General features: G+C 41.0%; 1 protein-coding gene across 2 annotated transcripts; it reads right to left on the reverse strand.

The window, feature by feature from the left end:
• Nucleotides 1-37,290: 37,290 nt before the first annotated feature.
• LOC311136074 (glucose-6-phosphate exchanger SLC37A2-like) lies at nt 37,291-58,992 on the reverse strand (the record flags this gene model as incomplete). 2 transcript variants are annotated; one of them, XM_084170144.1, is made up of 18 exons in its annotated part: nt 58,307-58,992; nt 54,252-54,333; nt 53,890-53,980; nt 53,603-53,681; nt 53,351-53,486; nt 52,575-52,651; nt 51,940-52,106; nt 51,413-51,450; nt 47,975-48,121; nt 46,082-46,172; nt 45,850-45,912; nt 45,373-45,458; nt 44,743-44,791; nt 44,333-44,406; nt 43,923-44,001; nt 42,096-42,193; nt 40,920-40,984; nt 37,291-37,676 (listed from the first exon to the last, which is right to left on the reverse strand). In XM_084170144.1, the coding sequence occupies exons 1-18, from the start codon at nt 58,363-58,365 to the stop codon at nt 37,661-37,663; spliced, it is 1,497 nt and encodes a 498-aa protein (XP_084026270.1). In that variant the 5' UTR covers nt 58,366-58,992. The 2 variants fall into 2 exon arrangements, with proteins under 2 accessions (XP_084026270.1, XP_084026271.1); XM_084170145.1 differs by lacking the exon at nt 37,291-37,676 and having other exon boundaries at nt 40,916-40,984; nt 58,307-58,455.
• Between the last annotated feature and the right edge of the window lie 13,097 nt (nt 58,993-72,089).

A 72,089-nucleotide genomic window follows, 5' to 3' on the forward strand; every position in this document is an offset into this window, starting at 1 on the left:
AGAGGACAGAACACATAACAGTATAGTTTAGTTCATTTATAATCCACGAAATCCATATAAGCATTGACTATATGACAAATTATTATGTTTTACCAATTATTCTTAAAACCAATTTCTAATATACTCCCCTTATCAATCTATCAACTACACCGTAGAATCACAGGATCGGCAAGTTAGACCTCAATATCTGTTAGGGAAACCCTTCAAAGACAGAGAAATGAATGGTGTGGAAGTCAGGTGATTCTTGAAAATCTGGAAGATCTTTAAGTTCTTGGAGGTCTGTCCCTCCGCCAAGGGAATCAGCCAGAGCACATAGCTCATCAGTAGCATTCCCATTGCCATCGTCTCCCATTTCATGATTCTGGCCAGCTCCAGCATCCTCAGCTCCCTCATCTCTAGGTCGTCGGTTTCCTCATGGTACTCTGTTACAGTGGTTTAGATGATACCAGGTCGATCTCCCCTCTATCCGTACAGTCGTTGGTGTAGCCTGGGTGACGATGTATGGTCCCTTTATCTCTGGACCTTATTCCGTCACTAGGATCTCGGGCTCAGGCAGAATCTTTCTCAATTTATCAACATCGTTCTGTGGAGTGTGTCCTTCTGGCAGCGTACCAATAGGGAAGCTGAGAGTCCCTGCTGCAAAGATACACACACAGAGACAGACACAAAATAAAACAATGCTCCGCAGTGGCAGTGCCATCTTCCTCCTCTGAGTTTGGAACACTCCTACACAGTGGGACACATGGATGCAGGTATCTCTCTCTGCTACTTTCCCAACCATCAAGGTAGCCAGCAACACCTAGTACTGACCTCTCCACCTACGGTCTGTCCAGCTCTTACTTCTGTAATAATTTACCGCCAGTCTCCAGGGCGCAGACAATGCTCAGATTCTCCTGCTAGGTTGGGCAGAGAAGCCTTCACCCATGAAGAGAGTCTTAAGAACATTGTTAGTTGAGACACAGTATGCTACTATACCATGTCTTCTCATCAGTCAGGAGAAGCCTCAAGATTAGGAAGTGCACATTCTTGCAGCTTATTTTAGTATACTAGTTTCATAGACACAGGCCTCCTCTACACCCTGCCTCCTACCACAAATACATTTGCACATAACACATTCCATCTAACCCATAACACATTAATTACTACTGCTCATATTCTTAATATAATTAGCATATTTACCAAAAGCCCCAGGAAAAAGGCCCCAGGAAAACAGTAATTCCCCCTTTTGGACACATGACTCACGTCGTGATTCATGCGTTCAAAAAACAAAAACAACAACATTGCCTGTTAAATCAAAATAATAAATGAAATTAGAATGACAACCCTTGATAACATCTTAACCTAATTGTATTCCATAAGGTAATTCAAGGAATAGTCAAATTGACTAGCGACACGTGTCCCTCATTCAGGGCTAGCTCTCTCTCTGTCCTTGTTATGATCCGAATCATTACATTTACATTTTAGTCATTTAGCAGACGCTCTCATATATAGGACTATTGCCAAATTATAAACTTCTTCACAATTATCAGTACTACAAATTACCCTCATCTCGGTATAATAAATTACCTTAAATTCATCATCCTATGTCTCTCGGTTTTCCAGTGTGGGTGATCAAATCACACTAGAAAGTCAGGACAGAGGTCAGAGGTCATTCAAACCCTTCAAAGAAGTGTTTCATTCTATAGTAGACTAATCATTTACAACAGTAAAAACATTTCATACATTACATATCCCAAGTGTACAGTAAGTCTTCAGTACAGTTATCAAAATAAATCAAATGTTTAATTAAAACTCACTCAGAAAATTATATGTGTGTGTGTCCCTTTAAGATATATCATTTCTAACCCCTGAAAACCCCCTAAAATCAAAATCAAAACCCTATGCAACTAACATTTCATAATAGGGGGGTTGTGTGTGGTTATTTAAAACCATTATGGTAAAAACCAAACAAAAATGGACAGGCCTTATTTAATTTGGTAGCTCCCTCTTATGGACTAATTATAAAACTGCCAGACAAAATTAAAACTGGCCTATTTATATACTGAATATGAATTCGGAGGACAGAAATGATTAAATATTAAAGCATTAGACCTATCACTAAAAGCTTCAGTCATACAAAAGTTATACTTAAATCCGAACTGGTTCTCTAGCAAATTTGTAAAATTGTCTCACCCCATGTTCAAGAACGGCATTTTTCCCTTTATACAGATTACAACCTCTCACTTTCAGTTATTTGAAAAGGAAATCATCTCCCAAATATCACTATTTCTAAAACAAGCCATAGAAAGTTCGTTGCAATTTCAATTTCAAATCAGAAACAACAGAACAAATAATGCAGCAAATATTGTGGTTAAACTCAAATATACTAATTGATAAAAAGCCAGTATTTTCTTAAAAAATGTTTTAAAAAAGGAAATCATCGTAAATTATATCATAGGTAGGACTGGTGGAGTTACGTCGCACATGCAGCTAACAAAAACATATGGAAATGTCTGCTCTACCCAAAAATACAACCAAATAATTGCAGCATTACCGCAAAAATGGAAGAGGAAAGTGGAAGGGGGAAAAGTAAGGAACTTGTCTGTCGGCCCTGCATTAAAGAACATAATTGGTTAAAGAAAATTGTGATAAATAAAAAAGTATACCAGTTTCATTTAAGGACCAAAGGATTGACATCCATCCCATATAGATTGCAAATAGTTGGGAAGAGATTTTTGATGTACCGATTCCATGGCATAGAGTTTATGAACTGATACGCAAAACGACACCGGATTCAAAATTTAGGATTATTCAATTTAAATTATTATACAAAATTCTTGCTACCAATAGAATGTTATTTATATGGGGTATACAATCTTCCCAGCTCTGCAGATTTTGCTGCGAAGAGACAGAATCATTAGATCATTTGTTTTGGTACTGTCCATTTGTGGCTTGTTTTTGGTCACAGGTCCAGGAATGGCTGAAGGATTGCAATATTTACCTGGAACTAACCCTGCAGATAGCACTACTGGGTGATCTGAAAAGTCATAGTCAATCGATCAATAATATAATACTTTTAGCAACATATATATATTTTTTTAATTTACAATTTGTAGAAACAATGAGAATAGAAGGGTTCAGAACTTTTGTGAAACATCACAGTACAGTTGAAAAATATTTGGCAAATAGAAATCCAATATGGATGGTGTTAAGAGACAGATGGGAGGTGTTGAATGGAGCTGAAGGATGGGACTCATAATAACAACTAATAACAGCAAGATAACTAATGTAGGGCATGCTATGTCAATAATAAGTATATAGGTTATAGGTTAAGAGCTTTTGTGAAGGAACACAGTTGGAGAGAAATGGCATATACAGTGAGGGAAAAAGGTATTTGATCCCCTGCTGATTTTGTACGTTTGCCAACTGACAAAGACATGATCAGTCTATAATTTTAATGTTAGGTTTATTTGAACAGTGATAGACAGAATAACAACAAAAAAATCCAGAAAAACGCATGTCAAAAATGTTATAAATTGATTTGCATTTTAATGAGGGAAATAAGTATTTGACCCCTCTGCAAAACATGACTTAGTACTTGGTGGAAAAACCCTTGTTGGCAATCACAGAGGTCAGACGTTTTTTGTAGTTGGCCACCAGGTTTGCACAAATCTCAGGAGGGATTTTGTTCCACTCCTCTTTGCAGATCTTCTCCAAGTCATTAAGGTTTCGAGGCTGACGTTTAGCAACTCGAACCTTCAGCTCCCTCCACAGATTTTCTATGGGATTAAGGTCTGGAGACTGGCTAGGCCACTGTTTTGGGTCATTGTCATGCTGGAATACCCATCCACGACCCATTTTCAATGCCCTGGCTGAGGGAAGGAGGTTCTCACCCAAGATTTGACGGTACATGGCCCCGTCCATCGTCCCTTTGATGCGGTGAAGTTGTCCTGTCCCCTTAGCAGAAAAACACCCCCAAAGCATAATGTTTCCACCTCCATGTTTGACTGTGGGGATGGTGTTCTTGGGTTCATAGGCAGCATTCCTCCTCCTCCAAACACGGCGAGTTGAGTTGATGCCAAAGAGCTCAATTTTGGTCTCATCTGACCACAACACTTTCACCCAGTTCTCCTCTGAATCATTCAGATGTTCATTGGCAAACTTCAGACGGGCCTGTATATGTGCTTTCTTGAGCAGGGGGACCTTGCGGGCGCTGCAGGATTTCAGTCCTTCACGGCGTAGTGTGTTACCAATTGTTTTCTTGGTGACTATGGTCCCAGCTCCCTCGAGATCACTGACAAGATCCTCCTGTGTAGTTCTGGGCTGATTCCTCACCGTTCTCATGATCATTGCAACTCCACGAGGTGAGATCTTGCATGGAGCCCCAGGCCGAGGGAGATTGACAGTTCTTTTGTGTTTCTTCCATTTGCGAATAATCACACCAACTGTTGTCACCTTCTCACCAAGCTGCTTGGCGATGGTCTTGTAGCCCAGCCTTGTGTAGGTCTACAATCTTGTCCCTGACATCCTTGGAGAGCTCTTTGGTCTTGGCCATGGTGGAGAGTTTGGAATCTGATTGATTGATTGCTTCTGTGGACAGGTGTCTTTTATACAGGTAACAAGCTGAGATTAGGAGCACTCCCTTGAAGAGTGTGCTCCTAATCTCAGCTCGTTACCTGTATAAAAGACACCTGGGAGCCAGAAATCTTTCTGATTGAGAGGGGGTCATATATATATTTCCCTCATTACAATGCAAATCAATTTATAACATTTTTGACATGCGTTTTTCTGGATTTTTGTTTTTGTTATTCTGTCTCTCACTGTTCAAATAAACCTACCATTAAAATTATAGACTGATAATGTATTTGTCAGTGGGCAAACGTACAAAATCAGCAGGGGATCAAATACTTTTATACCTCACTGTACATGCTTAATTTAGAGTTATTAATGTAACTTTAGTTGTTCTACAAACATTGGGCTATATGTAACATTTTTTCTACTCAATTTTGTGATATCCAGTTGGTAGTTACAGTCTTGTCCCATCGCTGCAACTCCCATATGGACTCGGGAGAGGCAAAGGTCGAGAGCCATGCGTCCTCCGAAACACGAACCTGCCAAGCCACACTGCTTCTTGACACACTGCTCGCTTAACCCGGAAGCCAGCCGCACCAATGTGTCGGAGGAAACACTGTATAGCTGGCGACTGACGTCAGCGTGCAGGCGCCCGGCCCACCACAAGGAGTCGCTAGAGCACGATGGGACAAGGACATCCCAGCCCGCCAAACCCTCCTCTAACCCGGACAATGCTGGGCCAATTGTGCGCCGCCTCATGGGTCTCCCGGTCGCGGCTGGCTGCGACACAGCCCGGGATCGAACCCGGATCTGTAGTGATGCCTCTAGCACTGCGATGCAGTGCCTTAGACCGCTGCGCCACTCGGGAGGCCATATGTTTTGATTTTTAATACATTGTAAGGCTGCATGACGCGACTCTAATGATGATTTGAAAAAAGTTGCTTGAAAGGCATGAGCTCTGCTTTGGTTTTTGCGCCACACACTTTATCAGTCTCTCATTCACAATTTGACAAGCACTTGATAATGCCTCGAATTTCACGGCTGCATCCCCTTCATGTGGCCATAATGGACCCTATAAAAATCTATGCCTGTTGCGGCCAGTGGCCGTTGTGCCCTTCTCCCTGAGTGCTGCGTCCTCCGAAGGACCTTTCACTCACAACGCTCTCCATCACGTGATCGGGTCTTTCTCATAGGCTACAAGTGTAGATATATGCATCAGGGACGCAACTGCGTACACCCTTATCTAATCCCAAAGTGCATACTGAAGATATTGGAAGAACTATCCACATTTACTTTTCGTCAGCCAACAAGATGAGTAGGCCTAACGAACAGCAAAAGCACTAGCCTAAGTCTATCTACTATCCCCCATAGTACAAAAGTTGACCTATTCTATTCTGTGCGAGAAATAAATATTCCAAACATAGTCTGGGACAGTTGTGGGATGCGATAGATCCCAAATTAATACAATCACTAGCATCAAAAAACCTTTTTTACGCAATGTGGCTGGCGCAACAGATCAGAACTTTTACCTTAAAATGTTTTTAAACTATTAGGCTATTTCTTCACATTATAAGCGCAGCAATGTGCACACGGCAGTAGGCTATAAACACGGATGTTCCAATAGCAGGAAAACACCATTATCAAAAGTGACCGCAAATGCGATTATGCATGTAATGCTTTCATTATAAAGGTACATTTTTATGGTGACAATTATCTTCCCCAAACTTGAAACTCATGCACTGTTTATGCGCTGCTTATGTATGCCAGTTAGGCTCTATACCCCTTGTAAAGCAGATGAATGTGCTTAATTTTAAGAAGTTATTTGTCCACTTTAGTTGTGATACAAACCTTATCAAAACATATAGCCTATGGGCTAGGCTACATGAGGTGTGTGACTATGATTTAAAAAAGTAGCAAAAAAAAGGCATTGTTTCTTGCCTCACGCAAATAAAGGCATCATTCACAAGTGATAATATATCATTCAAAAGTGATAGGCTAATGTTTTCACCCATCAAACTATTCTTGATTTAATCTTGTCTTTACATATACTAAATAATATATGTGTGACATTTGTTTTGATTTAGAATGGACCATTATCATGCACCTGTCTCGAAACGGGGGCAGGGGAAAAAATACATGGCATCTATGCACTTAAATAGCGAATGGAGGACGCTTTTCCCGTGGTACATTTTCATGCCAGTCAGGTAGGCTATACTCCTGTTGTAAAGATAAGCAACGTGCTTAATATTAGGAAAGATGAGAAATAAATATAGTAGGCCTAGCCTATACAAAGCTGATGGATCCTCCTCTTTTTAATAGGCTATCACTCTGTTTTCTCAAGCAATTGCATAGCCTATAGAAATGTTGCGCAACATGAGCTCATGGTCTCTCATGAAATGTTTGATTAGATTTTCGAATACATTTGCATTGATGTCAGAGTGATTAGAGGGACAATAGAGTGCTGAGTACCAGGCAGTTAGCAATTTTGGTAGGAATCAGCAGCATCAGAGCTTGAAGAAGCCTAATTACCATGACTAAACGGTCATGCGAAATTTGACTGCCTTCATGACTCGTGACTGCCGGTGTGGCGGTAATATGGTCACCGCAACAGCCCCAATTGTGAATCTTCAAACTTCTGAAAAAATCTAAATATCACTTTTTGGCCATATCACCCAGCCCTAAATTAATGGTTAGAAAGTTAGCTAGCTAGCCTCATGCTAAGCACTAGTTTAGCCCTTGTTATATGCTTACCAGCTCATGTATTTGACTGTTAGCTGTTTGTGTTTACACTACTATAGTGGGTAATCTGTTGATATGTGTTGGACAAACATACATACAATTTGATGGTTTTACATGCTAGATAGCATACCTTTTGCACTATTTGTAAGTGAATAGCCTTTATTTTGGTACAGATACTCATTCATTGAATAGCAATAGCTATATTTACTGTTAAAGAGACTGAACATAGGATATAAAAGTATGTGAATGTATATACACTGCTCAAAAAAATAAAGGGAACACTTAAACAACACAATGTAACTCCAAGTCAATCACACTTCTGTGAAATCAAACTGTCCACTTAGGAAGCAATTGACAATAAAATGTCACATGCTGTTGTGCAAATGGAATAGACAACAGGTGGAAATTATAGGCAATTAGCAAGACACCCCCAATAAAGAAGTGGTTCTGCAGGTGGTGACCACAGACCACTTCTCAGTTCCTATGCTTCCTGGCTGATGTTTTGGTCACTTTTGAATGCTGGCGGTGCTTTCACTCTAGTGGTAGCATGAGACGGAGTCTACAACCCACACAAGTGGCTCAGGTAGTGCAGCTCGTCCAGGATGGCACATCAATGCGAGCTGTGGCAAGAAGGTTTGCTGTGTCTGTCAGTGTAGTGTCCAGAGCATGGAGGCGCTACCAGGAGACAGGCCAGTACATCAGGAGACGTGGAGGAGGCCGTAGGAGGGCAACAACCCAGCAGCAGGACTGCTACCTTCGACTTTGTGCAAGGAGGAGCAGGAGGAGCACTGCTAGAGCCCTGCAAAATGACCTCCAGCAGGCCACAAATGTGCATGTGTCTGCTCAAGCAGTCAGAAACAGACTCCATGAGGGTGGTATGAGGGCCCGACATCCACAGGTGGGGGTTGTGCTTACAGCCCAACACCGTGCAGGACGTTTGGCATTTGCCAGAGAACACCAAGATTGGCAAATTCGCCACTGGCGCCCTGTGCTCTTCACAGATGAAAGCAGGTTCACACTGAGCACATGTGACAGACGTGACAGAGTCTGGAGACTCCGCGGAGAACGTTCTGCTGCCTGCAACATCCTCCAGCATGACCGGTTTGGCGGTGGGTCAGTCATGGTGTGGGGTGGCATTTCTTTGGGGGGACGCACAGCCCTCCATGTGCTCACCAGAGGTAGCCTGACTGCTATTAGGTACCGAGATGAGATCCTCAGACACCTTGTGAGACCAGATGCTGGTGCGGTTGGCCCTGGGTTCCTCCTAATGCAAGACAATGCTAGACCTCATGTGGCTGGAGTGTGTCAGCAGTTCCTGCAAGAGGAAGGCATTGATGCTATGGACTGGCCCGCCCATTCCCCAGACCTGAATCCAATTGAGCACATCTGGGACATCATGTCTCGCTCCATCCACCAACGCCACGTTGCACCACAGACTGTCCAGGAGTTGGCGGATGCTTTAGTCCAAGTCTGGGAGGAGATCCCTCAGGAGACCATCCGCCACCTCATCAGGAGCATGCTCAGGCATTGTAGGGAGGTCATACAGGCACGTGGAGGCCACACACACTACTGAGCCTCATTTTGACTTGTTTTAAGGACATTACATCAAAGTTGGATCAGCCTGTAGTGTGGTTTTCCACTTTAATTTTGATGGTGACTCCAAATCCAGACCTCCATGGGTTGATACATTTCATTTCCATTGATAATTTTTGTGTGATTTTGTTGTCAGCACATTCAACTATGTAAAGAAAAAAGTATTTAATAAGATTATTTCATTCATTTAGATCTAGGATGTGTTGTTTAAGTGTTCCCTTTATTTTTTTGAGCAGTGTATATATTTTAATGTATATAGATATTTTTCTATTGATAATGAGAACTGTGAATTTATATTTTTCTACAAAACAATTGTAATGAACCAGATAATTGACCCTTGACAGTTTTGGATTAAAATGTCTGAAACCAGAAAATGTTATATTGTCTCATCATTTCTCTTGTTTTACAGGAAACATATTATCCTGGTGTCAATCCTGGGACCTGTAACAAACACGTCATAAGCCATGTTTTCTTTTAATTACAGGAAATTAGCTTTAAAACTAAAAGTTCTCTCTCATCCTCATGGCAAAATGTGTAGAATAGCAGGAAATTAGCTCTAAATAGCAACATTTTCTCTCAGCCCCATGGAAAGATTTGTAAAATAACATGAGATTAGCTATGAAACTGCAAATTTGTCTCTGCCCTATTGCAAAAAACAAGAATGCAAAAAACCTAAACAAGTGTTGTGTGCAGCTTGTATGCAAGGCACACGTGATCTACTGGTGCGCTGCGCTTTTGTGTCGATCTGGTAAACAATTAGATAGGTTTTTGTCATTCAACAGCATCACCTTCAATCTATCCTGATGGTTACTGCTGAGCGATTAACTGAAATGTCGGTTCTTTTTGGGTTTTTAAACAACTTAATTGACCAACATGGATCAATTATTTGAATTTCATTTTGTTCTGATTTTTTCTGTGAGCTCAATGCGTTTCTCTAGAGATAAATCAGATCCAGCCTGAACTGTGCGATGTAGTATGGAGTTGTAGTTTCCAACCGGCTAATATTCTACATAGTTTAGCGCATAAAACATGGTAGTTAACTACAATGACCATAATCCACTGCTCATCTACTTGTCTGGTCTGTGTTTCTTTTATTCCTGCTAAGGAAGAGACAGAAGAATGCATATGCCTTCGGAAAGTATTCAGACCCCTTTACTTTTTCCACATTTTGTTATGTTACAGCCTTATTAAAAAATTGATCAAAAAAATAATAATCCTCAGCAATCTACACACAATACCCTATAATGACAAAGCGAAAACAGGTTCAGATATTTTTGCAAATGTATTAAAAATAAAAAACAGAAATACCTTATTTACATAAGTATTCAGATCTTTTGGTATGAGACTCGAAATTGAGCTCAGGTGCATCCTGTTTCCATTGATCATCCTTGAGATATTTCTACAACTTGATTCACATGTATTGATCACATTTTTACTAATGCTGTAGAACTTTGTTCTAAAGCTGTATCCATACACATTGGATGCAGTGATCACAACATAGTAGCTATATCCAGGAAAGCCAAAGTTCCAAAACTGGGCCTAAAATAGTGTATAAGAGATCATACTAAATATTTTGCTGTGACTCTTATGTGGATGATGTTAAAAATATTTGTTGGTTTGATGTGATTAATAAGGAGCATCCAGATGCTGCACTTCATGAATTTATGAAATTGCTTCTTCCAATTATTGATAAACATGCACCTGTTAGGAAACTGACTGTTAGAACTGTTAAGGCTCCATGGATTGATGAGGAATTGAACAACTGTATGGTTGAAAGAGATGGGGCAAAGGAAGTGGCTAATAAGTCTGCCTACACATCAGACTGGCTGACTTATTGCAAATTGAGAAATGATGTGACTAACCTCAACTGCAAATTGAGAAATGATGTGACTAACCTCAACAAAAAGAAGAAGAAACTGTATTATGAAGCCAAGCTCAATGGTATAAAGAATGATGGGAAAAAAACAGAGTACTTTCAATGAAATTATGGGCAGAAAGACAAATTCAACTCAATCTTTCATCGAATCAGATTACTTATTCATCACAAAACCATTTGATGTTGCCAATTATTTTGATGATTACTTCATTGGTAAAGTGGGCAAACTTAGGCAGGAAATGCCAAAAATGAACAGTGAGCCATCGTACTCATGCATTAACCTCTTCATCACGAGGTTCCCCATATCCGGGGTACTCCTCCCGCAATCTCAAACAATGCCGTAGTACGGTTTTTAAACATGTGTGAATACCTGAATGTTATACACTACTGGAACGAGAAGAGTCTCAACTGTGAATCTAGCTTAACTGTTGTTGCCCAAATTAAATAATATTCCGACAAGCAAATATATAAGCATATAGCAAAACCAGTACTGTATTTTGAATCCGTGCATGCCCGTATATTCGTAGACAGATAACTTATTTTTCTCAACCTATCTACACAAACAATACACTATTCGAAAGCTGCTACCTCACAGATTCCAACAGTGATAGCCATCTTCCTCTATGACTAACACTCACTAAACTATTAATCAAAGATTGTCAATAACAAACTTCCATTTTCTTTATCACAACAACAAACTGTGTCTTACATTTGTTGTTTTTGTTACCAAAAGTAGTGTCTGATCGAATAAAACCTCTTGAAAAGATACTCTAGTGTCTCTATCTCATTCCGAGTCGATTTCAATGAGTTTCCATCGTTTTACATGGCCAAGAATGTGTTTGAAGATGAAGTCAGTAGTTTGTTTCAATCACAACAGGCATAAATAAATAAATAAAATTATAAACGCAAAGTTTATAAAAATATGGCAGACTCTAGTAACAAATATACAGTTACAGAGGCGTTATTAATTGTAACAGATGAAAGTTGGACTCCATGTATCCCCACTGACTCTGAATCGGACAATGAGGACCTGCTTAGACCAGATGAACCAGAGCCCAACGACGAGAACGAAGGTTATCGTGTACAGGGCCCTACTCAAGCATCAGAACAGTATGTAATCCCATTGTTATTTATTACTTCTAATACTACTATTACTAATTTATTGTATGAGTACAAAACATACATTCTAAAATATCTATTTGAGTAACTGAAGCTCAACGTAAGTTAGCGCTAGCTTAGCTTAGAGGCCCACACGCAAGTTTACTTACAATAGAATGCTATGTGTATTATTTCTTGTCACTGAATTATCACTTTAGTCAACATTCTCATAGTTCTATTATTTTATATATCTGACTGTTTTGAGTCAGATTTGTCAATGAATGAATACAAGTGTGTTTTAGTCATGATTTTATTTTCTCTTTTGTCTTGTTTGCACAGTGAAGATGACTATTGGGGTGATGAGCCAGAGCATCTGCCTCCTCAGCCACAGCTTCCCCTTCCTCAGGCAGAGACTCCTCTTCCTCAGCCTGGCCGCTTGTCTAAACAACGCAGTTCTGCTCCCCTCCCTCGGCCACGGTCTTCATCGGACACTGAGTCCCCTGTAAAGAGCCCTCAACCCAAAAGAAAAGGGAAAGCTTTCTCAAAGTCAGCGCATCCAAGTAAGCGTGGTGGAGGTAGGCCTGCCACTCCAAGAGTCGGGGAGGAAGAAGAGGAAGAAGAAGATAGGTGGCATAATAGAGAAGAGAATGATGAACGACCAGACCCAATCCGGTTTATGCCCACCAGAGTCCCAAGCCCCACAATCGACACCACTGCATCATGGTCTCCCCTTTCCTTTATCCAATGCATTGATTGGATACTACAGTGTTCACCACAAGACGATGAAATGGTATAAGACTTTACTTTTTCATTTTGTTGATATTGCTGTTGTAAATAGTTTCCTACTTCACAAAGAACTCCATAAGAACAACCCCACTAAGCCGTACACACAGAAGAAGTTCAGGGAAAAGCAACTCACAGAAATGGTGAGCTTTGCTAAACAGTCTGAACCACAACCTCCACCACGACCACCACCAACATCCTGCATGCCAGAATACTATGGTGATGATGCCAGCAAAGACAGGAAGAACTGTAGGAGATGACTGGATGTTGGCATCCCCAAAGTGAAAACACCTGTGTACTGCAGGAAGTGCCAAGTCCCTTTGTGCATTACATCAAAGCGTAACTGTTTAAAGGATTGGCACGACAGCAAATTTTAGGGTAAAAAGGGTCTACATTTTGTGTGACAACACACCCAAGGATACCATATCATTGTTTATAGTTTTGGGATGTGTGGATGTTTTGTTTTTAATTTTGTTGTTTATAGTTTCTAATAAATCTGCTCAGTTTGGAGTCAAACTTTCCCATTGTATGGTTTATTTGAATGGGAACACAAAGAGGTCTGGGAGAACATTGGAAACAACATCAAAACAGTTGTATTTTGATGGAATGTACACATATAGTGATATGTTAGTGAAATTAAATGACTTTTGCTGTCTGGTACCTGATAAAAGTCAAATGGTACTGATGGTGCCCAAATCTACCCAAATGTCTCCATTTGGTAATCCGCCTAAACATACTTCAACTAAAACCCCTACAACTTCGGTTTACTTTACTTTATTGGCATCAAACTTCACATAAGTTTAGGGGCTGCAGCTGCATAAGTCCAATAAAGCATTCCCTATAAAACCTGAAGTTACTTTCAGGCGGAATCAAAACCTCCCAATTTATGCTCTGTTCTAGCTTCATGTACTCTGACATTGTAATACCCACATTAATTATTTCACTTCAAGATACATCTCACGCGTTATCTTTCTTTTGCTACCAAGATTATGTTTATAGCCCTTGTTGTTTTGGAGATATACTATACTCAATTTGGGCATGCATTTTCAAGGCAGGCACTTTAACCAGGTGTCTAGTGATGAAGATGTAAAAAATAAAAAAAATAAAGAAAAAGCATTGCAAGTTTGAATTTTGTAAAGTTAGTGTGGGAGAGGTGGAAAAATTATTGTTATCGACAATAACTAACATGTACTGAAGATGGTAGCTGACTCTATAGCCACTCCTATCTGTCATATCTTTAATCTGAGCCTAGAGGAAAGTCTTTGTCCTCAGGCCTGGAGGGAAGCCAAAGTCATTCCGCTACCCAAGAGTGGTAAAGCAGCCTTTACTGGTTCTAACAGCAGACCTATCAGTTGCTGCCAGCTCTTAGCAAACTGTTAGAAAAAAATGTGTTTGACCAAATACAATGCTATTTCTCTGTAAACAAATTAACAACAGACTTTCAGCATGCTTATAGAGGAGGGCACTCAACATGTACTGCACTGACACAAATGACTGATGATTGGTCCCAGCTGCCTTGAGATCATTGACAAGATCCTCCCGTGTAGTTCTGGGCTGATTCCTCACCATTCTCATGATCATTGCAACTCCACAAGGTGAGATCTTGCATGGAGTCCCAGGCCGAGGGAGATTGACAGTTATTTTGTATTTCTTCCATTTGCGAATAATCGCACCAACTGTTATCACCTTCTCACCAAGCTGCTTGGTGATGGTCTTGTAGCCCATTCCAGCCTTGTGTAGGTCTACAATCTTGTCCCTGACATCCTTGTAGAGCTCTTTGGTCTTGACCATCATGGAGAGTTTGGAATCTGATTGATTGATTGCTTCTGTGGACAGGTGTCTTTTATACAGGTAACAAACTGAGATTAGGAACACTCCCTTTAAGAGTGTGCTTCTAATCTCAGCTCGTTACCTGTATAAAAGACACCTGGGAGCCAGAAATCTTTCTGATAGTTATTTCCCTCATTAAAATGCAAATGAAGTTATAACATTTTTGACATGCGTTTTTCTGGATCTCACTGTTCAAATAAACCTACCATTAAAATTATAGACTTATCATTTCTTTGTCAGTGGGCAAACTTACAAAATCAGCAGGGGATCAAATACTTTTTTTCCCTCACTGTAGATTCAATGGTTGTAAAGATGGGGAGAAGTCTGTCCGTAATAAAGAAATGCTCTGCTTTTTTGACACCACACTCCACAAAGCAAGTCCTGCAGGCTCTAGTTTTATCTTGACTATGTCCAGTCATATGGTAAAGTGCTGCAAAGAAAGCCTAGTTAAGCTGCAGCTGGCCCAGAACGGAGCGACACGTCTTGCTCTTTATTGTAATCAGAGGGCTAATATTAATACTTTGCATGCCAGTCTCTCTTGGCTAAGAGTTGAGGAAAGACTGACTGCATCACTTGTTGTTTTTATAAGAAACAATGTGTTGGAAATTCCAAACTGTTTGCATAATCAACTTACACACAGCACTGACACACACACCTACCCCACCTTACCCCATCTTTTCACAGTCCCCAGGTCCAGAACAAATTCAAGGAAACGTACAGTATTATAAACTGGGTGGTTCGTGCCCTGAATGCTGATTGGCTGACAGCCGTGGTATATCAGACCGTATACCACGGGTATGACAAAACATGTATTTTTACTGATCTAATTACATTGGTAATCAGTTGATAATAGCAATAAGGCACCTCGGGGGTTTGTGATATATGGCCAATATACCATACACCCTCGGGCCTTATTGCTTTATTTTACAGAGCCATGAGTGCATGGAACTCCCTTCCATCTTATATAGCACAAGTGAACAGCAAACCCGGTTAAAAAAAAAACGAATAAAGCAACACCTCAAGGCACAACACCTCTCCCCACCTACTTGTTGTGTGTATGTACTGACATGTATGTGTAACTGATAGATGCACACACCTACTGTACACACTACATGTAAATGTTTTTAAATGTGTCAATTGTAAAGTATTTTGTCTGTAACGTATTTTTCGTTATGTGTCGGACCCCAGTAAGACTAGCTGTCGCCATTGCCGTCAGCTAATGGGGATCCTAATCAATCAAAAAATCTAAACCCAAAATAATAATCGAAACCTAAATAAAAAAACGGTGATTATTTTTCTACTTAAACCGAACAGACCTCAAAAAGCACTAATCGCTCAGCACTACTGATGGTATTTGTGTCACATATACATAGCCAGCACTGCCCATCCCCCTGAAATGCTTGGACCCCAACATGGCAAATTGCTGTTCAGCATGTGGACTTGTTTTGGTGGAAGATGCATTCGAGCAAGCAAGGGATGCTGCTGGATATTACTTGTAAGTAGCAACATTGGATAGTTGTATTGATTATTGGTGTTATTGTTACAGCTAGAATGTGTAGTAATTGCTATAATTTTAGTTACATAGAGAGTTCAGGTTTCATAGAATGCCATTGTAGCCTGTGTAGCTAGTAGCTTAGCCTAAAGAAAACATTCAGATTTTAATATATTATAGAACACTATGTGTCTGACATGTAGAATATGGAATCCTATCAGCTCTTTTTGACACCAAAAAAATATAACTTCTGTCGCCAGAGAATCTTGAATCATAGATGCTAGTCTACCAAGAGATTCAACTAGCGATTACATTACTTCCTTAATTTGCGTGTGCACAAGGAAGAATCAGGCAGAAGTCAATGGAAAATTGTCACATTCTAAGCTACAGGAAGTAATTGCATTTTGAGTCCAATGTGGGTATTTCGTTTTTCTATTTAGCCTAGCTCACACAAGTCGAGGATTCTTCTATCGACTACTTTCCATTCCATACCCAGTTTCATAAGCGATATAAATAAATCACTAAAGAACATGTTTATGAAGTTAGACATTAGTATTTTGGCCTGTTCAATGTGGATTCTTCAATAGCATAACCCGTTGGAAGCATATTTTATTGGAATGTTGTTATGATAATGTTATGTCTTAGGGCTGGCTAACGCTACCACACAGTCATGGAAATTACCCTGCACATATGGTGTAGACCTATGGCATTTTTAGAGCTTTAAAAAAAAAAGCTTTAAAACTTCAGGAATGATGTTGAAACCATGCTTGGATGAAACCTCCCTCCTGGATGAAACAATTAATCAGTCACTCTCCCCCATCCCCACCTACAGGTACTCCTGGCTGGCTGAATTGGTGTTGTATAGCCTATTTGAGCCAATGCAAACACAACACTATTTAGGATATCTAGTTTATTCAAATGGTATACTGACACGCTTTCATAAGAAATCCTGAACATGCTGCACAGGAACCCTGTGTCTGTAGGCCATACAGGGCTTTAAGAAAAATCTAGACATTACTAGACATTTACACGATTCTATTTATTTCACCTTTCATGCTACACAAAGATAAAAAGCTTAACATTTTCTAAACTAATCCAATCTGTTAGTTGGATGTTTTGCACCAGTTACTGAAATTGTTGTTCCAGTTTAGATAGTTTAGGTAGTCTCAGTCATTCTGAATGCAGATTGTGAGTGAGTAAAAGGTCATATTTTGGTATATCCCCAATCAGGCTGGACTCCAATACGAATTAGACATCACTTAGCAAGCCAGCATAATGTGACTTGATGCTGCTTTTGCGGGTGACCAGCATACAATATGCTGGTATGGTGGTGACTAGGCTTGGGCGGTATACAGTATACCGGGGTATTTGGAAAAAGCCACAGGATGTTTTTTCAATAACATCAAAATTATTTATTATTAGTTTTTCAAGAAATGTGAATATTTGTAGCTGCTTTTTAAGTTAATAACTACAGTCAACTTGTTCAATACATTAGGAGGTAAAACAGACTGCGTTCTTCATTTCACCTGTCACATAATTTATATTATGAAGCTACCATAGTTCCCTAGAACAGTTGAGCCAGTCACGTGTTTGTTTGTAAATAGCACAACGGGAGACAACGGGAGCTGGTGAGTCCATAGCGTTCTATATCTATCAGCGAGTCCGTTGTGTGGAGCACATGAGGTGATGAAGTTACACTTGTATGCAATTCACTACTAAATGTTTGCCATCAGATATCTTATAATGGCTTTCTGCCAGAAGTCTGTACAGCTGCCATTTATACCCTGTGCTTCCTACTAGTGTTTCTTTCCTTCTCTGTTCTTCTCCCCTCTGCTCCATGTAGTATGGAGGACCAAATCTGCCGTAATTAGAAAATATCTGCCGTAAATAAATAAATAAATAAATGTACACATAAATACACTACTAGTCAAAAGTTTTAGAACACCTACTCATTCAAAGGTTTTTCTTTATTTTTACTATTTTCTACATTGTAGAATAATAGTGAAGACATCAAAACTATGAAATAACACAAATGGAATCATGTAGTAACAAAAAAAAGTGTTAAACAAATCTATGAACGTTTGAACATTTTGGAGAAAAATCTGGCCTTAATGGCCATGTACTGTTACAGTGAGGGAAAAAAGTATTTGATCCCCTGCTGACTTTGTACGTTTGCCCACTGACAAAGACATGATCAGCCTATAATTTTAATGGTAGGTTTATTTGAACAGTGAGAGACAGAATAACAACAACAAAAATGCAGAAAACGCATGTCAAAAATGTTATAAATTGATTTGCATTTGAATGAGGGAAATAAGTATTTGACCCTCTCTCAATCAGAATTTTTCTGGCTCCCAGGTGTCTTTTATACAGGTAATGAGCTGAGATTAGGAGCACATTCTTAAAGGGAGTGCTCCTAATCTCAGCTTGTTACCTGTATAAAAAGACACCTGTCCACAGAAGCAATCAATCAATCAGATTCCAAACTCTCCACCATGGCCAAGACCAAAGAGCTCTCTAAGGATGTCAGGAACAAGATTGTAGACCTACACAAGGCTGGAATGGGCTACAAGACCATCTCCAAGCAGCTTGATGAGAAGGTGACAACAGTTGGTGCGATTATTCGCAAATGGAAGAAACACAAAATAACTGTCAATCTCCCTCGGCCTGGGGCTCCATGCAAGATCTCACCTCGTGGAGTTGCAATGATCATGAGAACGGTGAGGAATCAGCCCAGAACTACACGGGAGGAGCTTGTAAATAATCTCAAGGCAGCTGGGACCATAGTCACCAAGAAAACAATTGGTAACACACTACGCCGTGAAGGACTGAAATCCTGCAGCGCCCGCAAGGCCCCCCTGCTCAAGAAAGCATATATACAGGCCCGTCTGAAGTTTGCCAATGAACATCTGAATGATTCAGAGGAGAACTGGGTGAAAGTGTTGTGGTCAGATGAGACCAAAATCGAGCTCTTTGGCATCAACTCAACTCGCCGTGTTTGGAGGAGGAGGAATGCTGCCTATGACCCCAAGAACACCATCCCCACCGTCAAACATGGAGGTGGAAACATTATGCTTTGGGGGTGTTTTTCTGCTAAGGGGACAGGACAACTTCACCGCATCAAAGGGACGATGGACGGGGCCATGTACCGTCAAATCTTGGGTGAGAACCTCCTTCCCATTGAAAATGGGTCGTGGATGGGTATTCCAGCATGACAATGACCCAAAACACACGGCCATGGCAAAAAAGGAGTGGCTCAAGAAGAAGCACATTAAGGTCCTGGAGTGGCCTAGCCAGTTCAAGGGTTTTGCCACCAAGTACTAAGTCATGTTTTGCAGAGGGGTCAAATACTTATTTCCCCAATTAAAATGCAAATCAATTTATAACATTTTTGACATGCGTTTTTCTGGATTTTTTTGTTGTTATTCTGTCTCTCACTGTTCAAATAAACCTACCATTAAAATTATAGACTGATCATGTCTTTGTCAGTGGGCAAACGTACAAAATCAGCAGGGGATCAAATACTTTTTTCCCCTCACTGTATAATCTCCACCCGGCACAGCCAGAAAGGGACTGGCCACCACTCAGAACCTGATTCCTTTCTAGGTTTCTTCCTAGGTTTCTGCCTTTCTAGGAAGTTTTTCCTAGCCACCGTGCTTCTACATCTGCATTGCTTGCTGTTTGGTGTTTTAGGCTGGGTTTCTGTATAGAACTTTGTAACATCTGCTGATGTAAAAAGGGCTTTATAAATAACATTTGATTGATTTAATATATTTGAGATTTGAGATCCTTCAAATAGTCACCCTTTGCCTTGATGATAGCTTTGCACACTCTTGGCATTCCCTCAACCAGCTTCATGAGGTAGTCACCTGGAATGCATTTCAATTAACAGGTGTGCCTTAAAAGTTAATTTGTGGAATTTATTTCCTTCTTATTGCGTTTGAGCCAATCAGTTGTGCTGTGACAAGGTTGTGACAAACCCTATTTGGTTTAACCCTATTTGTGTTTAACCCTATTTGGTTAAACACAAAGTCCATATTATGGCAAGAACAGCTCAAATAAGCAAAGAGAATTGACAGTCAATCATTAATTTAAGACATGAAGGTCAGTCAATCTGGAAAATGTCAATAACTTTGAAAGTTTCTTCAAGTGCAGTCAACGAAGGCTGGTCACCAGCAAAAACACAACAAAGGCTGGTCACCAGTGTCCAAAACACAACGAAGGCTCGTCACCAGCGTCCAAAACATAACGAAGGCTGGTCACCAGCGTCCAAAACGCAACGAAGGCTGGTCACCAGAGTCCAAAGCGCAACGAAGGCTGCTCACCAGCGTCCAAAGCGCAACGAAGGCTGGTCACCAGTGTCCAAAACAAAATGAAGGCTGGTAAACAGCGAAAACACAACGAAGGCTGATCACCAGCGTCCAAAACAAAATGAAGGCTGATCACCAGCGTCCAAAGCACAACAAAGGCTGATCACCAGTGTCCAAAGCACAACGAAGGCTGGTCACCAGCGAAAACACAACGAAGGCTGGTCACCAGCGAAAACACAACGAAGAAACAAGCGAAAAACACAACACAGGCTGGTCACAAGCGTCCAAAACACAACGAAGGCTGGTCACCAGCGTCCAAAACGCAACGAAGGCTGGTCACCAGTGTCCAAAACACAACGAAGGCTGGTCACCAGCGAAAACACAACAAAGGCTGGTCACCAGCGAAAACACAATGAAGACAAGCGAAAACACAACGAAGGCTGGTCATCAGTGTCAAAAACACAACAAAGGCTGGTCACCAGTGTCCAAAACACAACGAAGGCTGGTCACCAGCGTCCAAAACATAACGAAGGCTGGTCACCAGCGTCCAAAACGCAACGAAGGCTGGTCACCACAGTCCAAAGCGCAACGAAGGCTGCTCACCAGCGTCCAAAGCGCAACGAAGGCTGGTCACCAGTGTCCAAAACAAAATGAAGGCTGGTAAACAGCGAAAACACAACGAAGGCTGATCACCAGCGTCCAAAACAAAATGAAGGCTGATCACCAGTGTCCAAAGCACAACAAAGGCTGATCACCAGTGTCCAAAGCACAACGAAGGCTGGTCACCAGCGAAAACACAACGAAGGCTGGTCACCAGCGAAAACACAACAAAGGCTTGTCACCAGCGAAAACACAACGAAGAAACAAGCGAAAAACACAACAAAGGCTGGTCACAAGCGTCCAAAACACAACGAAGGCTGGTCACCAGCGTCCAAAACGCAACGAAGGCTGGTCACCAGTGTCCAAAACACAACGAAGGCTGGTCACCAGCGAAAACACAACAAAGGCTGGTCACCAGCGAAAACACAATGAAGACAAGCGAAAACACAACGAAGGCTGGTCATCAGTGTCAAAAACACAACAAAGGCTGTTCACCAGCGTCCAAAACACAACGAAGGCTGGTCACTAGCATCCAAAACACAACGAAGGCTGGTCACCAGCATCCAAAACACAACAAACACTTTTCACCATCGTCCAAAACAAAATTAAGGCTGGTCAACAACGTCCCCAAAAAAAAAGAAGGTCTGGTCACCAGCGTCCAAAACACAAGAAAGGCTTGTCACCAGTGTCCAAAACAAAATGAAGTCTGATCACCAGTGTCCAAAACAAAATTAAGTCTGATCACCAGTGTCCAAAACACAAAGAAGGCCGGTCACCAGCGAAAACACAACGAAGGCTGATCACCAGCGTCCAAAACAAAATGAAGGCTGATCACCAGTGTCCAAAGCACAACAAAGGCTGGTCACCAGCGAAAACACAACGAAGGCTGGTCACCAGCGAAAACACAACAAAGGCTTGTCACCAGCGAAAACACAACGAAGAAACAAGCGAAAAACACAACAAAGGCTGGTCACCAGCGTCCAAAACAAAATGAAGGCTGATCACCAGTGTCCAAAGCACAACAAAGGCTGGTCACCAGCGAAAACACAACGAAGGCTGGTCACCAGCGAAAACACAACAAAGGCTGGTCACCAGCGAAAACACAACAAAGGCTGGTCACCAGCGAAAACACAACAAAGGCTGGTCACAAGCGTCCAAAACACAATGAAGGCTGGTCACCAGCGTCCAAAACATAACGAAGGCTGGTCACCAGTGTCCAAAACGCAACGAAGGCTGTTCACCAGCGTCCAAAACGCAACAAAGGCTGGTCACCAGTGTCCAAAACAAAATGAAGGCTGATCACCAGTGTCCAAAACACAACGAAGGCTGGTCACCAGCAAAAACACAATGAAGACAAGCGAAAACACAACGAAGGCTGGTCATCAGTGTCAAAAACACAACAAAGGCTGGTCACCAGCGTCCAAAACACAACGAAGGCTGGTCACTAGCATCCAAAACACAACGAAGGCTGGTCACCAGCATCCAAAACACAACAAACACTTTTCACCATCGTCCAAAACAAAATTAAGGCTGGTCAACAGCGTCCAAAACACAAGAAAGGCTTGTCACCAGTGTCCAAAACAAAATGAAGTCTGATCACCAGTGTCCAAAACAAAATGAAGTCTGATCACCAGTGTCCAAAACACAAAGAAGATCGGTCACCAGCGAAAACACAATGAAGATCGGTCACCAGCGAAAACACAATGAAGGCTGGTCACCAGTGTCCAAAACACAACGAAGGCTGGTCACCAGCATCCAAAACACAACAAAGGCTTGTCACCAGTGTCCAAAACAAAATGAAGTCTGATCACCAGTGTCCAAAACACAAAGAAGGCCGGTCACCAGCGAAAACACAATGAAGGCTGGTCACCAGCGAAAACACAACGAAGGCTGGTCACCAGCATCCAAAACACAACAAAACCTTTTCACCAGTGTCCCAACAAAATGAAGGCTGGTCAACAGGGTCCAAAACACAACGAAGGCTGTACACCAGCATCCAAAACACAACGAAGGATGGTCACCAATATCCAAAACACAACGAAGGCTGGTCACCAGCGAAAACACAACGAAGTCTAGACACCAGCAAAAATACAACGAAGGCTGGTCACCAGCGTCCAAAACACAACGAAGGCTTGTCACCAGCGAAAACACAATGAAGGCTGGTCACCAGCAGAAACATAAAAGGCTGGTCACCAGAGTCCAAAACACAACAAAAGCTGGTCACCAGAGTCCAAAATACAACAAAAGCTGGTCACCAGAGTCCAAAACACAACAAAAGCTGGTCACCAGAGTCCAAAACACAACTAAGGCTGGTCACCGTCGAAAACACAACGAAGGCTGGTCACCAGCGAAAACACAACGAAGGCTGGTCACCAGCGAAAACACAACGAAGGCTTGTCACCAGCAAAAACACAACGAAGGCTCGTCACCAGCATCCAAAATACAAAGAAAGACTATTCACCAGCGTCCAAAACACAACGAAGGCTGGTCACCAGCGTCCAAAACACAACGAAGGCTGGTTAAGCATCCAAAACACAACGAAGACTGGTCACCAGCGAAAACACAACCAAGGCTGGTCACCAGCGTCCAAAACACAACAAAGGCTGGTCACCAGCGTCCAAAACACAACAAAGGCTGGTCACCAGCGTCCAAAACACAACAAAGGCTGGTCACCAGCGTCCAAAACACAACGAAGGCTGGTCACAAGCGAAAACACAATGAAGCCTGGTCACCAGCGAAAACACAACAAAGGCTGGTGACAAGTTTCCAAAACACAACGAAGGCTGGTCACCAGTGTCCAAAACACAAGGAAGGCTGGTCAACAGCGAAAACACAAAGGCTGATCACCAGCCTATGCTGGTTTATGCTGTTTCTTTCAGTAATTGAGGCTGAAGGAATCCAGGAGCCCTGGATTTCCAGTCCCTCTGCAACTTTCCTGGATCTGAGGCCTTACCCAGCATTACTGTCAACCAACCAGTATGAAAATGTATGCACTCACTAACTAAGTCGCTCTGGATAAGAGCGTCTGCTAAATGACTAAAATGTAAACATGCCTCCTTTGAAGATGTGAAGAAATCAGTTTCTGATCTGCAAAATCGGAAAGTATTCAGACCCCTTGACTTTTTCCACATTTTCTTAAGTTACAGCCTTATTCTAAAAAGGATTAAATTGTATTTTTCCTTACCCCCACACAATACCCCATAATGACAAAGCAAAAACAGGTTTTTAGATTTTTTTGCAAATGTATAAAAAAACAAAAACTGAAATATGACATTTACATAAGTATGCAGACACTTTACTCAGTACCTTGTTGAAGCACCTTTAGCAGCGATTACAGCCTCAGGTCTTCTTGGGTTTGACGCTATAAAGCTTGGCACACCTGCATTTGGGGAGTTTCTCCCATTCCTCTCTGCAGATCCTCTCAAGCTCTATCAGGTTGGATGGGGAGCGTCGCTGCACAGTTATTTTCAGGTCTCTCCAGAGATGTTCAATCGGGTTCAAGTCCGGGCTCTGGCTGGGCCACTCAAGGACATTCAAAGACATGTCCCGAAGCCACTCCTGCGTTGTCTTGGCTGTGTGCTTAGGGTTGTTGTAATATGGAGTTGGTCCCCCCTTTGCTGCTATAACAGCCTCCACTCTTCTAGGAGGGCTTTCCACTAGATGTTGGAACATTGCTGCGGGGACTTGCTTCCATTCGGCCACAAGAGCATTAGTGAGGTCGGGCACTGATGTTGGGCGATTAGGCCCGCAGTCGGCGGTCCAATTCATCCCAAAGCCAAACCCAGAATCGTCCGTCGGACTGCCAGATGGTGAAGCGTGATTCCACTGCTCCAGAGTCCAATGGCGGCGAGCTTTACACCACTCCAGCCGACGCTTGGCATTGCGCATGGTGATCTTAGGCTTGTGGGCGGCTGCTCGGCCATGGAAACCCATTTCATGAAGCTCCCGACAAACAGTTATTGTGCCGACGTTGCTTCCAGAGGCAGTTTGGAACTCGGTAGTGAGAGTTGCAACTGAGGACAGACGATTTTTACGCGCTACACGCTTCAGCACTCACCAGTCCCGTTCTGTGAGCTTGTGTGGCCTACCACTTCGCGGCTGAGCCGTTGTTGCTCCTATACGTCTCCACTTCACAATAACAGCAATTACAGTTGACCGGTGCAGCTCTAGCAGGGCAGAAATGTGACGAACTGACTTGTTGGAAAGGTGGCATCCTTTGACGGTGCCACGTTGAAAGTCACTGAGCTCTTCACTAAGGCCTTTCTACTGCCAATATAATATAATAATAATAATATGCCATTTAGCAGACGCTTTTATCCAAAGCGACTTACAGTCATGCGTGCATACATTTTTTTTTGTGTATGGGTGGTCCCGGGGATCGAACCCACTACCTTGGCGTTACAAGCGCCGTGCTCTACCAGCTGAGCTACAGAGGACCACACCAATGTTTGGCTATGGAGATTGCATGGCTGTGTGCTCGATTTTATACACCTGTCAGCAACGGGTGTGGCTGAAATAGCCGAATCCACTAATTTGAAGGGGTGTCCACATACTTTTGGCCATGTAATATGTATTTTTTTAAACTGACAAATAAAATCAATCAACACAGACTAAATACAGTGGGAGAAAAAAGTATTTAGTCAGCCACCACTTGTGCAAGTTCTCCCACTTAAAAAGATGAGAGAGGCCTGTAATTTTCATCATAGGTACACGTCAACTATGACAGACAAAATGAGGAAAAAAAATCCAGAAAATCACATTGTAGGATTTTTTATGAATTTATTTGCAAATTATGGTGGAAAATAAGTATTTGGTCAATAACAAAAGTTTCTCAATATTTTGTTATATACCCTTTGTTGGCAATGACACAGGTCAAACGTTTTCTGTAAGTCTTCACAAGGTTTTCACACACTGTTGCTGGTATTTTGGCCCATTCCTCCATGCAGATCTCCTCTAGAGCAGTGATGTTTTGGGGCTGTCACTGGGCAACACAGACTTTCAACTCCCTCCAAATATTTTATATGGGGTTGAGATCTGGAGACTGGCTAGGCCACTCCAGGACCTTGAAATGCTTCTTACGAAGCCACTCCTTCGTTGCCCGGGCGGTGTGTTTGGGATCATTGTCATGCTGAAAGACCCAGCCACATTTAATCTTCAATGCCCTTGCTGATGGAAGGAGGTTTTCACTCAAAATCTCACGATACATGGCCCCATTCATTCTTTCCTTTACACGGATCAGTCGTCCTGGTCCCTTTGCAGAAAAACAACCCCAAAGCATGATGTTTCCACCCCCATGCTTCACAGTAGGCATGGTGTTCTTTGGATGCAACTCAGCATTCTTTGTCCTCCAAACACGACGAGTTGAGTTTTTACCAAAAAGTTCTATTTTGGTTTCATCTGACCATATGACATTCTCCCAATCCTCTTCTGGATCATCCAAATGCACTCTAGCAAACTTCAGACGGGCCTGGACATGTACTGGCTTAAGCAGGGGGACACGTCTGGCACTGCAGAATTTGAGTCCCTGGCGGCATAGTGTGTTACTGATGGTAGGCTTTGTTACTTTGGTCCCAGCTCTCTGCAGGTCATTCACTAGGTCCCCCCGTGTGGTTCTGGGATTTTTGCTCACCGTTCTTGTGATCATTTTGACCCCATGGGGTGAGATCTTGCGTGGAGCCCCAGATCGAGGGAGATTATCAGTGGTCTTGTATGTCTTCCATTTCCTAATAATTGCTCCCACAGTTGATTTCTTCAAACCAAGCTGCTTACCTATTGCAGATGCAGTCTTCCCAGCCTGGTGCAGGTCTACAATTTTGTTTTTGGTGTCCTTTGACAGCTCTTTGGTCTTGGCCATAGTGGAGTTTGGAGTGTGACTGTTTGAGGTTGTGGACAGGTGTCTTTTATACTGATAACAAGTTCAAACAGGTGCCATTAATACAGGTAACGAGTGGAGGACAGAGGAGCCTTTTAAAGAAGAAGTTACAGGTCTGTGAGAGCCAGAAATCTTGCTTGTTTGTAGGTGACCAAATACTTATTTTCCACCATAATTTGCAAATAAATTCATTAAAAATCCTACAATGTGATTTTCTGGAAAAAAAAATCTCATTTTGTCTGTCATAGTTGACGTGTACCTATGATGAAAATTACAGGCCTCTCTCATCTTTTTAAGTGGGAGAACTTGCACAATTGGTGGCTGACTAAATACTTTTTTCCCCCCACTGTAGATGAATGACAAGTCAAAACCAGACATTTGTGCGATGGCCATTACAGATATTTTCTCTCTCTTTTCAAACATGATCAGATAAACTATACAAAAACAATGCACTCTCTGGATCAGTGTCTACTAAATGACTAAAATATACAAAATGTAATAATTGTACAGATGTAGGATCTTAATTTGATCCCTATGGTGCAGGAGAACTTTACTGCAATGGAAATTTAAAACATGTGTATTTGTGGTTTAAAAAGGCTTCTGAAATTTGTAATTTCAGACTTGATTTTAACAACACATATAAAAATGGCCTGAATTATAATCCACATAATACTTCACATTTCCTGTTGCTGTAGGATTATTTTCCTGATGTAGCAAACTGGCTCACGTTAAGATCGGCCACCTCTGTATATCACCTGCTAAATTGCTCTGCCACCTGTGACAAAACATTCTGTAAGTCTTCTTTGTCTGAACAAACATATTCTCATGTTTTCTGTTTCTGTAGTTCTGTCTTCGCTTCTGTATTATTTATTACTGTGAAAATAATAGAATTTGCAAATGCTTTGCAGTGTAGTGTACCTCCCACCTGACCAGTCAAGTGAGGCATTACCTTGTACAGGGAGCTGTAATGAGAGAAAAGAAAGACAGTTTTCAGCAACCACTGTAATTGCAGCTAGCATCCCACCCTCCAATTTAAGTGACTTGGCTTGAACCATCTTGAAAAAAGTTGATCTATACAGTCACAATTTAAACAAAGAGTAACACAATCATGGTAACACTTTATTTTACAGTATTGTTCCAGCTGATATTTACCTAATATTTTATAGGAAATTATATGGTAATAATGGATACTTTCTGCTACTTATTTTCACACCAAACCAAATGACTAATAAGCTCATTACCTATTCACAATGTATTGTCTGAATTAATACCAGGTCAAACAGCGGACTGTAAAATAAAGTGTTTCCAATAACACAAGTCATTACTTTGGAGTGTTGGTAGGCATGGTGGGATCGATGAAGACCAGCGCTCCTTCTGAGTCCACCAGCATTATAGCAGTATTTCCGAGGACGAATCAAAGTATTACACAAAGTATTGAACACATCAAAGTACTGCAGGCTGAATCATGTTAATTACAAATAAAAATAAAATAAGGATCCATAATGCAATCTCAGGAGTGTCAGCATTATAAGTAATGTTAGGCAGTTAGCAAATTGATTTAACGTTGTTGATAAGTGCAGGACATAGGGGTGTATGTGAGTGAGAAAGAGGGCAGTGAGGTGACACTGACCTGGCTATGTTTGAGGAGGAACACAGCAGTTTTCAGATGTTACAGGGGCTGCAGTATCGACTGAAAATTACCTAAAAACAGAAGCAAGGACAGTACAGATACATTTATGATACGCTATGGCAATCAACATCAAAAACCAAAACACATTTTCCTTCAACTTTCCTTTCATCCTCAATTATGACAATTGTAAATTAATATCATTTAAATACCTCAAGCATCCCTTCGATACCTAGGATTTACATACACTACTTGAAGCTCCTTCTTATAAAGTGTTATATCCTTAAAAACGTATGTATGCCATTGTTGTTGGTATAATTTGCATTACATCAGCTTTAATGAACCGAAAATGGCAGCTGGTGTACCAGGATCAACATGTGTCGCTCTCACTCACCCTCCACACCTTCCCATCCACATCTAGGTAGACCGTATTGGGGGCGTATGATGAGGAGCTGGTACCCATAGTGACCTTGTGTCAAAAGGTCAAGTGAACTATGGCTCAACCTGGGTCCCTCGCTCCTCATCTCTCTGTGAAACTTGAAATAGGAACTAGGAAAGGCACAAATTACAGTTCAACTTGTGGATCGTTGGTATCACGCTCAACTGTTACAATTTATTTTGTATCGTTGGGTGTACCATGGGATTGAGAATAAGTATTCATGTATACAGGAAGAAATACAAATGTTAACGTCTATGATGAAATTAATAAATATGATATTGTGGGAAAAGGGTACAGTTTTTCATTCATAGCAGCCATTTATTCATTACATTTATTAAATTCATGCTGGATCATTACCATGAAAAGGAAGTGGTAGTAACCTTATTTATCAAACTGTGAAACTATTATTCAATTATGATTTTTGATATTGCGTATACTTTGAATATATACATTCAAAATGATGAATATGAACATTTTCCTGTCAACCAGTTGCTACATATCACATTGAAATATAAAGTAACTCACGTAGCATGTCAAATGTAATATCATGAACAAAAATAGCTCAATGTTTATTAATCTTGCAAAGAATCTAATGAAACTAGATGTACATACCTCAGTCAGTCACTGTCAGAAGCAAACCTCTCCCTCCTGTTGATATGCTGCAGATCCAGAGAAAGGGGGATGGAATACAACAACCTGTACGAAACCTGAGAGGGAGGGATCCACTACCAGCGCTTTAAATAATCACCCATTTACTCTGCAGTTGCCAAGGTACCGTTACTACAGCGAAGTAGGCTGTCCACTGACCCTGTCATATCATCCACTCCTTTCAGAAAAGCAGGAATTTGAATCATGGTGGTTAAATCTCAATATTTCCTTGATTCCTCGCGTCCTCTCTCCTTGCCTCCAATGTAGTTTGAGAAGGAGGCTAGGAAAAAGGACGTGAGGAATCAAGGAAATACTATTGAGATGCATCCATGGTGGTAGAATAGAATCAAACATTGACATAATGTGCATGTGTTTTACCTTTGATGGTCTGATTAGGTAATGCCTATTCAATGGGTTACATCAGATGTGAATGGTGTGCATCAGGTTCAAACCACGTTCATATATCATTAATATCAATAATAAAGTGGGCTTGTTCTGTTTAATTAATAGTTCACCTGGGGTCATGGAAATGAAAGATCCAGATGGTGTTAAAAGCATATGCGTCAGTCCTAAATACCCTATACAGTACACTACTTGTGACCAGTTCTACGGGCCCGTGTCAAAAGTAGTGCACTATAAAAGGGAATAGCGCACATTTGGGATGGACCCATGGGTGCTGTGGTACCAGAATATATGTTTGAGTGATTTTATATTTTGATAAGTGAGTATAGTTTCTGTGTAGCCGTTTCTGTACAGTTACCTATTTTCTACATTACATAAAATATAAGATAAAACGTCCTAGAGCATGTTTACACGAGTTATCCTAACTGTTATGGTGAGGAGTTGCATTTTACATTTTAGGTAAAATTGAATATTACATTTGATATGAAGCAAAACATGTCCTTTTAATGAAATAGTTTCTCAAGCTCATATTCATCTGGCATCTGATGTACACCACCGGTCAAAAGTTTTATTACACCTCCTCATTCAAGGGTTTTTCTTTATTTTTCCTATTTTCTACATTGTAGAATAATAGTGAAGACATCAGAACTATGAAAACACATATGGAATCATGTAGTAACCAAAAAAGTGTTCAACAAATATGTGAGATTCAGCTAATATGTGAGATTCTTCAAAGTAGCCACCCTTTGCCTTGATGACAGCTTTGCACACTCTTGGCATTCTCTCAACCAGCTTCATGAGGTAGTCACCTGGAATGCATTTCAATTAACAGGTGTGCCTTCTTATAATAATAATAATAATAATAATAATAATAATAATAATAATAATAATAATAATAAGCCATTTAGCAGACGCTTTTATCCAAAGCGACTTACAGTCATGCGTGCATACATTGTTGTGTATGGGTGGTCCCGGGGATCGAACCCACTACCCTGGTGTTACAAGCGCCGTGCTCTACCAGCTGAGCTACAGAGGACCATTTGTGGAATTTCTTTCCTTCTTAATGCGTTTGAGCCAATTAGTTATGTAGTGACACGGTTGGGGGGTATACAGAAGATAGCCACATTTTGTAAAAGACAAAGTCCATATTATGGCAAAAACAGCTCAAATAAGCAAAGAGAAACGACAGTCCATCATTACTTTAAGAAATGAAGGTCAGTCAATACGGAACATTTCAATAACTTAAAGTTTCTTCAACTGCAGTCGGAAAAACCATCAAGCGCTATGATGAAACTGGCTCTCATGAGGACCGCCACAGGAATGGAAGACCCAGAGTTACCTCTGCTGCAGAGGATAAGTTCATTAATTACCAGCCTCAGAAATTGCAGCCCAAATAAATGCTTCACAGAATTCAAGTAACAGACACATCTCAACATCAAATGTTCAGATGAGACTGTGTGAATCAGGCCTTCATGGTCAAATTGCTGCAAAGAAACCACTACTAAAGGACACAAATAATAAGAAGACTTGCTTAGGTCAAGAAACACGAGCAATGGACATTAGACCGGTGGAAATGTGTCCTTTGGGCTTGAGTCCAAATTTGAGATTTTTGGTTCCAACCGCTGTGTCTTTGTGAGACGCGGTGTGGGTGAACGGATTATCTCCACATGTGTATTTCCCACCGTAAAGCATGGAGGAGGAGGTGTTATGGTGTGGGGGTGCTTTGCTGGTAACACTGTGATTTATTTAGAATTCAAGGCACACTTAACCAGCATGGCTACCACAGCATTCTGCAGCAATACGCCATCCCATCTGGTTTGGGCTTAGTGGGACTATCATTTGTTTTTCAATAGTACAATGACCCAACCCACCTCCAGGCTGTGTAAGGGCTATTTTACCAAGAAGAAGAGTGGTGGAGCGCTCCATCAGATGACCTAGCCTCCACAACCCCCCGACCTCAAACAAATTGAGATGGCTTGGGATGAGTCGGACCGCAGATTGAAGGAAAAGCAGCCAACAAGTGCTCAGCATATGTGGGAACTCCTTCAAGATTGTTGGAAAAGCATTCCAGGTGAAGCTGTTTGAGAGAATGTCAAGAGTGTGCAATGCTGTCATCAAGGCAAAATGTGGCTATTTGAAGAATCTCAAATAAAATATTTGGATTTGTTTAACACTTTTTTGGTTACTACATGATTTCATATGTGTTATTTCATAGTTTTGATGTCTTCACTATTATTCTATAATGTAGAAAATAGTAAAAATTCAGAAAAACCCTTGAATGAGTAAGTGTTCTAAAACTTTTGACCGGTAGTGTACATACACTAACTACATTTACAAATATTTTTGTTACATTTTAGTCATTTTAGCAGACGCTCTTATCCAGAGCGATTTACAGTAGTGAGTGCATACATTTTCGTACTGGTCCCCCATGGGAATCAAACCCACAACCCTGGCGTTGCAAGCGCCATGCTCTACTAACTCAGCAACACATGTAAATCATATTTAAAAACAAGTACAAAAAACCTACTTTGAATATACACTGAACAAAAATATAAACAACATGTAAAGTGTTGGTCCCATGTTTATTGAGCTGAAATAAAAGATACCCAAAATTTTCCAAATGCAAAAAAGCTTATTTCTCTAAACTTTTGTGCACAAATTACACTGAACAAAAACATAAAACGCAACATGCAACAATTTCAAAGATTTACAGCTCATATAAGGAAATCAGTCAATTGAAATAAATGCATTAGGCACTAATCTATGGATTTCACGACTGAGAATACAGATACACATCTGTTGGTCACAGACACCTGAAAAAAATTAAAAATTAAAAGTAGGGGCGTGGATCAGAAAACCAGTTAGTATCTGGTGTGACTACATATTTACCTCATGCAGCGTGACATCTCCTTCACATAGAGTTGATCAGGCTGTTGATTGTGGTCTGTAGAATGTTGTCCCACTCCTCTTCAATGGCTGTGCGAAGTTGCTGGATATTGGCGGGAACTGGAACACGTCGATCCAGAGCTTCTAAAACATGCTAAATGTCTGGTGAGTATGCAGGCTATGGAAAAACAGATCTTTGCGACATGGTGCCGTGCATTATCATGCTGAAAAATGAGGTGATGGGGGCGGATGAATGGCACGACAATGGGCTTCAGGATCTCGTCACGGTATATCTGTACATTCAAATTGCCATCGATAAAATGCAATTATGTTCGTTGTCCGTAGCTTATGCCTGCCCATACCAGGTGAAGAAGCCAGATGTGGAGGTCCTGGGCTGGTGTGGTTACACATGGTCTGCGGTTCTGAGGCCGGTTGGATGTACTGACAAATTCAGCGGCAGGGACTGGGAGACTAGTCAGGATCGAGGGAAAGATGAACGGAGCAAAGTAAAGTGAGATCCTTGATGAAAAACTGCTCCAGAGCGTTCAGGAGCTCAGACTGGGGCGAAGGTTCACCTTCCAACAGGACAACGACCCTAAGCACACAGCCAAGACAATGCAGGAGTGGGTTCGGGACAAGTCTCTGAATGTCTTTGAGTGGCTCAGCCAGAACCCGGACTTGAACCCGATCGAACATCTCTGCAGAGAATAATGGGAGAAACTCCCCAAATACAGGTGTGCCAAGCTTGTAGCGTCATACCCAAGAAGACTCGAGGCTGTAATCGCTGCCAAAGGTGCTTCAACAAAGTACTGAGTAAAGTGTCTTAATACTTATGTAAATGTAATATGAGTTAATTTTTTATACATTTGCAACAATTTCTAAAAACCTGTTTTTGCTTGATGAGGCCATTTTTATTTATTTAATCGATTTTAGAATAAGACTGTAACGTAAAATTTTTTGGAAAAAGGGAAGGGGTCTGAATACTTTGCGAATGCACTGTATATCGATCATGGTCACTGAGTGTATATCGACAAAGATCAGTCGGAGAAAGTTGTGTTGACTACTTTCTGGAGGCTGATCGTGCCATGCTGACTGTCTCGGTCTCTGAAAATGAATCAGACGAGGAAATCCCTGACTTAAAAAAATTGTAATTGAACCAGACATTGTAGTCTTCGATCATGGCCGCTGAGTGTATGTCGACAACAGTGATGGGGAAGAAACTGAGCGTATTATTTTCTTTGAATGCTTCATTTGGTCATTGATAAACACAGGAAGACCCCACTGCTGAAGGAGACAAGAAAGATGGGAGAGGTGTAATAATGCTGTGGGGTTGCTTTGCTGCCTCTGTTTCTGGGGTCCTTGAATGTGTGCAAGGCATCATGAAAACAGCAGATTATTAGGTGTTTTGGAGTCAACCCAGTGTCCAAAAACTGGTTCTCCATTGAAGATTGTGTGTCTTCTAGCAGGACAACGACAAACCAAAAACCACCCAGGAATGGTTCAAGAAGAGATGCTGGACTTTTCTGGAGTGGCCAGTGAAGAGTACAAATCTGAATCACATCCAAAACCTATTGCAATAAACGAAAACAGAAGTAGGTGGAGGGCAGCCCTCAAACATTGAAGAATTAGAGCAGTTTGCTGCTAAAAGTGGGCCAAATTGCCAATAGTAAAGTGCATCAAGCTCACACTAGCTTTAGCCATGGAGGGAGCAGGCCTGCCTCGGCAAGTGCAGGGGGGTTGCCTAGCAACACATGCCTCGGAGGTTGACAACGTCTGCATAGCGCGACAATTTCCAATGATTTGTGAATCTGTTCGGACCGAACAGCTAGCGCAACAGCTAAAATAGCTTGGAAAAACTACGAATTAAGCTACTAGGAAGAAGTATCTTACCAAATAACTACCCTATGGCATTCACTAATAAAAAGGTTTACATATAATGGAAATGTGGGTATATTTGTCGATTTTTTTTTTTACTTACTCAACCTTTAACTTTGACTATATTTTGCTACTTCACTCAAGTAAAACTTTTTAAACTCAACTAACATTTTTTTTTAAACACTTACAAACTTCTAAACTTCTTCCACTAGATGCACATCATATCTCTCCAAATGATAGCCTCAAACTTTTCTAATTTCTTATTAGTAAAAGTGTATTAGTCTGACTGTAGTTATTTCTGATTCAATATGTGATATAACTGCCCATAGTCAAAAGTAATAAGGTTGATATAGTCTATCAAAGTAATCAGACCAGATATTTTTATATTTTGAACTTTGACTATATTTCACCACTTCACTTAAGTAAAACATTTTTAAATTCTTCCACAAAAATACATTTAAAGAGCTCAAGCAAGTCCCAACATCTTAAGGGGGTTAGCCATCAGTGACCGAGTTGACAAGCCACTGATGGGAGTTAAAAACAGATACTCAAAATACATTTTTGTCTGTAAAAATACAAGTTAAAATCAAACATTTGTAAATAATGGAAAAATATTCATTTGAAAATCCCGAATAAAAACAGCCATTCTATCAGATGTTTCAGCACTCTGACAGAGTTGATGCTTAAACAGATACTCAAAATACATTTTTGTCTGTAAAAATACAAGTTAAAATCAAACATTTGTAAATAATGGAAAAATATTCATTTGAAAATCCCGAATAAAAACAGCCATTCTATCAGATGTTTCAGCACTCTGACAGAGTTGATGCTTTATGGAGGTGACAAAACTAGCATTTTTCTTCATTCGAGTGGTATACACAGTACCAATTCTGTTTTTCCCCAGTTGCTTTGACTCTGAACCGTATTAAATGGAACATATTTGAACCAAAATGTATATTCTATCAGGCAGATGGAGTTGACAGTTGTGACCATGGTGATTCAAATATTGTTTGTTTAAATCTATCAAAAAGTGGAGAACTTTACAGACCATGAGTGGTCTTATTGCACTACATGTGCGTGTAATGAGGACACAATGAGGGTTCCTTATGGTATAGCTGACCCTGCACATTCCTGATTCATTTTAGACAAATCTGACAGAGTTGACCAAATCTCTGGATCTTTTAGGAATCACGGTTTTGAGAGAAGTATTCTTTAAAGTCACAGAGGGCTATAGCCAGAAACTATATAAGATCATTTCAGTTAATATCCATTATTGCTACACTTTTTGGAGCGCTTGAAATTGGGATCCTTTGCCCCGGACAAGGGCATTTTCAGGCATAGAGCCGACATGGAAATTAACAATATTTAAAGTATTTTTTCCCTTATAAAATTCCCCTAAATTTAATTTTTATGCTCAAATAATGCAACAAAATCAAAACATTTTCAGTTTGCCTGCCGGACAAGGATTGTCCCGACTTTCAAGAATCCCTCAACAACATAATACAGCCTGCCCTCTGCATAAACTTATGCATGTCATGACATCTTCTGGGGCATTACAACTACCGGTAACTGCATCCCTTCCCCTCAATTCAAAATGTATTTTCCACCACCTATAGCAACGCCTCTCCCTACAACAAAGCAGAAGGTCCCTGAAGTAAAATCATCACCTTAATAACATGGGACACGTGAAATGTAGATCAAAAGGAATGGAAGTCCAATTCATTGAAGAAAAGAAAACAACTGTCTCAAGTGGACACTGGTCACCTGCCTGTTGTTGGTCAGAGGGAATAGTTGTCATGTGCCATTGAAACGGATGCGTTTACAAATCAGTCACGTGAAAACATTGAGTGAGCATGTTTTGCATGGCCCAGTAAAAAGTTCTCCTACAACAGGGTGATCAGATTAAGAGCTTACATCTGTAGCACTCAACTTGCAATTTAGGAGCCCGGGGACAAAAGTCAAACGCTCCAGTTATGATAATGATGGTTTGTTGGGACTGATGGTTTCTACGGTTGTGGTTGTTGCGTCTGGGAAAAGAGGTCTTGACAACTCTAGCATTTTAGCTGAGCCTAACCCTAACCCTTTTCCTAACCTTAACCTCATTCTCCTAACCTGCTATGTTAATACTCCTAACCTGCTGCGTTAGTTCTCCTAACCTGCTGCGTAAGTTCTCCTAACCTGCTGCGTAAGTTCTCCTAACCTGCTGCGTAAAGTCACTTCTGTCCGTAGCTGGCCACAACCGTAGAAACCATCAGTCCCGACAAACCATCAGTATCACCACACCCCGATCAAAATTTGCGAGGCCCGCTATGAGGGGTGGAGTCAAAAACAAAACAACAATGAAACGCATGTGGTTGATACAAACTAATTTCTAATCATTGATCAACAAACATTTCAACAACCATTTGCATCAGAGACAAATAGAAGGATGTGATGGTGCTGTCTGAGAAATGATTCTTTCTTTTTTGATCTGTCAGACAATTTTTCCTTATCTGTACTGGTTTAGTTAGTGACGACATTTGCCGCCACAGCAATTGACTACAACTGCAAACTCCTCCTTCGCTGCTTATGTAGTTCGGCGTTCTCCAGCTATGCAAAACAAGCGTGCCCAATTTAGCTTGCCCAATACTGGCACGTGATTTTAACTGTTAGTAACCATGGAGGCGAGATTGGGGAAATGCACATCATTTTAATACTAAGATGAAAGATGCACACAGCACCGAGAGGGGCTATAAGAGTGAAGAAAAAAAATAAACATACAAAATAATAATAAAAAGGTATAAGAGAGAAAGAGCTTTGCGACCATTTGAAGCAGGGACATGTTCTCTCTCCGTCAGATGGTCCCAAAATATAAAATGTCCCCTTCCTCCTTTTTCAGCTAATTTCACCCGCTGGTGATGGGGTCTGAGTCCATTAAGCCTGAAGGATGAAAGGACCGGCACCGTATGAATTGCGGTGCGCCTCAGGGATTAGTCCTTGGTTCTTTTTCCTGCGTCCTTCCTTGCAGGTGTGATACGGTCTCTTGTCCCAGGCAGCCACTCAGATTTCTTTAAACCTGACAACACAAGGCGAGATTAGCCCGTTTCAGAATGGACCAAATGCAAACCTATTCCGGTCATTAACATAAGCACCAGATCATTGGATCTGATAAATTCAATGTAATTTCATATTTGAGGACTGGAGGAGAAGCAACCACCACAGAATATTCAACTGAGTATCCTCTCTGGAAAAGTTTGCAATAAACACTGTCCCTAGCCCGTTCTCAACTTCGCTGGGAGAGGCTAATGCTATGGAGTTAGTTTGGGAAGTGGAATAAATGGGGGGCAGCATAGAGCCACGAGGTGCATAATTGTTGTTGGGGATGGAGCATTGCTTTATTTGACAGCATTATTTGAAGGCAGCATTATATGACAGGATGTGAGGGTTAGTTTGGGACTTGGGATAAACGGGACAGCATGAGAGTGGTCGGCGGATATTGGGGGTGGATACAGCTTTCTTTTACCTTCGACACTGTTATGTAGCTCAGAGAGACACCTTGTACTGCAGTGTAACTGCATTATGATAAAACCGGACATGTTACACAGTGCATTATGGGTAATGTAGTACTGTTATAGTTTCCAAAACCACCTACAATGACATGTTAAACATGATGTCATAATGGCTCTTAACCCTTTACACTCGTACCTGTATAAGGGTTAAAAATGGCAGATTTGGGCGCTGATAAACGCCTAAATTGGAACGAAGTGGCTGTACAGTATCACACTATACATAACATCCGAGCTCTGTCTCTGCGCTTCACAGTGCTGTATGGGTTTTGACTAACCGCCGTTCTGAACTTGAGCACCTCGCGCGACAAGACATTGCCCACATCCCTGCTTCTAATTGGCCAACTTTTGCACATTTACATTTTACATTTTTAGTCATTTAGCAGACGCTCTTATCCAGAGCGACTTACAGTTAGTGAATACATATATATTTTTTTTTTATACTGGCCCCCCGTGGGAATTGAACCCACAACCCTGGCGTTGCAAACGCCATGCTCTATCAACTGAGCTACATCCCTGCCGGCCATTCCCTCCCCTACCCTGGACGACGCTGGGCCAATTGTGCGCCGCCCATGAGTCTCCCGGTCGCGGCCGGCTGCGACAGAGCCTGGATTCGAACCAGGATCTCTAGTGGCACAGTTAGCACTGCGATGCAGTGCCTTAGACCACTGCGCCACTCAGGAGTGCACACATTTCTTGTTGTCTGTAAAATGCTGTAAATTAAGAGGACTATGTATTTTTAAAAATGAGACATTGATGATTATAATAAATACCACTGATGTCATACAAGCAAGCCCAACACCTGTGAGTCCAAAGGTGCACTTCATATTTCCATATCATAAAACTCAGTCATATACAGTTTCAACGTTTATGATCACTATGTTTGATGTACAGTTACTAGATGACATTGCATCATACACTGGGTTGTTCTGACAAAAATGAGCCCGTTTGTCTATTGTGAAGAAGATTCGCCGCAGCACATGCACCCGAATGCACTCATGCCTCCTTTCTATGCGCACCAAAATTATGATCCGTTTCCATGAATTGCATTGTGAAAGCCTAACACTGTAAGATCGTATTTTATAACTTAGCTAGCCATGTTGGCAATAGAACAGACTTTCAAATTATGCCCACCTGACATAGATTGAGATTTATAATGGACTGTTTTTGGTATGAGTAAACAGTCATTGTGTTATGGCTGGGATGCAGGGTTGTGTACCAAACAAAACAACTACAAGTGTGGTTGCTCTAGTCCCTCAACGGCACTGCTAGGAGAACAAAAAAGCCCCTTATAGTTGAAGACTGGATGTATCCAGAGTATTTTCTGATTTTGTTATCAACAAATGCAGCGAAAAGTACAGTAAATGTAAAATGCACATAAAATCAACAGTGTTTATGTTTGGATTCAGTCTTGTGTCAGATGAACTGTTGTGTCCTCACAACTTTGGTCTAAGAATTTTCCCATAATCTCAAAATTGTTCCCTTTCATTGCTACCATGGTTATGCATACGCTTTTAATATTTATTCTGTAAGAAACAATTCAATTTAGCCCTATCCATATAGGCCAATTACCCACAAGTGCAAAGGGTTAATCGCAGTTGCCCAGCGTATATAGATTTGCAGAACATGGAAAGGTGCTTCTAATCAAGAAACTGTTACTTGATGTTATGCAAGAATAAAGAAGCCTGAGTGCTCGGTGAACAGAGCCGATTCTGTGTCACAACATTTGATTGAGCGTCTAAGACCAACTCAAGTCATCCATTCAAAGACAATCATGTCTCAAATCCTATGGGAACCTGGTGGAAATATAGAACTCTCAAGACGCAGGTTGTCCCAGGTTGATAGTGATTGATTACTTATGATCTCTAAAAATAGCCTGAGGTGCAACTGCAATTTTTCTCTTAAAGTAACTGTCCAATGAAAATCTCTTAAAAGTTAATATTCTGTTAACTCATACCCAAATATTGTTGTTGATTCATCCTATACTCGTATGTGGTGAAAGTATAAATTGGAGAAAAAGAAAAAAAAATAACTTAAAAAAACCCACCTAAAACTTGTACCAAACAGACCGTTTAAAAAATGCTTGCTATTTCCTCAGAGGATGATGTCATCCTCCTGAGGATGATGTCATCCTCCTGAGGATGATGTCATCCTCCTGAGGATGATGTCATCCTCCTGAGGATGATGTCATCCTCCTGAGGAGGATGAGCTGGCCAATCAGCGGTCTACTCGCATGAATATTTTTTATGGTCGGTATACGCCCAAACCACTCTGTTGTTGGGGTAGGCCCACACCATTCCAAAACAGAAAAGCTGCTTTTTGACATACTTAATTACCATGTTTTGGAAGAAAACTATTTAACTGATATTGTAATTAATTATAGGTAATATTTCATAGAAATTTGGAAATACTGGATATTTACTTTAAAGATGGCCAATTAATAAGAAGCCTGGAGGCCCCTTTGGAGTAGAATAATGAGCACCCTTAACCTCTAGGGACAGGCTAATGTACAAAAGCAATACTGAGTTTTGTGGCTTTGACCTGTATACAAAGTTAGTCATTTTTGTGCACACTCAAGTTCAATTGCATTTTCTTACCCTTAAGTAGCCAGTATTTGTTCACTCAGATAAAAAAAAGGTATGATTTTATGATTTATTGCACTTAGAAGCCTCTTCATCCTAAGAAAAGGAAAGCAGCTTTTGGCTTCCTGATAGGTGATCTGATTCCCAGTGGTGTATTCATGAGTGGCTCACCCTCTTTGTCTGGGGCTGTGTCCACACCAGCCCCTTACCTCCTTATACACCAGCCTGGACAGCAGCTGGAAAACAGGGAGAAAGCACACGCAACACAGCTTACAAAAATATATCTATACGTTTTTACATATATAAAAAAACAAAAACATTTTCCACATATAACACAATATACAGTGCATTCTGAAAGTATTCAGACCCCTTCCCTTTCTCCAATTTTTTTTACGTTACAGTCTTATTCTAAAATGGATTTTTTTTTTTAATGGCCTCAACCTACACACAATACCCCATAATGACAAAGCAAAAACAGCTTTTTATAAGTTTTTGCTAAAATAATTAAAAATTAAAATCAGAAATACCTTATTTACATAGGTATTCAGACCCTTTGCTATGAGACTCGAAATTGAGCTTGTGTGCATCCTGTTTCCATTGATCATCCTTGAGATGTTTTTACAACTTGATTGGAGTTCTTCCATTTAAGACCTTCAATGCTGCAGAAATGTTTTGGTACCCTTCCCCAGATCTGTGTCTCGGAGCTCTACGGACAATTCCTTCGACCCCATGGCTTGGTTTTTACTCTGACAAGCACTGTCAACTGTAGGACCTTATATAGACAGGTGTGTGCCTTTCCAAATCATGTCCAATCAACTGAATTTACCACAGGTGGACTCCAATCAAGTTGTAGAAACATCAAGGACGATCAATGGAAACAGGATACACCTGAGCTCAATTTCGAGTCTCATAGCAAAGGGTCTGAATACTTACGTAAATAAGGTATCTGTTTATTTTTAATAAAGGTGCTCAAATTTCTACAAACCTGTTTTTGCTTTGTCATTATTGGGTATTACGTGTAGATTGATGAAGGGAAAAAAACTATTTAATCGATTTTAGAATAAGGCTGTAACGTAACAAAATGTGTAAAAAGTCAAGGGGTCTGAATACTTTCCAAATGCACTGTACAAGCTCCCAGTAATTTATTGTGTAAATTTGAAAGCTAGAAAAAAATGAGTAGCTCGCGACATGTTTCATTTAAAAAAGTAGTTCTCATGGTAGAAAAAGGTTGGAGACAGCTGTTGTACACAATCCACAGGTATAGCACCTTCTTTGTACATGTGGCTCAAATATTGCAGTGATTTATAAAACATGTTAATATAAATATAATAAAGAATAAAAACTAACCAAACAGGCGAGGATATCAGCAGTGATCAGCATGAAGAAGACATTGTTCCACCCCGTCGGAGAAATCAGTCCTGCTAACAGAGGACCTAGGGCAGCACCTACAGGACAGTCAGAATAACAGTCAAACGCTTGAGCACCTGAAACAAGGGGCCACATTTATCAACCGTGCATAAATGTCTCACTAAATTCTGGCGATTCTAGGATTTGCGTGCACAACAAATTATTGGGATATATCAAACTGTCGCACGCAACATATATGTCTTCTTTGATAAATCAGAGCCATACTATATTTGTGTGCTCGCCTGGAAAACGCCCTCCATTCACCTTTTATGGTAACAAAAACACCCTCATTTGCTGTATGATTTTGAGATGTTGGAACTGGGCCATGACAGTTTGTAAAGTAGAGCGCAATGGCAAATTTTATCACATTTATGTAGAGGTGTGCACAGAATGTTTGGTTTTGCAGTGACTTTTTCAAACAAGAAATGCATGCCGCCTATATACCGTAAAACTTCAGTTAAATGCCCAGTCTCAAATAGCCACCTCGCCCTTTTAATAGCCAGGCAACGGCACACATTTCAGCAAAGAAACGCCTGATTCCAAAAAACGCTGGGTCTAAATGAATTGTTTACGAGGTTACCATGGATTACCATACATTTTTTACGACGTTTAATGTTTGATTTGTTACATTAAATAATTCAGTAATGACTCGAAAAAAATCATCAGTTTTTATCGCCAGTAAGAAACTGCACGCCATTGGCTGCTAACAGCTGAGAACTGCTAGCTAACTGTCAAGCACAAAAACAGTCAACAACTTTGGGGGTACAGACCCCTAGAAACCGTCAGATCACCCTTTAGTGGCGAAAGGTAAGAACTGCCAAAAATGCAGTCAGAGGAGAATAATTATTCTGTCAAGGAACTTTTTTTGTCTTTCTAAATAGAGGCATACTAAGACAAAAGAAATGCGACATAATGTGTAAATGATAACACAGTGCATGAAATGAAGAAATTGCTTAAAATGCTGGAAGTGAATGCTGGAATTAAAAAACTATGCAAATGAGCAAAAGCTGTGTGCATTAACAGAAACCTGTCTCTGATAAGTGCCTGTTGTGTTCAGTGATTTAAGCAAATAAATGCCAAGGCTATTAAATTCAGGTTTACGGTAATAAAAGTAAACGAAACACATTAGGCTACCTGCTGCTATGCGATCTCCTTACCGACGGGAAATGCATCCATTTTATCATTAGGCCTATGTTATGTTTTTATTAGCCTACCATTATTAAAATCCCCATGTATCAAACACCCCCATTTCCCTCAAAATAACAATATTTGCTTGCAATACAATTGATCAACCACTAGAAGTCAGATTTGCGTGGAGATACACACACCTTCGCATCAAGTTCAAAATGTATAAATACCAACTTTTGGGGAAAACTGCCGCACGCAAGGTTTAGAGTATTTTTTGTGCGCACGCAGCTTTAATAAAGAAGGCCGCAGGTCTGGGTATATAATTTGATTTGGGACAACAATCATGAAAAGTCTGCCTTTAGAACACTACATAATTTACAATGGAAAATAATTGTGTATGGCAATGAGCCATGGACCTTGTACATAAACTGTATAAAAACAATTTGTAAATTGCCACATAACACTGCAATAACTGAGCATTGAAGTGAATCTCAAAACATAGGTGACCTTAAATAAAAACATTCCTTCATGCATTGACACAGGCGCACATAAATGCATCGTAGCGCAGCTAACCCATTACTAGTTACCATTACAAGCGTCAAAACTAAAACATCAAGATTAGTACCAATCCCCACATACCTATCGACCCTGTGCCGTCAATAATGGCTGTGACCGTTGACAATGCTCTAGAGTTTCCCCTCAGGCTCTCATGTGTCCCCTATGAAAGGAAAACACATCATTATGAACCAACATTCAGTCCTCTTTCCCAATTTGTCTCCTCGATTCCTTGCGTCCTCTCTCCTCACCACAAAACGCATTGAAGGTGAAGGTCTGACAGGAGGGACCTTGAATCGGTTTGAGAAAGAGGCAAGGGAGACAGAATGCAAGGAATCGAGGAAATACGCATTAAGACAGAGCCTTGGACTAACAGGGGATGTGGGGGAGTTAGGGCAATGAGGAGCTTATCTCCTCTGTGTGACTTTGGAAGAACTGAGGACCTCATCATGTTAGAGGGATGAAGTGGTGCAGTCTGGAATGGATATGCTTACCAGGTCAGCAGACACAGCGGTGGTGATGAGGGCGTAGGGGCCGTTCACCAGGGCTCCACACACCAACAGCATCCCTACAGGGCAGAGGTACACAACAACACAGCACTGTGAGAGAATCCGGCATGTACAGTACGCTAGCTAGCAGATAGCAAGGCTATTTTGTAAGAAGCTTTTCATTGTGATATGTGGTTGTTATGTTGATTGCCTACTTTAGTTGAAAGCACTGATTGTAACTCGCCCTAGATAAGTGCGTCTGCTAAATGTGAAAGGCTACAAACACATGACCGACACACAGTTTAGTACAATGTGTTAAATTGGAGCATTGATGTAGTCGTCAGCAGGAGGGATTGAGACTAAAATGGCTCTATGGTTTTAAAGTCAAATGTCATACAAAAAAACGTATCTCTTACCGATTGTGGTTGCTAGGCTATGCTGTCCAATGTGGTTGTACAGGAACAGCTAGGAAAGCAAAACAAACATTTAGACTGGATTTGGGGTAAAAGGTGGCACTCTTGAAGGATTTGCTCATGATTTAATAACCCACATGTAGACCCAAAGGAAAACATTGAGCTATGCTGAAAAACAGATTGACACAATACTGTCAAGGAACTCGCAACCTATCATGAAATGTTTCTCGGGCTTGGGCAGCAGGTGAAGTTCACTGCCAATTCCAGAGCAACAAGCGCAGCCAAATTCCTTTTTCAGAGTCCATCATGCAGTCATATTTACATGACATATATGTGATTATGTGATCAAAACATTGACAGAGAGAATTTCCTATTTTCATTAGTGAATATAAAGTGTGTCCAGTCCACATTTGTAATTGAGGCCTTTGTGCGGGCCTTTCCTTTCTTGATCTACAGTATATTTTAGCCCAGCACTGGTTTTCTAAAGTTTGGGATGTGGATATGACTCTCGAATGCCACATTTACAACTCAAAGAGGAGACATAAATGTACTATAATAAAGAGACACTAGAAATGTCCATGGTGTTACACATGGTAAAAGCCAGTGATGTCTTTTGTGTGAATGAACACTCACCATAGGAGCAGCCACAATTAACATGACACAGCAGGTAGAGGCTCTGCCCCCAGTTTGGTCCGACACCAGTCCAGCCACGATGCCCCCTGCAGACACACAACACACACGCTTAACACAGACTTAACACGTAGGGGAAGATAGCAGTCCTACATCATATGAAAATATTCAGCCTTTGAGGAGCTGCATTGAAGATCAATAGTAAGTGCTCAGACACCAATACAGTAGGAGCCATTCATTGACCAATTCTAATGAGAACTCTTCTGACTGCAGAAATCACTTTGTATGTCTATGTTCTGTTTTATGATGACTGCAGAAACCACTCGTTATGTCTATCACTTGTTATGACTACAGTGTAGACAAAACATCCAGGTCAATCAGAGAAGAGCTTCCTGGTTCCTCATATGATCTCTCAGATTATTGGGCTATAAAGGTTACATAATTCCATATAAAGTCATTCACACGACTGTTAAGGCTTACCCACAATTCCTCCTACATCAAATAGTGTTGACATGTCCCCAGCTTCCTTGGGGTCAAAATGGGCTGAGGAAATAAACATTAGGAATTTTAAGCGACACAGTATGCCAAATTAACTAACAGCCCATCTCACAATGCAATGCAAATCATTATCAGCGTATAAGCATTGTTAGCATTTGAACCCTCAGGTGAAAATGACAACTGTCAACAAATAGGAGCTAACCTGAGTACGTACCAACGTTAGAGATGTAGAGAGGAAGCCAGTAGAGAAAGGTGTAGCTAACAAGCTTAGCGAACAGCAGACAGAGGGAGAACTCCATTACGCCCTGTAAGATAATAACACACATATTACACACTGGTCAGAGCAGTCATAGCAACTGTCATAACAATAAATCCAAACTGGATGGTCTTCAGAGATCCATGGGAGGGGTTGAGGGTAGCTGAAGGCTGGGACTAAAAACAAACAAAAGATAACTAATGTAAAATATACTGTCCGTGAAATGTATGTAATATTTACAAACTGGAAGTGGAAGCCTAAGTATTGTTGTAGTTTACTCCAATTGGGTGGTAAGGTTAGGGGAAAATAATAAATAAAATATATTTAATTATACTGAACAAAAATATAAAATGCAACATGCAACAATTTCAAAGATTTTACTGAGTTACAGTTCATATATGGAACTCAGTCAACTTAAAAATCATTAGGACCTAATCTATGGATTTCACATGACTGGGAATACAGATATGCATCTGTTGGTCACAGATACCTTTAAAAAAAAAAAAAGGTATGGGGTGGATCAGAAAACCAGTCAGAATCTGTCACCATTTGCCAAATTTTTTAATTCTTAATTTTACTATGAGCGCGACACATCTCCTTCACATAGAGTTGATCAAGCTGTTGATTGTGGCCTGTGGAATGTTGTCCCACTCCTCTTCAATGGCTGTGCGAAGTTACTGGATATTGGCGGGAACTGGAACACGCTGTCGTACACGTCGATCCAGAGCATCCCAAACATGCTCAATGGGTGACATGCCTGGTGAATATGCAGCCCATGGAAGAACTGGGACATTTCCAGCTTCCAGGAATTGTGTACAGATCCTTGAGACATGTGGCCGTGCATTATCATGCTGAAACATGAGGTGCTGGCGGCGGATGAATGGCATGACAGTGGGCCTCAGGATCTCGTCACAGTATCTCTGTGCAATTAAATTGCCATCGATAAAATGCAATTGTGTTCGTTGTCCGTAGCTTATGCCTGCGCATACCAAACCCCACTGCCACCATGGGGCACTCTGTTCACAACGTTGACATCAGCAAACTGCTCGCCGACACAATGCCATACACGTGGTCTGCGGTTGTAAGGCAGGTCGGACGTACTGCCAAATTCTGTAAATTGACGTTGGTGGCGGCTTATGGTAGAGAAATGAACATTCAATTATCTGTCATCAGCTCTGGTGGATATTCCTACAGTCAGCATGCCAATTGCAAGCTCCCTCAAAACTTGAGACATCTGTGGCATTGTGTTGTGTGACAAAACTGCACATTTTAGAGTGGCCTTTTATTGTCCCCAGCACAAGGTACTCCTGTGTAATGATCATGCTGTTTAATCAGCTTCTTGATATGCCACACCTGTCTGGTGGATGGATTATCTTGGCAAAGAAGAAATGCTCACTAACAGGGATGTAAACAAATGTGTGCACAACATTTAAGAGAATTACACTTTTTGTGCATTTGTTTATTTATTTCAGCTCATGAAACATGGGACCAACACTTTACATGTTGCGTTTATGTTTTGTTCAGTGTAGTTTACTCCAATTAGGGGAGGGATGGAAGGGTTAGGGGAAAATAATAAAGAAGGAAAATATATTTAAAATAATATATATATGGGGGATTGGAAATTATGCAGACAATTACATTGATTGATGCCACAATCTATCTGCAATTTTAAAAAGCTGCTCTACCCCATTAGATGTTTTTTTTATTTTTTTATAAACTCATTAAAACAGCCTACTGCATTCACGTGAGTCTGGAGAGCAATTATTAACCATGAGTCACAACAGAAAGCAAATGAAACAGCTTGAAATTGAAAATAATTGAAATTAAAGTAACATAGTGATCACCACTCACAGGTATCCTGAGGGCCCCACAGAAGCTGATGGCCTCGGTGTGCTCCTCTGTCGCCTCGGAAGAGATAGAGTTGGACAGACCAGGACTGCTGAAGATCTCCTCGTTACTAGATGAGTTTTGTAAGAGAGGCTCCTTCTCGTTGTCCTCCTGCTCATACACAGCAATTAGCATTGTTCTAACCATGGCTACAACTACACTACCGTTCAGAAGTTTGGGGTCACTTTCCTTGTTTTTGAAAGAAAAGCAATTTTTTTGTCCATTAAAATAACATCAAATTGATCAGAAATACAGTGTTGACATTGTTAATGTTGTAAATGGTTATTGTAGCTGGAAACAGCTGATTTTTAATGGAATATCTACATAGGCCCATATTATCAGCAACCATCAGTCCTGTGTTCCAATGGCACGTTGTGTTTGCTAATCCAAGTTTATCATTTTAAAAGGCTAATTGATCATTAGAAAACCCTTTTGCAATTATGTTAGCACAGCTGAAAACAGTTGTGCTGATTAAAGAAGCAATAAAACGGGCCTTCTTGAGACTAGTTGAGTATCTGGAGCATCAAATAAAATTTTATTTGCCACATGTGCCGAATACAACAGGTGTAGACATTACTGTGAAATGCTTACTTACAGCCCTTAACCAACATTGCATTTATTTTTAAATAAAAAAGTAAAATAAAACAAAAAAGTGTTGAGAAAAAACCTAGGCAGAGTTTCAAAGAAAAAGTCCAGTGTCTGTGTTCATTTGCCCATCTTTAATCTTTTATTTTTATTGGCCAGTCTGAGAGGCTTTTTCTTTGCAACTCTGCCTAGAAGGTCAGCACCCCGGAGTCGCCTGATCACTGTTGACGTTGAGACTGGTGTTTTGCGGGATCTATTTAATGAAGCTGCCAGTTGAGGACCTGTGTGGCATCTGTTTCTCAAACTAGACACTAATGTATTTGTCCTCTTGCTCAGTTGTGCACCGGGGCCTCCCACTCCTCTTTCTATTCTGGTTAGAGCCAGTTTGCGCTGTTCTGTGAAGGGAGTAGTACACAGCGTTGTACGAGATCTTCAGTTTCTTGGCAATTTCTCGCATGGAATAGCCTTAATTTCTCAGAACAAGAATAGACTGACGAGTTTCAGAAGAAAGTTATTTGTTTCTGGCCATTTTGAGCCTGTAACCTAACCCACAATTGCTGATGCTCCAGATACTCAACTAGTCTCAAGAAGGCCAGTTTTATTGCTTCTTTAATACAGTGGGGGAAAAAAGTATTTAGTCAGCCACCAATTGTGCAAGTTCTCCCACTTAAAAAGATGAGAGAGGCCTGTAATTTTCATCATAGGTACACGTCAACTATGACAGACAAAATGAGATTTTTTCTCTCCAGAAAATCACATTGTAGGATTTTTTATGAATATATTTGCAAATTATGGTGGAAAATAAGTATTTGGTCAATAACAAAAGTTTCTCAATACTTTGTTATATACCCTTTGTTGGCAATGACACAGGTCAAACGTTTTCTGTAAGTCTTCACAAGGTTTTCACACACTGTTGCTTGTATTTTGGCCCATTCCTCCATGCAGATCTCCTCTAGAGCAGTGATGTTTTGGGGCTGTCGCTGGGCAACACGGACTTTCAACTCCCTCCAAAGATTTTCTATGGGGTTGAGATCTGGAGACTGGCTAGGCCACTCCAGGACCTTGAAACGCTTCTTACAAAGACACTCCTTCGTTGCCTGGGCGGTGTGTTTGGGATCATTGTCATGTTGAAAGACCCAGCCACGTTTCATCTTCAATGCCCTTGCTGATGGAAGGAGGTTTTCAGTCAAAATCTCACGATACATGGCCCCATTCATTCTTTCCTTTACACGGATCAGTCGTCCTGGTCCCTTTGCAGAAAAACAGCCCCAAAGCATGATGTTTCCACCCCCATGCTTCACAGTAGGTATGGTGTTCTTTGGATGTAACTCAGCATTCTTTGTCCTCCAAACACGACGAGTTGAGTTTTTACCAAAAAGTTCTATTTTGGTTTCATCTGACCATATGACATTCTCCCAATCCTCTTCTGGATCATCCAAATGCACTCTAGCAAACTTCAGACGGGCCTGGAAATGTACTGGCTTAAGCAGTGGGACACGTCTGGCACTGCAGGATTTGAGTCCCTGGCGGCGTAGTGTGTTACTGATGGTAGGCTTTGTTACTTCGGTCCCAGCTCTCTGCAGGTCATTCACTAGGTCCCCCTGTGTGGTTCTGGGATTTTTGCTCACCGTTCTTGTGATCATTTTGACCCCACGGGGTGAGATCTTGCGTGGAGCCCCAGATCGAGGGAGATTATCAGTGGTCTTGTATGTCTTCCATTTCCTAATAATTGCTCCCACAGTTGATTTCTTCAAACCAAGCTGCTTACCTATTGCAGATTCAGTCTTCCCAGCCTGGTGCAGGTCTACAATTTTGTTTCTGGTGTCCTTTGACAGCTCTTTGGTCTTGGCCATAGTGGAGTTTGGAGTGTGACTGTTTGAGGTTGTGGACAGGTGTCTTTTATACTGATAACAAGTTCAAACAGGTGCCATTAATACAGGTAACGAGTGGAGGACAGAGGAGCCTCTTAAAGAAGAAGTTACAGGTCTGTGAGAGCCAGAAATCTTGCTTGTTTGTAGGTGACCAAATACTTATTTTCCACCATAATTTGGAAATACATTCATTCAAAATCCTACAATGTGATTTTCTGGATTTTTTTCTCTCAATTTGTCTGTCATAGTTGACGTGTACCTATGATTAAAATTACAGGCCTCTCTCATCTTTTTAAGTGGGAGAACTTGCACAATTGGTGGCTGACTAAATACATTTTTCCCCCACTGTAAGCACAACAGTTTTCAGCTGTGCTAACATAATTGCAAAAGGGTTTTCTAGTGATCAATTAGCCTTTTAAAATGATCAACTTGGAGTAGCAAACACAACGTGCCATTGGAACACAGGACTGATGGTTGCTGATAATGGGCCTCTGTACGCCTATGTAGATATTCCATTAAAAAATCAGCTGTTTCCAGCTACAATAGCCATTTACAACATTAACAATGTCTACACTGCATTTCTGATCAATTTGATGTCATTTTAATGGACAAAAAAAATTGCTTTTCTTTCGAAAACTAGGACATTTCAAAGTGACCCCAAACTTTTGAACGGTAGTGTATGTTTTATGTATAGTCTGTCTAACATGTCTTCTAGTACTCTATAATATAAAGTCTTTCGAAAGAAAGGGAAATAATATCATGACAAAACGTTGGTCAAAACAAAATCAGATCATAATCTGGGGGTAGCTGGTAGCCTAGAGGTTAGAGAAGCAGGGCAGGTATCACATCTCAGGTGCCACCTACACCTACTGCCCTTGAGCAAGGCAGCCCTTCTCTATACTACTAAGGGCACCCATTACTTCATATGTTCTTTGGTTATACTTACATGGTGCTGCGGAGGGCTGCAGCCGACATCTTCTGGTTCTGTGACAGAAAAAAGGTTGTGCTCACAAATCCATTTTCATGTCAAAATACAGTCTTGGGACAAGCCTATTCTTATTTTATATGTCTACATGAGAACAGTCTATGTTTAAGATGAAATGCCTGCAGAGTAGAAACTCTGAAATGCTGTCTGAGAACGCAAGATGATCCATTTTCAAACTAGGTTAATAAAACCGTATCCTCCATAATAACTTTATAATAGCAATGAACATTATATACCATTTCATTTTCACTCTGATCTACAGTATCAAGCTTCAATAGGTCGTAGTGGTTTATGCAGTCAGCAATATGGGCATGTTGACATGTTTTGAACAAGATCTGGGACCGTATTCATAAAACATCTCAAAGTAAGATCTAGGATCAGGTCCCATCTGTCCATTCATTATAAACTAAAAGGCAAATCTAATCCTAGATCAGCACTCCTACTAATGAGACTAGAATACAGACCTAGAGGTCAAAGGTCACACTCACTCTCTACCAGGAAGAAGAAGCAGAGCACGCCCGTAGAGGCGATAATGATGCCGGGCACGATGAAGGACATGCCCCAGGCCGAGGACACAAATATGCCGGCGATAAGCGAGCCCAGGATGTTGCCTACCGAGGTGTGGGAGTTCCACACGCCCATGATGAACCCTCGTCTGGAGGGCGAGGGACAGACACACACAGATGGGATGGACATGAAAGAGGTGGGTTTAGAAACATTGTATATCTTGACAGTGAACAGTGAGACAGTGAGCCTGCTTACTTTAACTTATAGGGACACTTCTTGGACATACAGAATATATTGGAGTGAATTCGATATATACTTAAAACATTCAATTCATTCAACATACCGGTACTAAATACTGAGGACAGCTTTCGGCAGTAAAATGCTCAATTGGAAACTGGACATCTGTAAATTGTTCCTATTTTGAATTTCCAAACACTCATTACACTCAAACCTGTTCCAACAAAGGCCCTGACCGGAGAGTACTGTTTTTAATTTAACATAATGTGACTGACCTTGATTAAAAAAAAGATACCCTACACTATATGGAAAATGGGGTACTGATACTGTGTAGTCAGCATTGCTGAACCGGTCTGGAGTAAGGATATGTCTCACTCACTTCCCCTTTCCGAACCAGTTCCCAACGCAGGCCACCACTGCAGGCCAGCCAGTTGTCTGCACCAGTCCATTCATTGCCTAGGGAAGTAAGAGAGGGAGATTTAGATTTTTATTTCAACATTAAATATGCCCCTATACCCCAACCCGATGAGAGAAAAAGAGACGGAGAGAGAGATACGTTTTGTATCCCCATGAGAGAGCGAGATACAAACAAAGACACAGGAAAAAGAAAAAGGGGGGTGGGCCGGTTACCCACACCATCATATTCTCACACACAGCCTTGACAAAAGCACTGGCATGGAAACAATCCCTCAGCCTCCCTCACACTCTCAGCATCATATGATACTGCTGACCTGTCATGTGATAGTGCCTAAAGCCCCCATGCCAACTTTTATCAGATTTTCCTTTTACAACCCATGTTGTTTTGTTGCTGCATATGCTCAGATAGGAAAACTCATAAATGTGCATGCATACACAAGGCCCTGTATACACAGTGTGGCCAAAGATTTGATCAAATATAACTTTTTTCATAATGAACTTCAAACTGTTGTTTTTCAGTACCAGGCCGTGTTCATTAGGCACGAAACGCAAGACAACTGACAAACAGAGAGGGTCTACCTGGACTTGTGCAATAAGACACCATGTTTTTGTTTTCCCGTTACAAAATGTTTCAGTTGCAAACTCTTATGAACATGCCCCAGGTCGGGCCTGAATTCAAAGGTGACTATGCTGCAGGGTGTGAGCGAGTGACAATGGTTTTGGAGATTTAACCCTTACCTGGACAAAGGCGTAGTACCATATGGAGTGGATGTTCCAGTAGAAGCCCAGGCCAAACAGACATGTGAAGAGACCACTGAGAAGCATCCCAGTGGTCAGGTAGTAGCGCAAGGGCACACGCTCACCAAATATCCCACTGTCAAAACACACAACACATCATCTGGTTAACTCCTTGTAGTGAGGTTTAATACACACGCAAGCATGCACACCCACAAAACAACACAATCATATAATTTACATAATTCTGCCTACCTGAAAAACATGCCAATGGCATAAGCAACCAGGAAAGAGTTGTCCACGGCTCCAAACAGCGTCTGGTAGTTGTCCTGGTCTGGACAAAACAAGATGGCATAGAAAATGTCTGAATGAAATCTGCTGTCCCAATGCTTAACCAGCGACATGACAACTGATTAATTCTACTGACATAGTGTGCTTTCTATATATTCGTTTTGGAAGCACTCAGAAACACTTTGGAAATGTTTTGGAAGCCTATTCCTTCTTAAAATGAACGAAGAAGTCGAGTCAAGCAGAGGACTCACCAAATGGCGCCCAGTCACACCAGGTTTCATTGTCAGTTCCGTTGAGGTTTGGTGGCCGAATGAGGGTGGAACAATTTTTGTGCAGCTCACTCTGTATATACATGAAGCAATAACCAGAGATTACACACATGGACAGAAAACACTCAGCCTTCAAGACACAACCAGCTTAAACGTCTCGAAACAAAGACAGCCACTATCATATAACTTTCTCAAAAATGACTATGTTAACTATTGTAGTGTAACTTGAGTGTTCTAGGGCTTTTGTGGCCTAGAACACATAGAGATCTTACAATATAGAGCTGAACAGTGTGGCCTTACATTAAGATAACGTTTCATACAGGTTTGTGAAGTCAGTGTATCACCTTGACGATGCTGATGGGTTTCCGGGAGAGATGGTAGCTGGTATAGAAGAGAAAAGTGAGGAAGAGGGTGAAACCCCTGTACCTGCACAGAGATTAGAAAAAGAGATCATTCTAATGTTGTCCAAAGCAAATACCATGCCATTAACAACCTCATCTTTGTAAGTCAAAGCACACCCATTTTATGGACAGTCTCTTATACATTATCTAGATTAGACTAGAGGTCTACAGGGCCTACGTATTATGGGATATTAGTCTCATAGGACCGGGTAGGGAGAGGAGAAGAGAAAACAATTGTTCACATGGTCTTGTCTGTACAGTAGACAGTACACATAGGCTTGTTTTTTAGTGGGAAACAAACAGGATATTTCAGAAGAGTTATTCACTGCAGGGAGCAGTACAGGGACTTCGCTGACACGAGATGCACAGGAAGGCAGCTAGCTACACCACACACACAGTGCACACTCTGTATTGACCTGTTTACATTTCATGGAGTGGAAAGGAAGGTTTTACCACCAAGTTATATTTTAGTAACAGTTAACACCTCACTCAGAACCTGGTGTAACCTCCTCATCCTCAGGCTAATTGCACACAACACATAAGATACGTCCAAAACGACACCCTATTAGTGCAATACTTTTGACCAGAGCGCTATGGGCCTTGGTCAAAAGTAGTACACTAGGGCCTTGGTCAAAAGTAGTCACTACATAGGGAATGGGATGCCATTTCGGACACAGACATTCGGGAGGAAGTGTTGTGCGCAAGACCAAACCTGCTGTGACCTTTACAGTTTGACTGACAAAATCTAGGACAAAGTGTGACTATTTTGTCAGGTTTATGGAACATACTGGATCAGTGACAACAATAATCCAGAAAGTTTTGTGGATTGACGAAATGTTGTAGAAATCCAACAGTGTAGATGGCCTTCGCCTAGGATGTCTTCAAAAAACAGACCTATAACTCACATTTCTCACATATTGCAGCTTTAAAGTATACTTTTTTAAAAAGTTGTAAGGTTTATGTCCCCACTACAACAACACAATACTTAAAGCTGCAATATGTAACGTTTTGGGGCGACCCAACCAAATGCACATAGAAATGTGAGTTATAGATATATCACTCATTGAAAGCACGTCTAAGAAGTGGTACATCCGTTCTATGTGCGCTATTTCTATGCTTCCCGTTCTTACGTTTTGTTTTTGCATCTTTTACTTTCGGTTGTGTACACCAGCTTCAAACAGCTAAAAACACATTTTTGGTTATGGAAAATACATTTAATAGCGGTTTAAATGGTACAATGATTCACTACACTATACATTGGCTAATTTCAGTTTGTGACAAAACAAGCAAACTATTAGAATTGTAGCAACCAGGAAATGGCGGTGCGCTTTCTACATATTGCACCTTTAAATACACATAATTTTGACCTTGAAACATTTAATTTAAATACTGTAGAATACCATTCATTTCTATGGACTATGGAGGACTGCTTCTTCTGGGGAGTGCCAATATGGCCGACCGGTGACTTCAAAGCCTCTCATTGGCCAATACATAGCATCAGCAGTCCAGGGTTTATATATATATCATTGGTTATAACTATACCTAATGAACAGTGGCGATTTTATGTAGGCCCACAAACTGTTAGAGCCTACATAAAGCTGTCCCAACACCTTACCACTGCTACACCTGGCTATCAGCTGAGCCTTGTCTGGCAGGGAAACAGTTCATTCAGCCTCATTTACTGCCTTTAAAAAAAAACATAGCTGAAATAGCTGACTTGCTTAAACAAATGTGGTTTCTAATGACAATTGAGATGTACTAACTATGGCATAAGGGGACGACGAGCGGATAAGAGGCAATCCATCATTTCAATTAAGACTTTAATGAGCGAGCTAGGACGGACAAAGTCAATATAACTATTTGTTCAGCACTTTTGAAATGTACAGCGACAGAATTCAGAACATGGGCCGTTTTTACATTATTCTCCCTGTACACCAAGTCAGAACCACAGGATAAATAAAAAGCTCTTACAATATTCGATGACGACATTTCTCTAAAACAGGCTATAGGCTACATGTGCACCACCAAGTCAGAACAGTAGGCTAAGTCATGAGGGGAAAAGGGTGAGGCACATGGGCTACTAACAGCTTACTACACAACATACACTTAGTATTACTTTCTTAGCTACAGTATACACACATCTCCCTGGCATATTACATAATTTATGCAGCAGCATAACTTATATATTTTTGCTCACCTTGTTGTGCTGTGTGCTCACTTGAACAGGAAGGTGACGTGGCGGTCCTTCGTGGGCAAATTTTGTAAAAGTCTGGCATTCTCTGGATTTATGGTGCTTTCAAGACAACTGGGAACTCGGAAAAAAACAAGGTAAAATCATGACGTCAGTGATCTTCAGGTCGGAGCTCTAGAAAGAGGCCCGAGTTCCCACTTGGAATTCCATGTTAGATGACCGTTCAAAGCGTATTTTCCCAGTCGGAACTTGTTTTTAACCGAGTTCCCAGTTGTCTTGAACTCACTGAAATCTGAGATTTCCCAGTTCTGAGTTTCCAGTTGTTTTGAACGCGGCAGAAGTCATGCTGGATTGACAGCATGGCCAATGTTGAATGTTTATCCTTTTAAGCTTGGAAAAGATACCCTTAAAACCAGACTTGGACCACACACCCACTGCACTGAATAGCAGGCTAGTGATGGCTTTGCAACGCTTGCAGTTTGCCACTGATTCCTTCCAAACCACTCATTGTTGAATTTGCGATTTCCAACTTGTTGTGTAATGTTTATGTCCAATGGCCGATGAGCACCGATACGTTTCATCTATAATTTATCTTCATATAACAAGGATTGAAAAGGATTTGCCAGTAGATTGTCATCTTGATTCATGATGATGACGACTGCTAGGTTGCTAGCTAAGATTTTGAAAGTATGATGTTGACATGATCAGTCCAATCAAAGCTACGGTAGATATAACGTGATTTGACGTCATTTTATCTGTGGCCGATGACCTTGAGCCTTCTTGGATGGGCACTTCTAACGTAACTCTATGGCAGCACCCAAGGGGCTTGAATTTTCGAGCTCTCCCCGTAGATTTTGCGGTGACGTAGTGTCCCATGAGTGACAGAACACTGTCTAGGTAACATTACCAACCCCTACACTATTTTCCACTGGCTGCCCCACCACCACAGAAAGCACTGAGCTAGGCTGAAACACCTGTATTTTGGAGCTGCCTTACTCAAGAAAGCAAAAAAGAGACCATGTTTGTATACGGCTTTATTAACTCAATGATCATTTTCTTTCAATAGCAAAATAACATGAAAAACAGGCACACACAATTTGTGACATATATATTTTTTAGCTAAACAGGTGAGTTCAAAATGACGAGTCGCCAATGTTAATGAAACACAATGGAAATCTAGACGGTTGACAAACCTTTAATTCCTAACATTCTACCCATCTTAGAATGTCAGTAGTGCATAGAATGTCCCCAAATCAATGCCTCCAGCCTGGGTTGGGGAGCAAGTAGCTGACTAGTTGTGGCTATTCAGCAGCCTGATGGTCTGGGGTAATAGCACTTGGCCAGTCCTCCAGTTTTTGCCATGATGCTCCTGAACCCTAAACTTAACCCCTAACCTAGCTAACGTTAGCCACCTAGCTAACATTAACCACAACAAATTAGAATCTGTAACATTTCATACATTTCGCAAATTCGTCACATATTATATGTTTTGCAAATTCGTAACATATTGTACATTGTGCAAATTCGTAACATGTACGAAATGGTTGATGATATCCACAAATTAATACATATCATACGAAACATATCATACTAAATGGGATTCTCGAAAGTACATACAGAATAATACGAAATGCTCTGAGACCAGGTTGCAGCCTCATGTCTAGCCAATCATTGACTTCTAGCTGATTGGCGACAAAACAGCTGTTCCCCTCCCCCATCATCAACCTACATACTGTACAATGCAATAGTTTTGTTTGCATAAAGGGTGTCACACACACAACAGAATTCAAAGATAGTAGAAACTTACCCGCTGTCTCTTGAGAAGGACGTGATCAGTCGGATGCCAGGAGCCAAAGAAGACCTCATATTTGGTGGAGGTCTTCTACCTTCGTAAAACTTGTTAAAACTGCTTACAATTCTCTCTCAGACATGGCATCAAAAGTTATAGTTCGTTCGCCTTCTATACATCCAATTGATATATTGTCTGTTAAAAAAATAGTACTACAAACATATCTAAAACCAGCAAGAAAACAAACTGAAAATCGATACATGGGACTTTAAAACAGCTTCTCACACAGGTTCGAGCTCCTATGACTTTTCATTTTTAGTTACAATATTCCATCGATATTTTTCCCACTTTGATTATTAACACTGGTTTCTTTCTTTTTTTGGTTTAAAGTGTATTCATTTAAAATATAAATAATAAAATCAGCGCACTGATCAAAACAGCTTCAGTCGCTAGGCTATTCCTACTTCCTGTTGATGGGTGAATCTCCGCAAACAATGAATTCCCATAGATTTCCATGCACGCTTGAGCCCGCTGATAGCGTTATAAAAGCCGGTTCCTATAAATACTCTATGCACTTCTCTACCGTGTCACATGCACGTTAGTCCACATGTTTACGGATTCTGTCCATAATAGTTCAAGGGTAGCCATTCCCTAATCTTTTCCAAACCCACCCGCCGCACCAAAACAGATATTCGGAAGTGTGTGGACATGTGATTCCCGTATCTGACGTCACGGCATTAAAGGAGCGAAGACTGATTAACTCTTCGAGTACTGTACCACCGCTACAGAGAACGATGCTTTGTCTTCTGTCTATCAAATTTGGTACAGCCTACCTACATCAGAAAATGAAAAGACATCAATATGTTTGAAATGTAAAATTATGCTCCGCTAAAATTACAGATTGAAAAATGTTGAAAACCGTGCTGAAAAGGACAATGTTTCATCAATACCCACATTGGCCTTTCATATGATGTTTTGGTTCAAACTAAAACATACATTCACTCATCTAACCACTATAGGAAACATTGTGACAAATCACCCACACAATGCAATGAATAACACATTAGTAATACCTTGAGATAAAAAAATACCAATTTAATCATAGGTCTCTGGTCTAGGACAAAAGTCACTCTTTCCCCATTTTATAGGAAATAAACCAGCGGACAACATTTTCAGCCCACTCTTTTTCCATAGGAATGGAATAATATACACTGAGTGTACCAGACATTAGGAGCAGCTTCCTAATATAGAGTTGCACCCCTTTCGCCCTCAGAACAGCCTCAATTCGTTGGGGCATGGACTCTACAAGGTGTGGAAAGCATTCCACAGGGATGCTGGCCCATGTTGACTCCAATGCTTCCCACAGTTGTGTGAAGTTGGCTGGATGTCCTTTGGGTGGTGGACCATTCTTGATACACACGGGAAACTGCTGAGCATGAAAAACCCAGTAGTGTTGCAGTTCTTGACACAAACCGGTGCGCCTGGCACCTACTACCATACCCTGTTCAAAGGCACTTAAATATTTTGTCTTGCCCATTCACCCTCTGAATGGCACACATACACAATCCATGTCTCAATTGTCTCAAGGCTTAAAAATCCTTCTTTAATCTGTCTCCTCCCCTTTATCTACACTGATTGATGTAGATTTAACAAGTGACATCAATAAGGGATAATGGCTTTCACCTGGATAGTCTGTTATGGAAAGGGCAGGTGTTCCTAATGTTTTGTACACTATGTATACTGTAATAGGAAGACCCAACTTGTTACACAATTAACATGCACAACACAGGCTGGGACACAGGGCCTTATTCTCTATGTTCACCAGCACAAACACATTTAGGGCTGGTTTCCTGGAGTCATATTATTCCTGGACTAAAAAGTACTTTCAATGGAGATTATATACTGAACAACAATATAAAACGCAACATGTAAAGTCCCATGTTTCATGAGCTGAAATAAAAGATCCCAGAAATGTTCCATCCGCACAAAAACCATTTCTCCTTTGCCAAGATAATCCATCCACCTGACAGGTGTGGCATTTCAAGAAGCTGATTAAACGGCATGATCATTACACAGGTGCACCTTGTGCTGGGGACAATAAAAGGCCACTCTAAAATGCCACAGATGTCTCAAGTTTCGAGGGAGCGTGCAATTGGTATGCTGGACTGCAAGAATGTCCACCAAAGCTGTTGCCAGAGAATGTAATGTTAATTTCTCTACCATAAGCCACCTTCAACGTTGTTTTAGAGAATTTGGCAGTACGTCCAACCGGCCTCACAACCGTAGACCATGTGTAACCACGAAAGCCCAGGACCTCCACATCCAGCTTCTTCACCTGCAGGGTCATTTGAGACCAGCCACCCGGACAGCTGATGAAACTGAGGAGTATTTATTTATGTAATAAAGCCCTTTTGTGGGGAAAAGCGTATTCTGATTGGCTGGGACTGGCTCCTCAGTGGGTGGGCCCATGCCCAATCATTCTGGGCCTTATCTAGCCCATTTAATTTCACATCGTATTGATTAATAAAGTTACCTGGTGCCTTCTTTATCTTTCTTTGCTCTCTCCTTCTTCTCCAACACTTCTGCCCTCTCCTATTTTTCAAGCCTCAGTCGCTCCAGAATCAGAAATTCCCTCTCAGTCATTTCCAATCTATCCTCCTCCAGCTGCCGCAGTCTCTCCATCTTCCTCTCCTCCTCCAACCTCTTCGGTTCTTTTGCTGCTTTTATCCTACAGTGGAAAAGGAAATTCAGACTTCATTAAAATGTGTCCTTACTTTGCAATGGGATGTAATGTCACTGTTCTCTACATTGTTTAACTTTAAGAAAACATTTTATCCATTCTATTGAAGAGAACATGTTGAAGGAGTATGAATCAGGGTTGGCTTCAATTCCATTTTAATTAAACAAGTACTGAAATTCAAATAGGAAAAGCTATGAGATATTTGGAATTTCTGGTTTATATTTGACTGAATTTAAATGAGATGTACCCCAACCCTGATATCAACACAAATGTGACAGCACAGATTACTAATAGTGACACGTTTTTTTGAAAACCACATATGGATCAAACAGGAAGATTATATCCAGAAGAGGAAGTGATGAGTAAAACTAAAATGAGTTTGTGGTTGTGCCGAACCACCTTGCGATTCTTCTCAGGTGCTTCCTGTGTCTCTGATGCTCCTTCATGTCCATGAATAGGCGTCGGTACATCAGAAACTGAGACTGACGCTACAAACAAGCATTGTTAGAGTTAACGTGAAGTAGTTTTTTGGTGTCAATGGGTAAAATTATATAAAATATGCATATGGAGAAAAATTATGTTCTAGCATATTAATGTAATTGAAAGACGCAGAGACCAAAGTTTTAAGAAAATATTTTACTAAATGCTCACTAGTTGAAATGATGCGTCTTGAAAATATGTGGTTGTACTTTTTGTGCTTAAAATCCACTGAGCCACTGTACTGCATAAATCATTGTGTGTCATGCAGTAGTAATTCATCTCTAAAGGGGGGATTTGGTGGAGGGCTGTGTGTAAATATGGTCACTCATAAAGATTATTTGGTGGCCATCTTGGAAGGGCCGGTTGTATATTCATAAACACTAGAACCCTGTAATGTAGTTCCAATTTTTACCACCTGTCTCTTCAGTTCTTCCTGGTCTTCTTGGTGCCAGAGCACTTGAGTAGCTCTATAGTCAGTACTAAACCCAAAACTATGATTTGCAGGAAAAGGCTCTCCAAAGAGCCTCTCACACACCTGCAACACACACACACACACACACACACACACACACACACACACACACACACACACACACACACACACACACACACACACACACACACACAGGTATGTAAGATTGATTATCAGCAGTCACAGATGCATTTTAGCATTAAAGCAGTATTTTTCATACAAGTCGGATGACACCTGGGCAACAGCACCCAAAGACTAATTTACAGAAGAGTTGAGCACCTCTTGTTCTGCATTACGTAAGATTCAACCTTTAGGGTAATTTAGTTGGAGTTACAAAGGAAATTATATAAACTGATAAACAAACACAAATCGCTATTGCTTGACTAAGGGAATGTTAGGATAAGCATGTGCCTTACAGGACTGTATGTGGTTTGGGGAAATGGGAGTGTTAGGAAATTGGAGAAGTGTTAAAAAGAGCATAGTTGTGGTGACCGACCGGATTGTTGTCAAAGGTGACAGCCTTGCTCCTGTGACCCTCGTGAGGATCAAAGTTCTGAAGAGGTGAGTTGTGTTGCCCAATCAAACGAATATCTTCCTCCTCCTCCTCCTCTTCTTCTTCTTCATGATCCTCCTCTGCTCTGGTCACCCAAGATACAGGTTTCTGTTTTGAGTTAGAAAGCAAAATATTTATTTTTACTCACATTGAGATAAATCTTGTAGTAAATACAGTACTCCTGCAATTGGGAGCTCAGAATTATAACGTTATATCCATAGAAAAATAATGAGAAATTCATGGAGGTAGAATACAATTATTCAAATTCTATGGTTATCTGATATTTTTGTCAAAACTGACTTTGGCCAGTTAGAAAGGAACAGTGTAAACTCACATCTCTGGTTGGAGACCCGTTCCACATTCTTTTGACAGGCTGCCAGTCTGTGTCTAACCTGCCTCATGACTTTGCTGAGCTGAAAAACCAGAACCAGCCCATATGAATATCTATTTGATCTATAGAGCTAATGACAGCACTAATGGTAATGTCACTGACTTAGTATATTCAGCCAGCTTGGCTGCAACATCTGTGTAAATAATCCATCTGCATCATTGAGGATAAACAGGTAGGTAGCCTAGGTCTATGTGTTGCAGAGATCCATGATGGATATAGATGCACATTAGATATAGATGCAAAAAGTTACATTGATTCAGAATTTTGAGCTGGGTCTCAATCTAAAAACCAGACTCAAAGAATCAATAACAATATCGACTCAGTGCATGCATGGCCTTATTCAATGTTTTCATTACAGCAGATAAAGAAATAACACGGACTGTTTGCTTTACTGTACCCTCAAATAAAAGGTGACAGTGAAGCAAACATTTTACATTTGTCTTTATACTCTAGCATTTTGGATTTGAGATCAAATGTTTCATATGCGGTGACAGTACATAATGTCACCTTTTATTTGAGGGTATTTTCATACATTTGATTTACTATTTAGAAATGAAAGCACTTTGTATCTAGTCACACCATTTGAAGAAGTCATAAGTATTTGGACAAATTAACTTATAGTGTATTAAAGTAGTCAAAAGTTTAGTATTTAGTCAAATATTCCTTGCACTCAATGACTACATCAAGCTTGTGACCTTACAAACTTGCAAACTGCAAATGCATCCAACTTATGTTGTGTTTCGGATTATATTTTGCCCAATACGAACGGAATGGTGAGTAATGTATTGTGTTATTTTGGAGTCACTTTTATTGTAAGTAAGAATCGAATATGGTTCTGAACACTTCTACATTACATTTCAAGTCTGTATTGTCAACTGCACTAGTACAGTGAAATGCCTTTCTTGCTCTTTCCCAACAATGCGGTAGTACTATTAAAAAAAATAAAAAATGAAGGAGAACAAAAATACAGGAAAAATAGAAATAAGAAGAACATGAGAAAGTAAGTAAACTATAAACAGGGTCAGTTCGAGGTTCAGTGCCAATACCATATTTACAATGTGCAGGGATACTGGAGTGGTAGGGTTACATATGTAAAGGGGTAAGGTGACTAGGCATCAGGATATATGATAAACAGAGTAGCAGCAGCATACAGTGCATTCAGAAAGTATTCAGAACCAGCCTTATTCTAAAATGGATTACGTTGATGAGGAAAAAATAAAATACAAAATATCTACACACAATACCGCATAATGACAAATCAAAAACAGGTTTTTAGAAATTTTTGCAAATGTATTTTTAAAAAAAACACTGAAACATCACATTTACATAAGTATTCAGACCCTTTACTCAGTACTTTGTTGAAGCATCTTTGGCAGCGATTACAGCCTCGAGTCTTCTTTGGTATGACGCTACAAGCTTAGCACACCTGTATTTGGGGAGTATCTCCCATTCTTCTCTGCAGATCCTCTCAAGCTCTGTCAGGTTGGATGGGGCGCGTCGCTGAACAGCTATTTTCAGGTCTCTCCAGAGATGTTCGATCAGGTTCAAGTCCAGGCTCTGGCTGGGCCACTCAAGGACATTCAGAGACTTGTCCTGAAGCCACTCCTGCGATGTCTTGGCTGTGTGCTTAGGGTCATTGTCCTGTTGGAAGTTGAACCTCCCCCCAGTCTGAGGTCCTGAGCGCTCTGGAGCAGGTTTTCATCAAGGATATCTCTTTACTTTGCTCCGTTCATCTTTCCCTCGATCCGGACTAGTCTCCCAGTCCCTGCTGCTGAAAAACATCCTCACAACATGATGCTGCCACCACCATACTTCACCGTAGGCATGGTGTCAGGTTTCTTCCAGACGTGACGCTTGGCATTCAGGCCAAAGAGTTCAATCTTGGTTTCATCAGACCAGAGAATCTTGTTTCTCATGGTCTGAGAGTCGTTTGGTGCCTTTTGGCAAACTCCAAGCGGGCTTTCATGTGCTTTTTACTGAGGAGTGGCTTCCGTCTGGCCACTACCATAAAGGCCTGATTGGTGGAATGCTGCAGAGATGGTTGTCCTTCTGGAACTCTGTCAGAGTGACCATCGGGTTCTTGGTCATCTCCCTGATCTAGGCCCTTCTCCCCCGGGCAGCCAGCTCTAGGAAGTGTCTTGGTGGTTCCAAACTTCTTCCATTTAAGAATGTGTTCTTGGGGACCTTCAATGCGTCATAATTTTTTTAGTACCCTTCCCCAGATCTGTGCTTCTACACAATCCTGTCTCATTGCTCTACGGACAATTCGTTCAACCTCATGGCTTGGTTTTTGCTCTGACATGCACTGTCAACTGTGAGACCTTATATAGACAGGTGTGTGCTTTACCAAATCATGTCCAATCAATTGAATTTACCACAGGTGGACTTCAATCAAGTTGTAGAAACATCTCAAGGATGATCAATGGAAACAGGATTCACTTTTGCTCAATTTCGAGTCTCATAGCAAAGGGTCTGAATACTTATGTAAATAAGATATGTTTTTTATTTGTAATACATTTGCAAACATATCGAAAAACCTGTTTACGCTTTGACATTTTGGGGTATTGTGTGTAGATTTATTTATTTATTTTTTGTTTTAATCCATTTTAGAAGAAGGCTGTAACGTAACAAATTGTGGAAAAGGTCAAGGGCTCTGAATACTTTCCGAATGCACTGTATATGATGATTGTAATTGAGTGTGTGAAAATAAAATAGGATGGTCAATGCAGATAGTCCATGTAGCCATTTTGTTAGCTATTTAGCAGTCTTATGGCTTGGGAATATCTGCTGTTCAGGAGCCTGTTGGTGTCAGACTTGATGGTATGGTACTGCTTGCCATGCGGAAAAAGAGAAAACAGTCTATGGCTTGGGTGGCTGGAGTCTAACAACTTTCCGGGCCTTCCTTTCACACCACCTGATAGAGGTCCTGGATGGCAGGGAGCTCGGCCCCAGTGAGGTACTAGGCTGTCCGCACCACACTCTGTAGCGCCAATTGATCGAGGGTGGTGCAGTTGCCATACCAAGCAGTGATGCAGCAGGTCAAGAGACTCTCAATAGTGCTGCTATATAATTTTTTGAGGATGAGGGCCCATGCCAAATCTTTTCAACCTCCTGATGGGGAAGAGGCGCTGATACAGTTAAATCAAATTCAATTTCAACTTACTGTGTCGGTGGGCAGGACGGTTGGTCATAATGAGGGAAGGAATTTGAGACAAAATATCTAAATGAACATATTATTAAACAGACTTTCCAAACGTGGGTCTGTTGTAGACCCACTTCCTCTCTGCTTACCTCATGTCAAAATAAGAGTCTCCCACAAGTTATTCCTTTTTTATCCACATGGTGCATGTGCAGGACTTTTATTTTGACATGAGGGAAGCAGAGAGGAAATGGGTCTACCGCAGACCCACATTTGCAAAGTATGTTTAAAAATACATTCCTTTAGATTTTTGGTCTCAAATTTCCCCATCATAATGACCAACCCTCCTGCCCATTAAAGATAGAGAAGGATACGTTTTTCCAATGACATCAGGCAATTAGTAGGCAATAACTACTCACAACTGGTCAAAATCACACTGCACACCAATGACGTTATTGGAAACACTTATCTTCCTCTGTCTTTTTTACTATAAAACCAAAAAACGCAAATTTTTCACATGTTGACGTTGGGGGTGGTGCTGGAGATGATGAATATGAAGTTGAAAAATATGAAGTTTCCCTTTAAGTTTAAATTGAATTTTATTTAACTTCTGGCTTCCCACAGACTGTTTTTGTGCAACTCATTACAATAGGAAGAAACGCTAGTGTTTGTAAATACACCCACGTTGCTAAAAGCAACTACAGCAATTCAAAATGTCCATTATCCACATAATATAGGCTAGTCACCGTCTCGCATGACTTCTGAAGCTGCCGCCTATTGCGCCACGCGGCGGCGCACTTCGTCCTGAAACCGGCGAAGACTATCCTCTTTCTCCCGTTGCATCTCCACCTGTAGCCCCTCAGTTAGCAGGGCACGAACCTTGCCCATACGAGAATAAGTCAACAGGTAAATATGCTATAACTACCTACCTATTCCAGTACAATAATTGATGTAGCTAACTACAGCACATGACTAACAGTTGGATGCTCATTGGTACCTTAGTCTTGTACACTCTCCACCCAGGCGCAACTGCCTGATTCCTCTTGGCCAATACTTTATTTCAACGACCATGTTGGCTTTGAGCATGTGCCCTACTAATTGAAATGTTGGTTGTGTCCTTTACTTTAAGATTTCTAGGGGCCATTTTGCTAGCCAGATTGCTAACATTTGCAGGCAATGTTGGCTAGCTACTTCAACCAACCTAATAGCTAAGATTCACGAACTACAACAGGCTGTTGACATGAGTATTACTTGTCCCTAGGGCTATAAATCGTTAACGAATATTAAGTCTGTGAACAAAACTATAACTGAAATATCCATGCATGGAAGTTTGTTTGGCTTCTTCTTCTTCTTCTGTGGGTTTTATGGCGGACTACATCCAAAAGTTGTATTGCCGCCACCAACTGGACGGTTTGAACCCCACCCCCCCAAAAAATAAAATAATAAAATAATAAATAATAATCCATACTTAGTGATTCTAACAATCCACCCTAATAAAAATAGTACATTGCCAAAACAAACAAAACTACCACTTCTTTCTTCTTTTAGTTCTCCATATCTCTCTTCTCAGGCTCTAGTACCTGAGAAGGTGGTAAGGCTTTTGCTAATATTCCATGTAACTGCTTTGATGTGAAATCTTTCAGCCCCAGGAACCGCTCTGCCGCAATCACAATGATTCAAATCTTCCTAGATCTTTTCTCCAAATTGGCAGGATCCTCTTGGTGTAAGACAACCCCTGCAGCCTGCAGTGAAGACCTATCCACTTCCATGGACTCTTCTGGTGCAACATTCAAACCCTCAACCCTTTTCACAGCTTCTGCTTATGAAATGCTCTGTACAACCCTGACTTTGACCACGCCATTCTATTTTACCCTTGTGGGGCATTTAGAAGACGTGGCTTCATGATTCCCACCGCAATTACAACATGTCACATTTTCTTCACTTTTATAACACATGATCTTTTCCACATCTTGTACATCTCGGCTTCTCCCTTCTGCAAACACTTTCTACATGACCAAAAGCTTTACAATGTTCACACTGCATTGTTCTTGGGATAAATGCTCTAACTCTGTAGTTAATATACCCTAACCGCACTTCATTAGGGAGAGACTCCATTTAAAAAAACTAAATAACAGAAACTCTTCACTTTTTCCCCATTCACCACTCGATTCATCCGACGTGCTTCAATCACTCCAGGAATATTTTTCATCTCTTCCAAATCAACTTCCCACGAAACGCCAGATATAACCCCCTTAAGGGTTACCCTGTTCCGAAGCGACACACACAACACTTATCAAATCAAATGACCAGTCCTGGTGTTCACCTCTGCACCTGTGGTCCACTGATCGAGTTCCCCTTCTGCTGTTTTCACTATCTACTACTCACTTTGTGTAAAGACTGAAAGGTCTCATCATAATGGGTTACCTGTCTCTCTGCTGGACATAATGCATTCCTATAGGGTTTTACCTAAAGTGACGTGTACAAGGCAAGTTTCCTGTCACATTTCTTAAAATTGACACAAAACAGAATATCGTATTATATATCATTGCAACCAGTAGACTTCAGGGAACACCCATTTAATAGTATAGAGTGTTTATATGTAAACTATTTGACCTAGCCATGTAAACATTTACAAAAACAGTAAGTTGGCACACGTTTTCACCACTTTTCAAAAAATAAATAAAGAATATGTACAGTGGGGAGAACAAGTATTTGATACACTGCCGATTTAGCAGGTTTTCCTACTTACAAAGCATGTAGAGGTCTGTAATTTTTATCATAGGTACACTTCAACTGTGAGAGACGGAATCTAAAACAAAAATCCAGAAAATCACATTGTATGATTTTTAAGTAATTAATTTGCATTTTATTGCATGACATAAGTATTTGATACATCAGAAAAGCAGAACTTAATATTTGGTACAGAAACCTTTGTTTGCAATTACAGAGATCATACGTTTCCTGTAGGTCTTGACCAGGTTTGCACACACTGCAGCAGGGATTTTGGCCCACTGCAGCAGGGATTTTGGCCCACCTTCTCCAGATCCTTCAGGTTTCGGGGCTGTCGCTGGGCAATATGGACTTTCAGCTCCCTCCAAAGATTTTCTATTGGGTTCAGGTCTGGAGACTGGCTAGGCCACTCCAGGACCTTGAGATGCTTCTTACGGAGCCACTCCTTAGTTGCCCTGGCTGTGTGTTTTGGGTCGTTGTCATGCTGGAAGGCCCAGCCACGACCCATCTCCAATGCTCTTACTGAGGGAAGGAGGTTGTTGGCCAAGATATCGCGATACATGGCCCCATCCATCCTCCCCTCAATGCGGTGCAGTCGTCCTGTCCCCTTTGCAGAAAAGCATCCCCAAAGAATGATGTTTTCACCTCCATGCTTCACGGTTGGGATGGTGTTCTTGGGGTTATACTCACCCTTCTTCTTCCTCCAAACACGGCGAGTGGAGTTTAGACCAAAAAGCTATATTTTTGTCTTATCAGACCACATGACCTTCTCCCATTCCTCCTCTGGATCATCCATATGGTCATTGGTAAACTTCAGACGGGCCTGGACATGCGCTGGCTTGAGCAGGGGGACCTTGCGTGTGCTGCAGGATTTTAATCCATGACGGCGTAGTGTGTTACCAATGGTTGTCTTTGAGACTGTGGTCCCAGCTCTCTTCAGGTCATTGACCAGGTCCTGCCGTGTAGTTCTGGGCTGATCCCTCATCTTCCTCATGATCATTGATGCCCCATGAGGTGAGATCTTGTATGGAGCCCCAGACCGAGGGTGATTGACCGTCATCTTGAACTTCTTCCATTTTCTAATAATTGCGCCAACAGTTGTTGCCTTCTCACCAAGCTGCTTGCCTATTGTCCTGTAGCCCATCCCAGCCTTGTGCAGGTCTACAATTTTATCCCTGATGTCTTTACACAGCTCTCTGGTCTTGGCCATTGTGGAGAGGTTGGAGTCTGTTTGATTGAGTGTGTGGACAGGTGTCTTTTATACAGGTAATGAGTTCAAACAGGTGCAGTTAATACAGGTAATGAGTGGAGAACAGGAGGGCTTCTTAAAGAAAAACTAACAGGTCTGTGAAAGCCATAATTCTTACTGGTTGGTAGGTGATCAAATACTTATGTCATGCAATAAAATGCAAATTAATTACTTAAAAATCATACAATGTGATTTTCTGGATTTTTGTTTTAGATTCCGTCTCTCACAGTTGAAGTGTACCTATTATTTATGGAGGTATGGCCATGTGAATCGTGTTCAATATGGCCCCATGCAGCTGGTTGGCAGCAGTACAAAAGTCCTCAGTGGAGCAGCATACTACTGAGATGAACTAGATCAATGAAGTTGATTTCACCTGTTGATTCTCTCAATGCCACACACTTGTCACTAATTATCAGGACTGCCCTGATAGGCTCATTCACACCTTTAGTTTGTATCATAATGTCATTCCTCAGTTTCTTTTCAGTTGTGTGTGTCTAAGTTAAGAGTAAGTTTGTTTCCTATTTACATGTATATTTTAGTCATAACATTATGATGTCATGTAATTCCTTATTTTCCTTATTTGAGCTACATTGGTTTAATAGATCCTTATCACCTTTACATTTTATGTCTCTCCTTTGTTGCAGAACCACACACAAATCCAACTTTATCATGTCCAACCATAAGTCCTTAATAAATATGTGAACGTTGGCACTCTTTGTGGTCTGCTTTGTTTCTGACCGGAGCAGAGTACCCCTGGTGACATCTATCCAACCAGTTACCTATCTTGGGTTTCTTAGCCTGTTTTTCAGCGGCCATATTGGAAATGACCGTCAGGGGGGTAATGGACAAAATCTGCGATGGCACTATAGACAGAAATACTTATTTAGACATGCCCTAGCTGTGTGAAATTTGGTGGCTCTAAGTCCCAAAAAACGTAATGTAGCGGCTGGACTATGGTCAAAATGATCTCAATATGACCCCCTTTAAGGTCTTGAGTACTTTATTATCATAATTATTGTCTATATTATCTGTGGGGTTTATTTAGTGGGTAGATAACATTACAAACACTACCAATGGGACATTAAAAACAGTAATATCTTATGTTTCACCGAGTCGTGGCTGAATGACGACACGAATATTATACAGTTGTCTGGGTTTTCCGTGCATCGGCAGGACAGAACAGCTACGTCTGGTAAGACGAGGGGTGGTGGTGTGTCTATTTGTCAATAACAGCTGGTGCACAATGTCTAATATTAAAGAGGTCTCGAGGTATTGCTCGCCTGAGGTAGAGTACCTCATGATAAACTGTAGACCACACTATCTACCAAGAGAGTTTTCATCTATATTTTCCATAGCCATCTATTTACCACCACAAACCGATGCTGGCACTAAGACCGTACTCAACGAGCTGGATGATGCCATAAGCAAACAAGAAAATGCTCATCCAGAGGTGGTGCTCCTAGTGTCCGGGGACTTTAATGCAGGCAAACTTAAATCAGTTTTACCTCATTTCTAAAAGCATGTCACTTGCAACCAGAGGAAAAATAATTATAGACCAACTTTACTCCACACACAGAGACGCATACAAAGCTCTCCCTCACCCTCCATTTGGAAAATCTGACCATAATTCTATCCTCCTGATTCCTGCTTACAAGCAAAAACGAAAGCAGGAGGTACCAGTGACTTGCTCAATACGGAAGTGGTCAGATGACACGGATGCTACGCTACAGGACTGTTTTGCTAGCACAGACTGGAATATGCTCCAGGATTCATCCAATGGAATTGAGGAGTATACCACCTGTCACCAGCTTCATCAATAAGTGCGTCGACAACGTCGTCCCCACAGTGACCGTACATACACTAACAGTGAAATGTTTGGACACATCTACTCATTCAAGGATTTTTCTTTATTTTTACTATTTTCTACATTGTAGAATAATAGTGAAGACATCAAAACTATGAAATAACACATATGGAATCATGTAGTAACCAAAAAAGTGTTAAACAAATCAAAATATATTTTATATTTGAGATTCTTCAAATAGCC

This window comes from Coregonus lavaretus (assembly GCF_964263955.1).
Source record: "Coregonus lavaretus genome assembly, chromosome: 10".
NCBI lineage: Eukaryota > Metazoa > Chordata > Actinopteri > Salmoniformes > Salmonidae > Coregonus > Coregonus lavaretus.